This window comes from Bombina bombina, chromosome 2 (genome assembly GCF_027579735.1).
Source record: "Bombina bombina isolate aBomBom1 chromosome 2, aBomBom1.pri, whole genome shotgun sequence".
Lineage (NCBI taxonomy): Eukaryota > Metazoa > Chordata > Amphibia > Anura > Bombinatoridae > Bombina > Bombina bombina.
The window spans coordinates 369,394,384-369,466,472 of NC_069500.1; positions in this window are offsets into that span (position 1 = coordinate 369,394,384).

Here is a 72,089-nt window from a genome sequence, read left to right on the forward strand (position 1 = left end):
GGCTAAACAGGGGCTGGGCTTGTTGGGTAAAGTTACTAAAGCAGCTAGCAGCCAGGTCATAATAAAAAAATATTAAAGAAAACTATGTCCGTTTTTTTTAAAAATAAAATTACCGGGCAGTAGCCTGAAATACCGGACAGTCCGGTCTAATACCGGACACCTGGCAACCGTGTATATACAGTATATATATATATATATATATATATATATATATATATATATATATATATATATACAGTATATGTATATACACACACACAAACATTGCTTTGCAATCTGCACACACCACACAAACACACATCTCATGACCACTGCATAAACACACTACACAGACATTATATATGCATGCTGCTCAAACACACAACGCATATACTAAACACACTCAATAGTTTTTAAAGTTTAAAATAAAAGGGACAGTCTAGTCAAAATATAACTTTCATGATTCAGATAGGGCATGCAATTTTAAACAACTTTCCATTTTACTTTTATCATCAAATTGTTTTGTTCTCTTAGTATTTTTTGTTGAAAGCTTAGCCTATGTGGGGCTCTTATGCTAATTTCTAAGCCCTTGAAGGCTGCCTCTTATCTCAGTGTATTTTGACAGTTTTTTACAGCTAGACAGCTCTATTTCATGTGCGCCATATAGTTAACATTATGTTCACTCCCATGGCGTTACCTAGAATTCACCACTGAATAGTTAAAATGCAAGTCTTTCAAAAGAAATGAAATAAGGGGCAGTTTGCAGAAGCTTAGATACAATGGGGTAGATTTATCATACCCTTGGCAGACATGATTTGCTATAGCGAATCATGTCTGCCCTGCATCGCTAAATGCAGACAGCTTATGCTGTTGGCATTTATCATTGCAGAAGCATTTCTGGGGAAATGCTTGTGCAATGTCGCCTCCTGAACATTTGCGGCCAATCAGCTGCTAGCAGGGGGTGTCAATCATCCCGATCGTATCTGGTGGATAAGTTAGGGAGCAGCTGTTTTAAGACCGCTGCTTCTTAAATCCAGTTTCTGGAAGGCTCGCGCGGAATAAGCAGATCCGCTGGTTGATAAATGTACCCCTATGTAATCACAGAGGTAAAAAGTATATTACTTTAACCGTGTTAGTTATACAAAGCAGGGGAATGGGTAATAAAGGGATTATTTCTCTTTTTAAACAAAAAAAAAAATTCTGGAGTTGACTGCCCTTTTAAAGGGACACTAAAGTCAAAATGAAACTTTAATGATTCAGAAAGAGCATGTAGTTTTAAGGGATTTTCTAATTTACTTCCATTATCAAATTTTCTTTTTATCTTCAGATTTAGGCCCTGATATTCAAAGATTCTCCAGCTTGGAGAGAAATTTCAGTCCAGACTTCACAAAGGCTGAACTCACTGCATTTTCAACAGAAAAAGGGTGGAACTCTCCAGTACTGCAATCTCTCTCTTATTTATTTATGTGAAGCAGAGATGAGCCCAGAGAAATATAGAACTGCATGTTATGGGGCATTGTATTTTATATTACTATACATTTCAGATTGAGTCCTTTCAATATTATTGCATTTAAAGGGACATGAAACCCCCCAAAAATATTTCATGATTTAGGTAGAACTTTCCAGTTTACTTCTATTATCAAAATTGCTTCATTTTCTTGGTATAACTTGTTAAAGGAACAGAAATGCACTACTGCTTTCTATCTGAACACATGGGTGAGCCAATGACAATCTGTATATATATGCAGCGACCAATCAGCAGCTAGAACCTAAGTTCTTTGCTGCTCCTGAGCTTACCTAGATAAAGCTTTCAGCAAAGGATAACAAGAGAAGGAAGCAAATTAAATAATAGAAGTAAATTGGAAAGTTGTTTAAAATGGTATGCTCTGTCTAAATCACAAATGTCTAATTATGTATTTACTGTCCCTTTAACCCCTTCACCCATATGGACATATATATATATACATTGTGAGGCACTTTGGCTATTGTACCGCACACCGTATATATACGTCTGAACTTCAGGAAGCTCCAGCACTGTTTGGGAGGGATCAGGGTTTGGGAAGTGTAATCTCTACACTAAAGCTAAAATTAACCTTTTAAGCTACCTAATTAACCCCTTCACTGCCGGGAATAATAGAAGTATTGTGTGCAGCTGCAATTAGCGGCCTTCTAATTACCAAAAAGCAATGGCAAAGTCATACAGTATATGTCTGCTATTTCTGAACAAAGGGGATCCCAGAACTTTTATAACCATTTGTGCCATGATTGAACAAGCAGTATGTAAATATTTACAGTGAGAAACCCAAAGTTTGTGAAAAAAATAACATTTTTTTTTTTTATTTGATCGCATTTGATGGTGAAATGGTGGCATGAAATATACCAAAATGGGCCTAGATCAATACCGTGGGTTGTCTACTTAAAAATATATATATAGTTTAGACAGGTAAATAAAAAAACAAGGCTCTATTTAAATGGAGTGAGAGTAAACATGCTAAAAATTCTCCGGTATTTTGGGCAGGTTTTTCGCTGAAAGTCCAGACAGTGAAGGGGTTAAAAGGACAGTCTAGTCAAAATTAAACTTTCATGATTCAGATAGGACATGTCATTTTAAAAAACTTTCTAATCATCACATTTGCTTTGTACTCTTGGTATTCTTTGTTGAAAGCTAAACATTGGTAGGCTCATATGTTAATTTCTAAGCCCTTGAAGGTCATCTCTTATCTGAATGCATTTGACGTTTGTTCACAGCTAGAGGGTGTTAGTTCATGTGTGCCATATAAATAACATGCTCATGCATGTGGAGTTACCTAGGAATCAACACTGATTGGCTAAAAAGCAAGTATGTCAAAAGAACTGAAACAAGGGGGCAGTCTACAGAGGCTTAGATACAAGATAATCACAGAGGTCAAAAGTATACTAATATAACCATGTTGGTTATGCAAAACTGGAATGGGTAATAAAGGGATTATCTATCTTTTTAAACAATAAAAATTCTGGTGTAGACTGTCCCTTTAAGCTGTGCACTTTCTCATTTGTATTTTAATACATTTAAAATTTGATCTAGCAGTGATTTTAAACTATATATAGTCTGGATAAATTTCTGTATATAAACAAAATTCATGGATATGATTGCTAGTATTAAATGGGTCACATTTTAATGGGGTTATTTAAGCTTAACTGGAGCTTTTTGTAAGTATTTTAGATTTGTATAGGTTGAACTCGATGGACTTCAGTCTTTTTTCAACCTTATCTACTATGTTACTATGTTTGAAAGTTTCTGTGTTACTTTAATAACTTAGGATCATATATTGTATATTTCTGCGTATCTTTTACAAATTTGTTGCACTTTGTATTTTCTCCATTGTAAACTGACACTTTCAGAAAGTGGGAGGGACAGGGTGGTTCCCTGGACTGAACAGGGGAGTTTCCAGGGTATTATACACCAAAACAACAGCTAAGAAGCGCCAAGTACTGAATTGTACACATATACTTTCAATCTTACTCAAATAGACACTAAAGTCGATAAAATATATATAAAAAGAAAGCAATAATTCAAACATTCATTGTAAGATTCTACTTTGATGTAGACACTTGCACAGTTCTGTGTATGAAAGGTATATTACTGTAGCCGATTCAACAAGCCGCTCCTCCTTGGAATGCAGCTCCCTTGTTATTCACCGGTGTGATTTCTGTGAATGATGACAGATTTAAGCTAGGAACAAATGGACATGGAGCACAAAGAAAAAAGAGAAGTAATCATAGTGTAGTATATCCAATAAAATCATAATTTATTACATTAAAAATAGATAAACTCACAAACAAGACCTCAAACAGTGTGAGGTATGTAAAAAGCATTGGTACACATGACTTCCCACTGAATCCACTCTCCGTATCCCCGATCTCCTAAGTCCGTAAGTGCAACTACTAGCTGCCGAACTGGGGGATATCCGAGTGTAATCCAGTTCTCAAAAGTGGGTCCCCTCCTCTAGGTGACAAACCCGTATTGCTGGCAAAGGTTCCCCACCAAACAGGATAGGCAAGCGCCACTGTGCGTATATGTGGGCATGGCCATACAAGTTTTGCAGGGCTCCTCCCTGCTTCATCAGAGGCAGCGTATCTCTGAAACTCTCTCACCAGTCTTGTAAACTTTTCTAAGCATTTTAAACAAGCTGGTCCCACTGATTTGTCTCGCCAGCAGTATGCAGGTGAAGTTTGCTCAAAATTCATAATACATTTTAACTAACAGAAAAGTAATATACAGTATACTAAAATATAGACAAAAGCAAGTTACATTGTAGTGAAAAATTTTAGTTTAATTTGGAATTATATCAGTGCCAGGGGTTCTCCAGTTACTTTCTCTCTCCCATGTGAAATTTTGTATCCCAGATAGATTCATTATTTTATATGGAAGGCATCTCTCATCTCTATGGGTTACCCCCTTTTCTTAGAAAATTCAGTGAGTTCTGCACTTGTGAAGTCAGCACTATAATCTCTCTCCAAACTAGAGAATGTTTGATGATCTGGCTCATAGAAAGTAATGACGCTCTCTGGGAAACTGAAGCTGACAGTTTTTCAGTTTTAATTGAAATAAAAGACATGCAAAGTGCAATCTAAATTGTAAAAGATAAACATAAATATACACAGTATAAACCTAATTTGATACATTTACACAAAAACTGTGAAGGCATAATCAGAATTTGTAAAATCACAATTCTAAATACACTGCTAATACAAAATAAAATACAAAATATAAAGTGCAAAGTTGAAATGTAATAACATTTAGTCTGAAGTGTAAAGTGATATAAAATAGAAAGCACAAAGTGTAAATGCAGCAGAACTGTCATGTAATGCAGTACTATTGCACTGGGCTTGTCTCTTTACATACAGAAATGCAGGGAACACACCTCTTGGAGAAGTAAAGCAATATCTGCCTTTTGAAAATTTCACTAGGGATCACGCAGTGTTGGAGGATCATTTTATATCATCTAACCTGAGCAGAGAGGTTTTGAATATCAAGACCTAACTGAGGCACCAGCTTCAAATGTTCATAATATATAAGTATTCTAGTCTGTGATACAGTTATACAGTGTATTTACTGTAAATATTTCACATTGCAATGTTCTGCACATAGCAGAATATGTTATATGTATTTATAAATAGATATTCCTATATATATCTGCATATATCGATACCATTATATAATTATTTATATATATATATATATGTATTATATATATAAAGGTATATTTTACCAAAAAAACATCAGATAGATGTAGAAATATGTATTTATGAATAAACAGAAAATTTTCTTCTATGTGCAGAACATTGGAATGTGAAATATTCATATTTTCATGTTGGGTTAGCGCACTTAAGAATATGGGATCAAGTTTGCGCGTGAGTAGGTTCTTTTTTTGCTCCATTGACTTCTATGGTGGAATACGTATTAGAGAGAGCAATATTCTAAGTTTGGCTTTTTACGCACGCCTGGTTACTTTCAACTCATAATATAAGCGCAACCCGACACATGCAAAAATCTTACTTCTAGTGCAATTAACGCTTGAGCAGGAACGTTAAATAGCGCTCTACTTGTAATCTAACCCTTAATGGTCATTTAAGCTATGCCACTATATTCATTGTGTGCCATTAAATACTGAGTATAAACTACAGTCTATAGTTTTGGATTTATACTTTTATACAGGGAGTGCAGAATTATTAGGCAAATGAGTATTTTGACCACATCATCCTCTTTATGCATGTTGTCTTACTCCAAGCTGTATAGGCTCGAAAGCCTACTACCAATTAAGCATATTAGGTGATGTGCATCTCTGTAATGAGAAGGGGTGTGGTCTAATGACATCAACACCCTATATCAGGTGTGCATAATTATTAGGCAACTTCCTTTCCTTTGGCAAAATGGGTCAAAAGAAGGACTTGACAGGCTCAGAAAAGTAAAAAATAGTGAGATATCTTGCAGAGGGATGCAGCACTCTTAAAATTGCAAAGCTTCTGAAGCGTGATCATCGAACAATCAAGCGTTTCATTCAAAATAGTCAACAGGGTCGCAAGAAGCATGTGGAAAAACCAAGGCGCAAAATAACTGCCCATGAACTGAGAAAAGTCAAGCGTGCAGCTGCCAAGATGCCACTTGCCACCAGTTTGGCCATATTTCAGAGCTGCAACATCACTGGAGTGCCCAAAAGCACAAGGTGTGCAATACTCAGAGACATGGCCAAGGTAAGAAAGGCTGAAAGACGACCACCACTGAACAAGACACACAAGCTGAAACGTCAAGACTGGGCCAAGAAATATCTCAAGACTGATTTTTCTAAGGTTTTATGGACTGATGACATGAGAGTGAGTCTTGATGGGCCAGATGGATGGGCCCGTGGCTGGATTGGTAAAGGGCAGAGAGCTCAAGTCCGACTCAGACGCCAGCAAGGTGGAGGTGGAGTACTGGTTTGGGCTGGTATCATCAAAGATGAGCTTGTGGGGCCTTTTCGGGTTGAGGATGGAGTCAAGCTCAACTCCCAGTCCTACTGCCAGTTTCTGGAAGACACCTTCTTCAAGCAGTGGTACAGGAAGAAGTCTGCATCCTTCAAGAAAAACATGATTTTCATGCAGGACAATGCTACATCACATGCGTCCAAGTACTCCACAGCGTGGCTGGCAAGAAAGGGTATAAAAGAAGAAAATCTAATGACATGGCCTCCTTGTTCACTAGATCTGAACCCCATTGAGAACCTGTGGTCCATCATCAAATGTGAGATTTACAAGGAGGGAAAACAGTACACCTCTCCGAACAGTGTCTGGGAGCCTGTGGTTGCTGCTGCACGCAATGTTGATGGTGAACAGATCAAAACACTGACAGAATCCATGGATGGCAGGCTTTTGAGTGTCCTTGCAAAGAAAGGTGGCTATATTGGTCACTGATTTGTTTTTGTTTTGTTTTTGAATTTCAGAAATGTATATTTGTGAATGTTGAGATGTTATATTGGTTTCACTGGTAAAAATAAATAATTGAAATGGGTATATATTTGTTTTTTGTTAAGTTGCCTAATAATTATGCACAGTAATAGTCACCTGCACACACAGATATCCCCCTAAAATAGCTATAACTAAAAACTACTTCCAAAACTATTCAGCTTTGATATTAATGAGTTTTTTGGGTTCATTGAGAACATGGTTGTTGTTCAATAATAAAATTAATCCTCAAAAATACAACTTGCCTAATAATTCTGTACTCCCTGTAATGCAAAGGAGTATACAGTGGTACTAAAATACATATTAATAGGTTTAGAAATGTAGGAAATGTAAGTTTGAAGTTTGCTGCTTATAAATCATATACATTTCTATAAATATCTGACACAGTTGCTACATCTGTGCCAGACAATCTGTTACTTCTACTCTTGCTGCCTATTGGCAAAGAGGTTACCGTGGGTGTACTCCATGTGAAAAGTATCTTGCATAGCTTTTTGTTGTTTGTCTTAAAGTCTTATAAACCCGTTTGGTTTGTTTCCATTGTTATATTGTAGCTGTTCGTATGGATTTTTATTTCCAATGCTAAAAATGTTCTGCATGTTAGATAATTGTGTAAGCTAACCAGAAAAAAATAGAAAAGGTGCCTCCTTCTGTGTATTAATCTTATAAAAGGTATATAATCAAAGCCTCTCACAAGTATGTAGGTACTCACAAAAATGGCAGCACTCCCTTGTGCGGATAGGAGCTCAGCTCACTGACCCTGTGTTGTAGAAGACTCTCAACTCCATCCCCGACAATTAGTGCTTTATTCCAAAGGTCACAATCCAAACAAGTGGTCTTGGCAGAAAAACAGGAATTCAAAGTGATAGGTGATGCCAAGTTAAAAATATATTATAAACAAGCATAAAACCAAAATGAACAGGGACCTCACTCCTTTCAAGCAATTAGGCACTCAGTCCATACCACCTAGACACACCATTTTGCTAATCTATAAACTCTTACTACTCCCTGACAACTCAACCTCCCCCTCATATGCATGGACACGGAGCAAGGAGTTGAGAATGGAACTAGATCACAAACACTGACAACAGTCGTTTAAGATAGTTATGACCACCTCCTCGTCACCGCAGGAGGCAAACTTTAAATTCATAAGTAAATGGTATCTAATCCCAACTACACAAATTTAATACACTCCTGGGTAGCGTCTGTTGGAGAGGATGCTGCCAAGAAGGCACAATGCAGCACATTTGGTGGACATGCCCCCTTCTGTCCGCCTTTAGGAGTGCTTCCATTAAGACTATAGCAGAAGCCATCAGGATAGATATAACCCCAACTTCTCTTATTCCAAACACTACCTAAAATTAAGAACAAAGCTCAGCAAGCACTCCTCTTGATAATGATTAATAGTGCTAAAAATCTCATTCCAAAACTATGGAAATTGAATAGGGTCCCTTCACACAAAGACTGAACTTTTGCTATTAGAAATATAGCTCTCCATGAATACAGGTAAAATGGATATATACCATGAAATAATCGATACCTGGCCAAAAACACTTATGAGCCCCTACTTCCGTAAAGGCTCACGGCAACCACCCTGCCCCCCCCCAAGTTCAGCTGTATGGTCCATTGCTCAGAGTTCCAAAAATAGATAAAGTCTACCTGATAGTAGAGGAGATGTATTAAGATTTTTAGTCACTAAAGGCCCATCATACTCAGGAAGTTGCTGAAGAGAGACAAGGGACCTGTGTGATTCTGGATTTTGGTTAAAAATTAAATGTAATAAAAAAGTGAATAATCATATAAAACTGCTATATGTGAATGTTACATGTGTTACATATGCCTTACAAATCTGGGTTGTGCTACTTTACTGTAAAAAATACTTAATATGAGTTTATGGATCCATTAATGTGGTTTTCCATATGGGTGAAACCTTCTTGCAGTACACTGAGCCTTCTTTGTCAATCAAAAAAACTTTGCACAAAAAAGCTCAGGGGTGTTAGGTAAGGAAATGTTAACTAGGGAAATGCCTAGTACCTTATAGAAAGAAAAATAAACTGGTATTTTTACGAATTATGCTCTCTGATGAATGAAGGCCATCAGAAGCCAGTAACGTATAAACATTAGCATATTTACCAATCCCGGACTTGCAAGAGTATCAAGTGATATAAGCCCACAGTTTACACATCCCTCAATTCCTGAAGGAAAACATGCTGACAGAGTATTCTTGAGGCCATTAGCCTAAATATTAGCACAACATGTCTAGGTTCAGGAGCAAAACTGAGCTTATTGTTTCTCTTCTACTTTCTCAGTCTAATTAATCTAATATGCTCACCCCATCTATCTGACAGGTTTAACCTCTTTTAAAGGCTAAACTTCTGTCCATCCCCATTAGACATCTCCCACCATGAAATGATCCATCTTATTGGTGACTGTCAACTTATGTATGTTTGCTGGTTTATATAGGTCACTGAAACATAGAAACATAGATATTGACGGCAGATAAGAGCCATAGGCCCAGCAAGTCTTCCCGATATTACCTAAAAGTATAAACTTATCTAATTTGTAGGATAGCCTTATGCTTGTCCCAGGCATTTTTAAAGTCCCCCACAGTGTTTGTCATTATTACCTCTTGAGGAATTTTATTCCATAAATCAATCACTCTTTCTGTAAAGAAGTGCTTCCTCAAATTACTCCTGAATCTACTACCCTTCAGCTTGAGATCATGACCCCTTGTTCTTGAATTTTCCTTTTTATGTTAAATACCAACAGCCTTAGTTTTACTAAGCCCTTTATCATACTTGAAAGTTGCTATCATATCACCTCTTCCCTTCTCTCCTCTAAGCTATACATATTTAGGTCATTAAGCCTATCCTGGTAAGTTTTATTTTTTAGACCATGTACCATTTTTGTAGCCCTCCTTTGCACAGATTCAAGTTTTTTAATATCCTTCTGAAGATATGGCCTCCAGAACTTCACACAGGATAGGCTCAAAGAGGGGAATGAATCCAGCCAGTTACATATTGTTTATTAATTAATTAAAACACTTTTCAGGTACATTAAATTACATAAAATAAACATTAGAATAGTTTTAATTAGAATTCAGCATTCACAATTGTGTTTTTTTATATTTTCTTAAACATATGTATTCTTCATAGAAAGTGCTTTTAAATTTACAGGCATAATAACTGTATATGGTGCAGACCCATACACAAAATATTCCTTCTATACTATTAGAGAAAAGAGAGAATAGGACCTACAACTGTTAGACAGTCCTATGAAAAGACAGGGGATACAGCACTCCTTTTAAATGTCAGTAAACACTTTTTTTATTTTGTTAATACTGTTCTATACTCCTGAACTGAAACAAGATAAGCATGAGCAGGTGTAGTAAAAAGATACTTCATATTACATACAATACTCAAACACCCAAAGCAGTCATACTTAATGCAAGCACAAACCTCCTATAAGCGTTCTTACACTGGAAATCACTAATCTAAGTCTACAACTACTACTACTGTGCACACTAAATGGCCATTTTGCAGTTCATATTGGAGACTTATAGTGATCAGCGCTGATACTCAAAACAAAAAAAGCAAGCTGTTTTGAAAAAAAATGTCCAGTAACATTAAATAGGAGCCAGTTCAATTAGTATATGCAGCAGTCTGTCAAGTTATCCTCCAGATTATTACCAGATATAAATGCTTATATCCTACACACTGTGTCAGTTATTACCAGTTAGCAAGTAGGCAGACAAGTTAGATCACAAAAAGCCAGTCAATAGCCAGTCAGCTGTGTGAGTATCAGACTTCTCTTTGATATATGCAGTACATGCAGTACCGATATTTATTATAGGGAACGTTACCTTCTGCAACTCGGCTTCTTAGATCACACCACTTTAATCCAAACGGAGTAAGTACATCCTACCTGAAGCCTTTATTCCCTCCATTGGTAGTGCTTTAGCCAGACCTTAGTACTTTAGTTGTCATGTACACTTGTTCTGAAATTACTCACAAAATTATCTCAATGGGCTTAATATCGCTACTTGCTTTCTTTTGCCGTGACACTCAGCATTTCCCTTTCAATCTGGGACTCTTGTCTTTTTCGAAAGACCGCAACAAGGTGAATAGCTTTCAAACAAACCAGCCAAAGCATGTTTCACCCATAATCCTTTGCGACCAGGGCTTCATCAGGGCTGTCAATCATAGTGTGAGTCATTCTTTTAACAGGTAAACTCCACCTCATTTTGTTTCATTGTAGCTTCTTAAGGTGGATGAATACTGTCTCCAGTACTTGCTCACTAAATACTTAAATAGGTTACAAAAAGATACTATTTGGTCTAACATTTATTCATCAACAACCTTTCACACTAGAAATACGTTATCTGTTAATTTATTGGGATATATCGTTTTATATATATATATATGACCTCTTACCCTTCTAATTTCTACCCTTCGTTTTAAAGGGGAACAACCAACACCAAAAGATTATTTTTTTTTCACCAAAAAGAGTACTTATTCCCCACATTTAGATTTCTATACTTTATATATATATATATATATATATATATATATATATATATATATATATATATATATATATATAGAGAGAGAGAGAGAGAGAGAGAGATGAAAGGTTCAGTTTGACCCCTTCCTCAGAATAAACAATAGTGACAAAATACAGAATTATATACTGTGAACAATAATCAAATTACAATACTTACAAATCACACCTGTGTCTCATAATGTGCTGTGAAGTGTGTGTGTGTAATGCACGCTGTGCGAGTCAAAAAAACGGAAGTGAATACCATATCCGGTATTGTAAAACTGATAAATTATCCCTCTAGGAATATGTGTTATGCCAAACACCTTAAAAGCTTATAACATCAAAATGTGTGTATACTTATAATGCAATAGCTATACCATTTAGATAGTTTATTTCAAGTGCATCAGACTAATTTTTTCTCGATGCTAACATACCCCTGTTCGTCACTGGAACACATATGTGTTCCAAGTAGCTGGAAGTGTCATCACTTCCGGTTTGCCGATGTTACAGTATGGCGTGTTTGGGCTTTAAATATATAAAAGAGATCGATCCCTTATATAACTCACCTTGGCCTAGATTTAGAGTTTTGTCAGTAACGACCCGCGTAGCCAACGCTGGCTTTTTTCTGGCCGCACCTTTTAAATACCTCTGGTATTGAGAGTTCACAGAATGGCTGCGTTAGGCTCCAAAAAGGGAGCGTACAGGCATATTTACCGCCACTGAAACTCTCGATACCAGAGTTGCTTACGGACGCGGCCAGCTTCAAAAACGTGCTTGTGCACGATTCCCCCATAGAAAACAATGGGGCTGTTTGAGCTGAAAAAAACCTAACACCTGCATAAAAGCCGCGTTCAGCTCCTAACGTAGCCCCATTGTTTTCTATGGGGAAACACTTCCTACGTCTGCACCTAACACCCTAACATGTACCCCGAGTCTAAACACCCCTAGCATTACACTTATTAACCCCTAATCTGCCGCCCCCGCTATCGCTGACCCCCTGCATATTATTATTAACCCCTAATCTGCCGCTCCGTAAACCGCCGCTACTTACATTATCCCTATGTACCCCTAATCTGCTGCCCCTAACACCGCCGACCCCTATATTATATTAATTAACCCCTAATCTGCCCCCCACAACGTCACTTCCACCTGCCTACACTTATTAACCCCTAATCTGCCGAGCGGACCGCACCGCTATTATAATAAAGTTATTAACCCCTAATCTGCCTCACTAACCCTATAATAAATAGTATTAACCCCTAATCTGCCCTCCCTAACATCGCCGACACCTAACTTCAAGTATTAACCCCTAATCTGCCGACTGGAGCTCACCGCTATTCTAATAAATGTATTAACCCCTAAAGCTAAGTTTTATTTTTTGTACTTTAGTTAGTTTATTTCATTGTATTTATTTGTATATATTGTATTTAATTAATGTATTGATAGTGTAGTGTTAGGTTTAATTGTAGATAATTGTAGGTATTTTATTTAATTAATTTATTGATAGTGTAGTGTTAGGTTTAATTGTAACTTAGGTTAGGATTTATTTTACAGGTAATTTTGTAATTATTTTAACTATTTTAGCTATTAAATAGTTCTTAACTATTTAATAGCTATTGTACCTGGTTAAAATAAATACAAAGTTACCTGTAAAATAAATATAAATCCTAAAATAGCTATAATATAATTATAATTTATATTGTAGCTATATTAGGGTTTATTTTACAGGTAAGTATTTAGCTTTAAATAGGAATAATTTATTTAATAAGAGTTAATTTATTTCATTAGAATAAAATTATATTTAATTTAGGGGGGTGTTAGGGTTAGGGTTAAAATTAGCTTTAGGGGTTAAAAAATTTATTAGAGTAGCGGTGAGCTCCGATCGGCAGATTAGGGGTTAATACTTGAAGTTAGGTGTCGGCGATGTTAGGGAGGGCAGATTAGGGGTTAATACTATTTATTATAGGGTTATTGAGGCGAGAGTGAGGCGGATTAGGGGTTAATAACTTTATTATAGTAGCGGTGCGGTCCGCTCGGCAGATTAGGGGTTAATAAGTGTAGGCAGGTGGAGGCGACGTTGAGGGGGGCAGATTAGGGGTTAATAAATATAATATAGGGGTCGGCGGTGTTAGGGGCAGCAGATTAGGGGTACATAAGGATAACGTAGGTGGCGGTCGGCAGATTAGGGGTTAAAAAAAATTAATCGAGTGTCGGCGATGTGGGGGGACCTCGGTTTAGGGGTACATAGGTAGTTAATGGGTGTTAGTGTACTTTAGAGCACAGTAGTTAAGAGCTTTATAAACCGGCGTTAGCCCAGAAAGCTCTTAACTACTGACTTTTTTCTGCGGCTGGAGTCTTGTCGTTAGATTTCTAACGCTCACTTCAGACACGACTCTAAATACCGGAGTTAGAAAGATCCCATTGAAAAGATAGGATACGCAATTGACGTAAGGGGATCTGCGGTATGGAAAAGTCGCGGCTGAAAAGTGAGCGTTAGACCCTTTCCTGACTGACTCCAAATACCGGCGGTAGCCTAAAACCAGCGTTAGGAGCCTCTTACGCTGGTTTTCACGGCTACCGCCAAACTCTAAATCTAGGCCCTTGTGACTCCAAAAATCATGTCACATAGATGTAAGGGAGTACAGCCAAGTCACCTCTTGTATACACGCCAAACCGGAAGTGGCTATATCTGCGGTGATTGGCGCATCCGGCGACCTTCATTGCTGCCTAGCAACCGTTGCTACTAATGCTAAAGTCTACAAACCAGGCTGCAAAATGTAAATTCATGTAAGATGGAACTGAGATGTTAATTCTATGCAGATATTTGGTCATACTGCGTTATTGGTGACACAATGTAGGCAGAACAGGATATTGTGTTAGTAACAAATAAAATGAAAAATGAAATAAAGATAGATAATAACTGAGTATAATAAATATCTAATGTATAGCCCTTCTAATTTTGCTATATCTCTGAACACAATAGCTTAGACAGTAAAAAATGACATATAAGTCTGGCATCCCCACTGTGAGAATAATATCATAAGTTAATTAACCATATGAAAAATAGAAAAATGAGTTGTGCTCTAGAAATAAAATGTACATGTATAGTACCCAGTGATGTCAGCTCTAATCTCAAAGTCTGTAATAACCAATATACATGGTAAAACCCAAAAGTGAAAATAAATTGCACATCAATCGATGGTGTGTTCCACATCAAAACCATCCACATCTAACCAAACAAAAATAATTCTTTAGAAATACTGTCCAAAGCTCCTTGATATAGTAGCTTGCTTATACATACTCTCATCTCTATTCACTATGGAATCAGATGTCAGAGTGCCCAGGTACAAGGTATCTCTTTAAGATATGTGACTGGATAATCTGTACACAGTCCTAGGAGTCATCTTAGGAGAAATCCAGTGGATACAGGCTACTAAGGGGCACCGAACAGGAGAGGGACTTGCCTTAGAATGGGGGTGGTGAAAGCATGAGCCAGGCCCATTCTCATGACACCCTGCTCAATGCTCATAAAGCATGTGACCCAAGAACGATGTCTGCACCCAACGGTGTATGACCGCCCTCACTCCACATGAACACAACCCCATCCAGCTCCTGCACCCTAGTAGGTTTCGGGTGCCATCACTTAGATCATGGCCTTAAAATCTGGAACAGAGTTCAGTCCCCCTGGATAGATGGTTCCTAATAGATAGATCCATTCAGCTTCACGTTTGAGCAATAGTTTGTCTCTATCACCCCCTCTTTCCAATTTCGGAATGTGATCAATGAGAATGATCCTAATGGATGCGACAGAATGACCTGAGAGTGGTTTTATATATATATATATATATATATAATCTCCATATAAGCCTCTTACCCTTATATTTTCTACCCTTCATTTTAAAGGGGATCCACTAACACCAAAAGATTATTTTTTAATTATTATTTATTAGAAACAACCTTTTGCTAACCACTATATTCAAAAATACATTAGCATGGTATCATGCACAGAATCTAATCTAATACTGTACTATTTTAAAACTATATCTATACCAATATAGATTTTATTTATGGATGGCCTAATCTATCTTTAAGTATAAACATATTTATAGAGATACATCGATAAGATACAAAATATGATATACTGTTCACTTAGAGCAGTAAAGGGTGTAATTTGAGAACATCCAAATGGATGTTTATTAAAAGAAACTCGCAAATTCTAATTTTTCATTTAACCCCTTGGGGGAACAGTGTCTTTAAAACATACATCCATTTTGTCTCTTTTTGTAAAAGACACTTGTCATTGTCCCCCCTCTTCCTGATGTAATGCCTCTATCAATACCAACAAATCTCAGAGTTTTCTTGCCACACTTGTATCCTTCAGAGAGGTAATGTCATCTCTATGTTCTCTTATGCAATCTTTTATCTGTCTTTCCATTTTTCCAATGTAAAATTTTGGACAGGAACAATAGAGAAAATTGACCACTTCAAAGGATTCACAAATAGTGAAATGTTTGATCTGATACTGTTTCTCCCCTGTGCTAAAAGTTTTAGTCCTCACCATAAAAAGGCAATATACACATTTACCACATGGAGAGTTTCCTTTTACCTTATGGGAACTCAACCAATTACCCATATGGGGGGATCTCACATAGTTGCTTGTTACAAGTGCATCTTTCAAATGTTGTGCTCTTCTTGCTGTCATGAGAGAAACTGGACCCACTACTACTTTTACCCACTCATCCTGGAGTAAATAATGCCAGTTCTTTTTGAAAATTGATCTCATAGTCTCCCACTGACAGTTACATTTGCTGATATATCTGATTGTTTGACCTTCACTATCTGTGGCCCTATTTTCTTTATACAAGAGTTTGTCTCTTTGAGTATTTCTTGCTCTCTTTACAGATTATTTTGAGTAACCTCTTCTCAAGAACCTATTTTGCATCAGGTCAGCATGCTCTTCAAATTTCTTATCTACTGAACAGTTCCTTCTGAGCCTCAGGAACTGTTCAGCAGGTACCCTTTTCTTTACACTTGCTGGGTGTGCACTAGAGGCCTCCAAGATGCTATTTGTAGCTGTATCTATCCTAAAATTTTCCGTAGTGAGTACAGTGCCTTGCTTTTTGATCTTAATATCCAGAAAATTTAGTTAATTCTCATTTATTTCTGAAGTCAAGAAGATGTTCCTATTATTTTTGTTTAATTCCAAAATAAAATCCTTTAGTAGCTCCACCGGGCCGTCCCACAGCAGCAGGATATCATCCACATAACGGACCCAGAGCTGGAAGTATTTCTCCACAATGTCCCCATGCTTATCAAATACATCAGTCATCTCCCATGCACCTAAATGCAAGCATGCATAAGTGGGGATGCAAACCGCCCCCATTGCAGTGCCTTTTAATTGTTGATATATTTGATTGTCAAACATGAAGACATCGTGGGTTAAGACAAACCTCAGCAACTCAATGATAAAGTCTGTGTGTTTATCATATATCTCACCTCTTGTCTCTAGGAAATGTCTGGCCGCCTCAATCCCTATGTCATGAGGGATTGATGCGTACAAACTTTCTACATCAAGTGACACAAGGATTGTAGTGCTTGAAACTATCAAGCCATCCAATTTCCTCAAAAGGTCTAAATTGTCTTTTAGATATGATGGTAGAGTCACTAGAAATGGTCTCAGAAATGTATCAATATAATTTTCTACTTTTTCCGTAAGGCTGCCTATCCCTGAGACTATGGGACGACCCGGTGGATTCTTTCTATTCTTATGCAATTTTGGTATTGTATAGAATATTGGAGTAACAGGATGCTCAGGGTACATGAACTTAAATTCTTTCAAATTAATTAGTTTCTCTAATTTAGCATCATTCAAAATTTTAAAAAGTTCTAATTGTGATTTTTTTATTGGACTAAAGGGTAGTTTGGCATATTGATTTTTGTCATTCAGTTGGCGTTTTACTTCTTTTACATATTGTTTCTCATCCATAAGGACAAGATTTCCGCCTTTGTCAGCAGGCTTTATGATAATATTCTTGGCCATTATCAGCTCACTCAGGGCTGTCCTTTCTTTATGTGTTAAATTATCATTGATCATCATATTGTCATATATTGTTTTTAATATCTTTTTCTACTGCTCTTACAAAGTAATTAACAGCAGATACCAAAGATAGAGGGGGCATATACGTTAATTTGGGTTTTAAGCTTGAACTTGGGGAAGCTGTTATTGGGTCAACTGTTACATCTAGGTTTGTGTTTTGGCTTTGTCCATCATTTTCCCCTAAAAAGGAAATTAGGTTAGTCAAAGCTTCATTATGTGTTATACTGATAATTTATAATGTGGTTTTACTTTGAGCTATACTGCTAGTTACACTTTCAATGTCCACTTTTTAGGAAATTTGCTTTTTCACTTTTAATGTTTGCTTCACCTTTAGCTGCAGCGCTCCTGTTTTTGCTATTTTGTATTATTGTCTATGACCTATATTAGGGACTCTTAGGTTTTTTCAGGAGTTTGGTGATTTCACCCTGCGCTCATATCTGACCACATTTATTTGTAAAAGCTTCATTATAACTAATACCTAGATTCTTTTCACAGGTTTATAAATCCCCTTTATTTTTCATAATTTGTGACAGGACTACTTTTCTACCAAACAGATTCAGATCTTTTAGGACTTCAAATTTTTCCAGTTTAGCTCTGGGGCAAAAAGATAGACCTTTTTGAGGAGACTTATATGTGCAAGGTTAAGTTGTAAAGATGATTGATTGATTATTTGTAAATCATCTCGCTCTATTTTATGTTTTCCTAGAATTCCTTCCTCTGTCCTCTCCTCACCCTTCTCCTGCCTTGAAAATTGCCCTGATCTGGAAAATTCCTTCCAGCTCTGTATTGTCTGGTTTGGTATCTCCTGTTTAGAAATTCTGAATTGTGCCCCTCTATTTCTCTTTCTGCCCCTCGCCCCTTCTCTTGAGCCACCACCTCTGCCCCCCCCCCCCACAGTCGTTTTTTGACACACTAGAATCACTTTCAATATCTGATACGTCAGTTCCTGAGTCATACGTTCCCGTTTCAGATTTATAGGAATAGATTCTCCCTTTTTTATAATCGTCTTGGTCCCTACAGAGTTTTCTACACTTTCTAGATTTTATCTCTGCTTGTAATTTCGCAATATATGGGTTTATTTCTCCATTCAGTTTATCAAAATTTGGGTCCTTTTCAAATCCATTTACTGTTTTTAGAACATTTTCAAGTTCTAACTTTGTTTTCTCAAATCTTACATAATTTCTTTTTACTAGCATTTCCATTAGACCTATAGAGAAGGATTGTTTCTCATTCCATTCATTTATGAAATCCTCCCCTCCTTCCTTTTCCCTCTTATCGATGTATCTCTATAAATATGTTTATACTTTAAGAAAGATTAGGCCATCCCTAAATAAAATCTATATTGGTATAGATATAGTTTTAAAATAGTACAGTATTAGATTAGATTCTGTGCATGATACCATGCTAATGACTTTTTGAATATAGTGGTTAGCAAAAGGTTGTTTCTAATAAATAATAATTAAAAAATAATCTTTTGGTGTTAGTGGTTCCCCTTTAAAATGAAGGGTAGAAAATATAAGGGTAAGAGGCCTATATGGAGATTATATATATATAAAGTATACAAATCTAAATGTGGGGATTAAGTACTCTTTTTGGTGGAAAAAAAAAAGATATATCCCAATAAATTAACAGATAACGTATTTCTAGTGTGAAAGGTTGTTGATGAATAAATGTTAGACCAAATAGTATCTTTTTGTAACCTATTTAAGTATTTAGTGAGCAAGTACTGGAGACAGTATTCATCCACCTTAAGAAGCTACAATGAAACAAAATGAGGTGGAGTTTACCTGTTAAAAGAAAGACTCACACTATGATTGACAGCCCTGATGAAGCCCTGGTCGCAAAGGATTATGGGTGAAACGTGCTTTGGCTGTTTTGTTTAAAAGCTATTCACCTTGATGCGGTCTTTCGAAAGACAAGAGTCCCAGATTGAAAGGGAAACGCTGAGTGTCACGGCAAAAGAAAGCAAGTAGCGATATTAAGCCCATTGAGATAATTTTGTGAGTAACTTCAGAACAAGTGTACATGACAACTAAAGTACTAAGGTCTGGCTAAAGCACTACCAATGGAGGGAATAAAGGCTTCAGGTAGGATGTACTTACTCCGTTTGGATTAAAGCGGTGTGATCTAAGAAGCCGAGTTGCAGAAGGTAACGTTCCCTATAATAAATATCGGTACTGCATGTACTGCATATATCTAAGAGAAGTCTGATACTCACACAGCTGACTGGCTATTGACTGGCTTTTTGTGATCTAACTTGTCTGCCTACTTGCTAACTGGTAATAAATGACACAGTGTGTAGGATATAAGCATTTATATCTGGTAATAATCTGGAGGATAACTTGACAGACTGCTGCATATAGTAATTGAACTGGCTCCTATTTAATGTTACTGGACATTTTTTTCTCAAAACAGCTTGCTTTTTTTGTTTTGAGTATCAGCGCTGATCACTATAAGTCTCCAATATGAACTGCAAAATGGCCATTTAGTGTGCACAGTAGTAGTAGTTGTAGACTTAGATTAGTGATTTCCAGTGTAAGAACACTTATAGGAGGTTTGTGCTTGCATTAAGTATGACTGCTTTGGGTGTTTGAGTATTGTATGTAATATGAAGTATCTTTTTACTACACCTGCTCATGCTTATCTTGTTTCAGTTCAGGAGTATAGAACTGTATTAACAAAATAAAAAAAGTGTTTACTGACATTTAAAAGGAGTGCTGTATCCCCTGTCTTTTCATAGGACTGTCTAACAGTTGTAGGTCCTATTCTCTCTTTTCTCTAATAGTATAGAAGGGTGTTTTTTTATACCTGTTGTGTCAATCTAAACAAATCATAAAGTATATCTATTTGCAATAGATAAACTGGGTGTTTGGAGCAGTGAGGCTAATTTTTAAAAACAATAATTTCAGAAGAATTGTTACAAAAAAAATGTGGGTAAAAAATTAATTAGAATACATAGCAACACGTTAAACATCTGGCAGTTTCATGGTTAAAAAATGAATTAAAGTGCTAAAAAAGCCATTTAACGTACAGATTTTGATGGCTTGGAACACACCAACCTATTTAATGATGATAGAGAAAAAAAAGCAGATTTGAGTTTAAATCTTTTTACCAATTTTGTTGTCAATTTAAGTCTCCATAGCTGCCCTGGAATTCCCACTCAGCTCTATTTCACAGATTCAGCTTAAAGGGACAGTCAACTCAATTTTTTTTTATTGTTTAAAAAGATAGATAATTCCTTTATTACCCATTCCCCAGTTTTGCACAGAAAACATAGTTATATTAATACACTTTTTACCACTGTGATTACCTTATTTCTAAGCATCTTCTGACTGCCCCCTGATCACATGACTTTATTGACTTGCATTTAAGCCAATTAGTGCTGTGTTGTTAGAATCCACGGGCGTCAGCACAATGTTATCTATATTTATCCTTTATTACCCATTCCCCAGTTTTGCACAGAAAACATAGTTATATTAATACACTTTTTACCACTGTGATTACCTTATTTCTAAGCATCTTCTGACTGCCCCCTGATCACATGACTTTATTGACTTGCATTTAAGCCAATTAGTGCTGTGTTGTTAGAATCCACGGGCGTCAGCACAATGTTATCTATATCGGCTCACATGAACTAGCTTCCCCTGATGTGAAAAGCAAATAAAAAAGCATGTGATCATAGGGGTGTTTTTAGTGACTTCGAAACAGACTGAAATGTAGAGGTTTAAAGGTTATAAAGTATGTTAATATACCCCTGTTGGTTGTGCAAAGCTGGGGAATGGGTAGTAAAGGCTTTATCTATCTTTTTAAACAATAACAATCTTTGTGTTGACTGTCCCTTTAAGATCATACAGATATGCAATAAAAAACAACCCTGAGACTGTTCATGTAGGATTGAAGTCTAATGAATTTCTTATTCCCACCCAGTGCAGCAATTGTTTTAGAACAGGTCTTTACTTTAAGCTTCCATGAGTGGTTCTGTCATATTTTATTATGTTTTGTCTATAAATTTGTTTGTTTTGTTTTAAACAGACGCTGAATAAATGGATTTGGCAACAGATGCTTTGTTTTAGTGCAAACTGGTTCAGTGTAAGCTACAGAAGTGAAATGCTGCCATCTAGTGGATATCATACCGGAAAACATAACTATGAATGAGTTATAAAAATGTAACTTATTACCTTCTTGAAAAGAATGTTGAAGAAAAAAAAAGTGTTGTTTTTTTTGTTTTGTTTTTACATTAAATACGAGGAGGAAAGTTGTTTTAATTTAAAATTAAACTAGTAGGAAAACACACATCAACCAACTAGAATAAATGGGGCATAAACCCAAAATGTATCTTTTAAAGAGATAGTAAACAGTAACACCAAAAATGATAGATAATCCCTGTATTTACCATTCCCCAGTTTTGCATAACCAACACTGTTATAGAGATATACTTTTTACCTCTGTAATTACCTTGTATGTAAGCTTCTGCTGAATGCCTCCTTATCTCAGATCTTTTGACATTTCAGGCAATTAGTGCTGACTCTTAAATAACTTTGTGTGCGTGAGCACAATATGAAACACATGAAATAACACCCTCTAGCTGTGAAAAACTGTCAGAAATGTGAGGAGTGTACTCACTTTTGTGAGATACTGTATATAAAATTATATATAGGTATAGAGATAGAGGAAATACTTAGAACATATTCCCCCAATGTAAAGAACATTGGAATGTGAAATATTTACATTAAATATGAATATTACATAAATATGATTTTTAATGTTTTCAGCTACTTGACTGCAAAGGGCTCTAATGCATATATATATATATATATATATATATATATATATATATATATATATATATGTGTGTGTGTGGTGTGTGTGTGTGTTTATATGTGAATATATGTCTGTAAATACATATACACACACATATATATTACATATACACACATATAAACATATATTTATTCATTCATATACATATTTAGACATTTATATGTATGTATATTTATGTTAAAGCCCTTTTTTTCCTAACACCTGAGACCTCATATCTTCGAGTCCTTATAACTTTTTTATGCAGTTTTTATTAGACAGTGTTATGAGAGTAACTACTTTTAAATGTATTTTAGATGTTTTGTGCTACATTTTTGACTTGCGTTAACAGTTAACCAGCACTCTGAATTCGTGCTATCCTGATGCGCACTAAATTCAATAGCGCTCAAACATGTTTACTTTCAACTTCTAATATGTGCGCTACTTCTAAAGGGCGCAAAGATCCGCAACAGTAAGTGGGCCACTCATAATTGAACCCTTAGTTTCTTTGTTTTATAACTCCTACTGAAGGATCTGCTTAACAAACTAAGCACTTTATAATTTGCACAAAGTTAAAAGACCCCTCCAAGCCTCATAGCCTGGATAATTTCTCTTATATAGAGAAATCATCCAGCACTGGCTCTTCCTTGATCTGGGACATTGTATTGCACTGGGAACCTACCTAGAACCTGAAATTTTGTGCATTCTGCATATTCTTTTGGCCAAACTTGGTATAAGAGAGCCTGTGATAGACATAATGTCATGTTCCACTCGTCCAAGAACAGATAAAGTTTTCATCTACTGTGAAGCTCACGGTTGTGGATCAAACCTCCCCACTGTTAGATGCAGTGATGAAAACCTTTCCTCAGATTACAGACACTTTAACATTGAATAATTAAAAAGTGCAGATGGGGGTTCCCTGTCAAACTGATAATAAAAAAAGATAATCAGACATATCTGCCTCATAACTTGTACAGAATACAGAGCAAGAGCCTCAGAGTGGCATCTTTCTCCAGCTGTTTGCCCCTTCAACAGCTCAAGACTTGCCCAAACCTTGAATTAAGGTATCATGGGACAATGGAATGCAAACCATGTTTCTCAGAATGGCCATGTTAGTTATGTTCCGCTCCTAGAGTCGGACTACTGCAGGAATTATGTCACCTTAATTAAGAATTTTCCAACCACAGTTCTATTTTTAACTAGGTACTAGTGGCTTTATATGGTGGGTGTTACTGCTGCCTATCCTTGCATAGGGAATGTCTGACTGGAAATGGTTAAGCAATATTATTATTTAATGTTCCCTGCAGGGTATGGGGCATCTCTAAATTTGGTGGATTTACTTAAAGGTACATGAAACCCAATTTTGTTTCTTTCATGATTCAGATAGAGAATACAATTTTAAACAACTTTCTAGACATAATGTCATGTTCCACTCGTCCAAGAACAGATAAAGTTTTCATCTACTGTGAAGCTCACGGTTGTGGATCAAACCTCCCCACTGTTAGATGCAGTGATGAAAACCTTTCCTCAGATTACAGACACTTTAACATTGAATAATTAAAAAGTGCAGATGGGGGTTCCCTGTCAAACTGATAATAAAAAAAGATAATCAGACATATCTGCCTCATAACTTGTACAGAATACAGAGCAAGAGCCTCAGAGTGGCATCTTTCTCCAGCTGTTTGCCCCTTCAACAGCTCAAGACTTGCCCAAACCTTGAATTAAGGTATCATGGGACAATGGAATGCAAACCATGTTTCTCAGAATGGCCATGTTAGTTATGTTCCGCTCCTAGAGTCGGACTACTGCAGGAATTATGTCACCTTAATTAAGAATTTTCCAACCACAGTTCTATTTTTAACTAGGTACTAGTGGCTTTATATGGTGGGTGTTACTGCTGCCTATCCTTGCATAGGGAATGTCTGACTGGAAATGGTTAAGCAATATTATTATTTAATGTTCCCTGCAGGGTATGGGGCATCTCTAAATTTGGTGGATTTACTTAAAGGTACATGAAACCCAATTTTGTTTCTTTCATGATTCAGATAGAGAATACAATTTTAAACAACTTTCTATTTTACTTTTATTATCTAATCTGTTTCATTCTCTTGGTAACATTTGTTGAAGGAGCAGCAATGCACTACTAGTTTATAACTGAACACATGGGTGATCCAATCACATTCAATATATATATGCAGCCACCAATCAACAGCTAGAACCTAGTTTCTCTGCTGTTCATGAACTTGCCTAGATAAACCTTTCAGCAAATGATAACAAGAGAAGGAAGCAAATTAAATAATAGAAGTAAATTGGAAAGTTGTTTAAAACTGTATTCTCTGAGTCATGAAAGAGATGTTTTGGGTTTCATGTTCCTTTAACCTGCTATATGATTTATAGTCTCAGCAGTTGTACTAATGCCTCATTTTAAACACTCTCTTGTCCCTATACAGACGCCCAATTTACACCCATCCCCTACTGCCATGAGTCGGAATGGAGCTTGCTTTAAACCTACTTTTATTTAATCATGTACAATACATATTCAGACATTTTATTTGTAAGCCCTATTCTTTATAAAACAGAGCATTAATACAAACTAAACATATACTTTCTATGATAACAGCTTGCACACACCACTACCCAAATGTCATGCTATTTCATCTATAAGCTGCATATGAGTTAGTGAAGAATACATATTAGGCGAGAATCATGACTTTATGCGTTGGCCATTAGTCATTGTCATCTAATGACCCTGTCATACCTTGTATTAAAGGGACATTAACATTAAACTGCTGGGTACAACTCCCCATGCTATTATTTTCTTCCTGTGTCTTTCTTCAGAGCTGTTCTCTTATTTTAACCATTCAAAATGGCTGGTTAGTGAAGTTCTGCATCTACATACTGAGCGCTGCCATCTTTGGAATTTAAGTATTTTTGTGCCCTGTGGTAAAAGCGGTGCACATGCACAGATCGGTGACTGCTGTCTTCATGACAAGCTGTATCATGCACTTTAGTTTAATTTGTACTTTACAGAGGGAGCTGAACATTTTTGCAGTGGCTGAATTTCTCTATATTATTCTATTTTTATTTGTTATGTAACTTTTAAACAGTGTAAAAAAATGGAGAAAAAAAAAAATCTTCTTTCTTCGTTCTATTGTTTGAGCTAATCCAAAATGCAAAGTACAGCTGTAAAAAAGCTGATAACATCACAGATCTGTAAAAGTTCTCTGCTTCTGTCACAATATGCAACAATACGTGTGTTGCGGTGCAGAGCAAGATGCAAGATGGCGGTGCAGAGCGTTACCATCTAACTTCTGTAATGGGGTAAAATAAGTGACTGGTTTTAAAGAGAGGTACAGGAGGAAAAACAATATGGACTATGTGGATGGGCAGCTTTCGCCAAACACCTCACCTGTTGGAGGGACTGGGGTAATAAACCGAGCCTGGTCCTTACCTAATATTGATACTTTGGAGTGGTGCAAGGAGAAAATATATCTTCCTATCATTGGATGGACTTGTTCTTACCCCCTGGCAAACACCAAGGTTAAGAATTTAGGGACTGGGGAAATATCAACCTCTGGAGACGGGCCCCTTCTTTCCTGCTACTCTGGAGAGTGGGAGAAGGTTTGAGCTTGTGTGGACTTGACTTGTCTCTCTATACAGCCAGGTAAGAGGGATACGTGACAGTGGACAATTAACCTTCTTATAATTCTAGCCTTTCACACTTAGTCTCCTTTAAGTAATAAGTAAACTTAGATCTCCTCATATCATGACTCAACTCCTACCTTGTACTATTACTAGATAATCTACATAATTATCAGTACTGCCCTCTTTCATGTATACCCTAGGGGGCATATTTAAGAAGGTGTGCTCGGCATTTATCATTGCACCAGCAGTTCTTGTGAACTGCTGGTGCATTGCCGCCCCCTGCAGATTCACAGGCAATTGGCCGCTAGCAGGGGGTGTCAATCAACCCGATCGTATTTGATTGGGTTGATTTCCGGAGATGTCTGTCCGCCTCCTCAGAGCAGGTGCACAGGTTATGGAGCAGCGGTCTTTAGACCGCTGCTTCATAACTTGTGTTTCCGGCGAGCCTGAAGTCTGAAGGCCGTTCAGAGCTTGATAATTCAGCCCCTAGGTGTCCAGTGCTATAATTCCTGTACTTGTTAAATAAAGATCTACATTTTAGCCAAATGGTCATCACTTGGTCTATGTCAGCTTTCTTCTCCACATTCGAAAGTGTTTCTCAACTGTTCTCAAAAAAATCTTTATAATGTGTGAGTTAAATCCTTCTGTTAAAATATTTGTTATATCATGTGGGGAAATATAAGATATCAACAGGTAATTGGAGACCTCTAAATAATGAGGTAGGAGAAAGAAGAAAAAAAAACAATATTGCATTTTTGGCTTTTTCCCTTAGTGATCACAATTTTCTAGAGACATTTCAACACCTTTTCAAGACCAGTTTTGCATTTTCAAATTCAACACCTCAAGGCACTTGCTAAAGTCCCAAAATGTCTGTTTCCAAGTATTCTAAGACTATTTGGAATCATTCTATTGCGTTGCACATGTTCAAGACACTCTGAAATGGCCACAAGTAATATTTTAAGTTTAAATATTTTTTATACAAGTATCAGTTTCATATCATAAACATAGTACAACATTGTCTCAAGATTACAAACATCTATACATCTAAACAGAGACCATTTTGTGATCCTAAGATCAGTAACGTCCATGAGTCTTTGAATATGTTGAGAATTACAGTCCAGTTTAAAAAAAATCCTGTGATATTATAACCTCACAGTTTTTCTCCCCCTCCTTGGCAAGGAAGCCACGGATAGGGGAAATAGCGTATTAAAGCTTTGGAATAAAGTTTACTACGGTCTCAAAGAACAAATAGAAGACAATATTGCATAATATAAATACTTGAGACACCTGAGACAATTTCACAGTATTAACATAATAATTGTAGGTAGGTGGCAGCGATGTTAGGGAGGGCAAATTAGGGGTTAATTTATTATAGTGTTTGCGAGGCGGGAGTGCGGTGGTTTAGGGGTTAATACATTTATTATAGTGGCAGCGATGTCCGGTCGGCAGATTAGGGTTAATAAGTGTCGGTAGGTGGCGGCGACATGGGGGGGGGGGACAGATTAGGGGTTAATAAATATAATATAGGTGTCAGCGATGTTAGGGACAGCAGATTAGGGGTTCATAAGTATAATGTAGGTGGCTTTGCTATGCAAGTCCTAGTGACTGTGCAGAGAATTTTAATGAGCGTGTTAATAGGTCTACTGAACTGTTTCAAAGGTTTGTGTAAAAGGGCATGTTCTATTGTGAGATGTATCTCGTCTTCTAGTAAGTAACTGATTAGTGAGGACAAAGTCTTCCAAATATTTTGCACTTTATCGCAGTCCCACCACATGTGTCTAGGTCTTCGCACCCACTATAACAGCTTCTGATGTTGGGTTGGGACATGTGAGAAGTGCGCAGAGGGGTTAAGTACCACCTAAAAATTGTTTTTGCAGAGTTCTCCTTTAAATCTACACTTAACAAGCCCTTGTCTGCTGAGCTAAAAATCTTTTCCTAGGTTTCTCTGTCTAAAGTGACCCCTAAGTCTTTTTCCAAATTCAGCATTGTTGGGATTTTTACATTGTTTGTTGCGTTCTGTATATTGATATATAATCTTGAGATTTCTTGTTTTGGTCTTGAGGGGAAGGTGGTCACCAACATCTGTGAATGGAGGAAGTGAGTTGAAGGTACTGGTACCAATGACGTTCGATAGGGGTTAGTTTGGTCTGTAGATTTGAGAACGTAAGTATCTTGCCATTTTCCATCATATCCGCCACTCTGTAGAGACCCTTATTCTCCCATTTACTGATAGTGTGTCGATGGTCCCTATCTAGTAAGTATTTTTTTTTTTAAACTTTTATTTATAACCAATAAAGGGTGCAAAGTTACAAGGTGCATCATCAGCCCGCCTCGCAGGGTGAGCCAAAAAAGAAGCAGATATAACAAGACAAGCAGCTGCGACTTCATACAATAACATATCTGTAGCTTTGAAATTTGCCATAGGTCAACCATGTTGTGTCATACAATAACATACATGTAGCTTTGAAATTTACCCTAAATCAATCTAGTAGACATGGGTTTGCACCACAATATTGGGGGTTTGATGTTATTAACAAACAACCAAACAAACATAAAACAGGGGAGACAGAAGGGGGGGAGGGGGGGATGTCAGGGGAGAAGGAAGGGTAGAGTGATTAGGGATGGGGGGAACACAGCAAGTGCATACAGTCATATAGATAACATTCCTGCGTGCCTCGCATAGTAATCCATGGCACAACGTGTCAACATTAGTACAACATTAGATCAGTAATAGTGCTGGGCCATGTATATTGGTGAAGACTTTTAAAGTTTATGATATATCAACTTATTGCTCGTGAGAGACGTTAAAAGAGCAATATATGTTGTTCAGTGTTATAAGATAAACAAGCCTAAGCAATCAATTAAGCAACATATCTGCTGAGGTATAGCTAAGAGAGGTAGTGTTAAGGAGGCATATCTGACCTAACTGTTGTATGATATTGTATTGGAGTGCTATTAATTTATTAAATGAGGGGCACATCTCCTACCGCTTCATTTTATAGATACCAGCAGGAGTTATTAGAGTACCACTATATGTTATCAAGCGTAGACATGGTTGTGGGTATATAGTTTAAACTATAGCTGTCGAATTAGGTTTTTCAGATACTCCAGGAAAGATCTAGAAGTGGGTGGACATCAGGGCCATAGATGCACAAAAATGCTTACTCTTTTGACATGACAAACTGAGTATGAGGTGAAGTGTGTAGTTCATGCAATTCAACTCCCAGAATCTAGCTAGCTGCACTAACAAGTGTATGTTTTCATCTGTCATGGCCAAAGACAAATTAGTGAGGTTTAAGGGGTGAGAGGAGGTACACATACATTGTCATTTTCTACAGAAGGTGTTGTATACTGCCATGGGGGTGTTTAAAGATACCAGTGCCTGTTGATTTATACTATTTGTAGAGCATTATTTACGCTATGGTGGGGATAAAAAAAAACAACAAAAACTTTCCTGCTGTGTGAAGAGTATTATATCAAGAAGAAAACAAGCATAACACAAGGCATCAACAATTATATCAGATAGGCAATTCGGTTAAACTTGCAATGGAGATACCTAAAGGCTAATAATGTAAACCTAGGCGGATATTACAGTATAGGGAATAATAATGAAATGTAATGTGTTATGGGAGTTGTAATTTGCGGTTTACATCGTCAGCGTTAAAGTGGCTGCTGCATCTTGGATAGGTTTGCAAATGCGGTGAGCAGGAGGGCCCTTAACTGCAATAGGTGGTACTAAATCTAGCCTGTCAAAACACTCTTTGCACCAGCTATTTACAAATAACTACCATTGCTTCAGGCGGGCACTGAGTCTCCAAACCATGAACACTCAAAATACAAACAGTAAATAGTACAGACCGGATAAAACAGAACAAAGTGAAAACAAAATACAATTGATATGTCAAGACAGATACTTCAGCTTTTTTGGGTCAGAAACCTTTTGAGGCCATATGCGCTGGAGAAACTACCTTACGTGTGTAAGTAACTAAGAAAATGTTTAGTCAATTATGAGGCATAATGATGGAAAACAAACAGTCCCCCACAATGCTTTCCATGTAGACTTTCAGCCTATGCCTGTTGCTGGGTGATAGTTGTGCGGTTGCACAAACCTTGCAAAGTGTAGGGAAGTCCAGACTATAGGCGCTAACCCAGAGCAAAGCTGCAAAGAGACACCACGGAGTGAAGTCAGGGACGGCTGCACAAACAACTCCATTCCAAAAATATGCAGCAGACGGGGCGCCAGAAATCGCACTCCAAGTGACATGTTGCCACGCTGATGGTGTAGATCGCGAAAGACCATGCTACTCGGGGTCCGGTGGGAGCAACAACAAACCTCAGAAACCTGCTGCGACTTAGAGGTATCTTGGTTTATTGCGGTAGTATCATGTGTCTCTGTGTCCGAGTTTGTGAGCGTACATATAGGCAGACTCTGGATTTCATCACAGCTCAATACCTCTTTAGATGTAGTTGCCATTGCGGTGACAGCAAAGGCTCTTGTAGACACATGTCCCAGTGTTGAAGAGACCAATGGGCCTGTGACGGAGTATGTAGGAGAGGCTGTAGGCAAGTTTTGAATTTCAGCAGAATACAGACCTGCTTTAGCCATCACGGTGACTTCGGAGGTTACTGCTACCTCAGTCGCCCATACAATATGATGGTGAAGGAAATCCGGTGTAGAGGAATCCGCCATCTGATTAGTCAGACCTGTCTTAGATTTTTTATCTGCCTCTAAGCAAGGGTCCTTGTTCCTCTGCTTTTGCACTGCTACGCTGAAAGAAACTTTCCTGTGTAGTGTCCCAATTGTTGTCGGGTAAAACAGCTTCTAGTCGGCGCCATTTTGTCAGAGTATCTTCGGGTCCCAGTGCCCGGATCTCATCTATCAAATGCTGCGTGGCCTCACCCAGCTTAATAAATTTTGGCAGTAACAATTCTTTCAAGGAGAACATAATGTCTGTACATTGGTAATTCACTGCGGGTGAATAAGGTGTCTTGTGTTCCCGGGCTGTATCCGCACAAGACAGCATGTTGCACATAGCTCTGTTTCCCCACCTATTTCCTACTTTCTCTGACTTCTCGGGGGCCAGATGATAACAAATCTGATCCCATAAAGTTCCTGAACAACTAGACTGTTAAGGGAGATTAGGATGGCTTGAGAAATGGCCACTTTCAAGCAAAACGTTAAAGACAATATGCAGAGCTTCACAGTCTTGTGGCCATCTTGGGTCGCTGCCCACCCGGAAGTCCTGGACATTTTTTTTGGTGTGTTTATCTAGTAAGTATTTTAATGGCATTAGTGTTGAGTGAGCCGGGAGGAGTTTAAGACCACCGACCAGTTTATTCCATATATGCATAGTAGTATCGGACGCCGGGGATTTGTGTGTATTAGGTAGCTTGGGTAAGGCTTTTTTGGCCCACAACACTATCTCTGGGGCTTCCCACCTTCCCATCTCTGCCTCTAGAGTGATCCAAACCGCTTGCTTTTTTGTTCTGTTGATCAGGATGTCCTGGGCTAGTCTGGCTGCATGGTAATAGTCTATGAGATTAGGGGCCCCTAGACCACCCAGTTTCCTGTGTCTGGTGAGTATGTTGTTTGAAATGCTTGCTTGTTGTTTCCCCCTGATAAATGCGTCAATTTCAGCTTGCAGAGTTTTTAGTTCTGGTACAATAATTTTAATGGGAAGAGTTCTAAAGAGATATAGTAATCTGGGTAGAAGGGTCATCTTGACTGCAGCCAAGAGACCCAGCCATGAAAAAGTATATTTCTTCCACTTATTAAGGTCTTTTCTTATTTCTTTATAAAGTGCATGATAGTTGAATTTATAGAGTTGCTGGAATTGGGGGGTTAAGTGAATGCCTAAATATTTGATGGATTTTTTCACCCATCTCAAATTAAAGTTTATTTGCAACAATTTTTGAGTGTGAGGGGGAATTGCAATAGGCAGGGCTTCACATTTATCGGAGTTAATTTTGTAACCCGATATACTAAAAAAATTTGCTTAATAATTTATATAGGTTGGGCAAAGTAATGAGTGGTTTGGTGATAGTAAGTAAGATGTCATCCGCGAATAATGTTAATTTGTATTCTGATCTACCTATCGTGACCCCTGAAATATCAGGGTTGTTCCTAATGCTAGCTGCTAGGGGTTCTATACAGAGTGCAAAAAGTAGGGGAGACAGAGGACACCCCTGTCTCGTTCCATTGAGTATGGGGAAGGGCTTGGACTTATAACCCGCCGAAGAGACTTGTGCCAATGGAATGGAGTATATGGCCTTAAGGGCCTTAACAAAGGAGCCTTCAAATCCTAAGTGGTTCAAAGTAGCCAACATAAAGCGACAATCAAATTTGTCGAACGCCTTCTCCGCGTCCAATGAGAGGAGCAGAGAAGGCGTGCTTGAGTCTGATAAATAGTGAATAATGTCGACCATTCTACTAACAATATCTGAGGCTTCCCTATCTTTGATGAACCCCCCCTAGTCTTGATGGACCAGGGTAGGTAGAATATGTTTCAGACGGTTAGCCAATAATTTTGTAAGTATTTTTAAGTCTTGGTTAATGAGTGAGATTGGGCGATAGCGGGTATTTTATGATTTTTCCCAGGTTTTGGAATGACTACAATTTTAGCTAATAAGAGCTCCTGAGGGATGGAGTGCCCTCCCAAAACATAGTTGCAAAATTTTGTTATATGTGGGATTAGAGTGGATTTGAACATTCTGTAATATTCCCCAGGGAAACCGTCAGGGCCCGCCGCTTTTCCTGGTTTGAGTGACTTAATAACTGATTCAACCTCAGTCTGAGATATGGGAGAATTTAGTGTCTGCCTGTCTTCCGCCAAAATTTTTGGTTCCTTTTAAGAATTTCTGAGTGTGGCCTGCAACGTCTGATGAGTGAACCACTTTTTTCCCCATCGTACAGTGTCCCATAATAATCTGCAAATTCATCCACTATTTTCTATTGGTGTGAGGTAGTTTTACAATCCACTTTTTCTATAATGGGTAACGTGGAAGCTCTACATCTATCCCTTATTTTATGGGCCATAAATTTATCTGGTTTATTGGCGTAGATGTAATATTGTGTTTTGAGTCTAAGGATAGCCCTAGCAGCGTTTGTATTTAGTATTTTAGCCAGTGAGTGTTTTTTATCTTGGATTTTAAGTAAGGTCGCTTGCGATCTGTTAAGCTTATGTTGGCGTTCTAGCGATTCAATATATTAATACATTTGTGCTATAAGGGATTTCTGGTGTTTGATACGGATAGACTTATCTTGTATTAGTAGTCCTCTCATAACTGATTTGTGTGCTGCCCAGACCTGAATAGGGTTAGTCGTAGAGTCGGTGTTTATGTCCCAGTATTCCGTCAATTGTCGGAATGTTCTATTGTATGCGATTAGATCTTTTAAATAGGTCAGGTCAAATGTCTAGGTTCTAGATCTCTGGTAGTCCTGAACCCAATTCAGATTGAGAGTCACTATAGAGTGGTCTGACCACACACACGTGTGGATGGAGGATGATATCAGTAGGGGCTGTAGCACTTGACTCGTGTAGATATAGTCCAGTCTAACATATATGTTATGGGATGGCGAATAATATGTGGTGTCATTAGTTGCTCCATTTATTGTGTGCCATGTTTCTATCATAGAGTGGGTGCTAATGTCTCTTGTATGGACTTAACCATCTGATTGTGGGAGTGTTGTCGTTTGGTTAGGGGTGTGTTAGAGGGCGGTCTATGTGAATGCATAGTTAAGTTGAAATCTCCAGCTAGAATAATTTTATGTTGTGACCAATGTGTCAACAGATGCAAAATACTCTAAAAAAAATTATTTTGGTGTGTATTAGGTGCATAAATGTATACATGTACATGTACATAGTATTATGACTGAACCATCTATCTGACCTTTAATGATTAAATACCTCCCTTCCTTATCAGCTATTGTGCTTTCATGAACAAAATTCAAGGATGAGTGGATCAGGATAGACACTCCTCTTTTTTTTGTGTCAGCTGTTGCATGGTAATGTGATGTGAAATGTTTAGCCCAGTATTTGGGAATCTGGGCTTCGACAAATTGAGTTTCCTGAAGGAATATAAGGTTAGCCTGGAGTGAGTTGTACTGGTTCATAGCTATTCTACGCTTGATGTATGTATTTAATCCTCTCATATTATGAGAGAGTACACAGAGCCTAGGATTCATAAGTCCTCACGTTGGAGGGTGCTAATGCTAATGTTTGTCTAAGGAATCCTAATCTTGGCCGATAGATGTAAAAGAATCTTTCCTCATATATGTTTATGGTGTCTCTATAAGAGGTGATCAATTGACAATCAATCCTGGTGTTATTGAGTTGGGTGGGGTATAAACAATAAAATATAAATTATAAATGTAAAATGTTTTAGTAAATGAACCATCTTACCACTGGTAGGCGGCAAATGTGCCTGACTAGTGTCGGCACAACAACATTGTAAACCTTAAACAGAAAGTGTTGATTAGTACACAACATTAAGTATAGTTTAAACAAAACCATACTCTGAGAATGAGACTTGGCATTTTTGTAACATCAGTTAACATTAATTTACCCCAATGTACATTCCGTCATCTCTCAAAGTGAAAGATTTCACTAAATGTAAAGACCCATATGACCTGAGTATCAAGTCTTCTGTTTCTTCCTGCTAATCATTGTCCATTTGGTCGATAATATCGAGGATTGGGGCTTAAGATTGTCCCCCTGAGGGGGGTAGAAGGCAGACTTGGTAGAGTTGGTGTCTCCAGGTGTAGTATCTTGCAGACTTCTAGAATATCTTCCCTTTCCTTGACAGTGATAACTCTAGAGTTTTTTTTATCTGTAGGTCAAATGGGAAGCACCACTTGTATTGAATTTGGTTCTTGCGGAGCAGTGTTGTCAAAGGTTTCAGGGCATATAGTTTCTGAAGGGTTTTCATGCTCAGATCTTAAAAAAATGGTATGACGTTCCCTTTAAACTTAAAGGTAGGGTCGTTTCTTGCAGCCTGTAGGCTTTTTTCCCTATCTTGATATAGAGTCAATTTTATTATAACATCCCTTGGAGGGAGTCCTTCTTTGGGACTTGCTTTGAGTGCTCTATGGGCCCTTTCTATGTGAAAAGTATGATACTCTGGCATCTCTGTGATATAGGAAAAAAGTTGAGCTAAGTAGGCAGGTAGGTCTTTATGAGTTATGGATTCAGGGATGCCCTTTAATCTTATATTGTTTCTACAGCTCCTGTTTTCTAAGTCGTCCAGTTTTTCCTCCATCTCAGAGAGTTGTTGCTGCTGAGAGGTTACGGTATGTGAGACTGTGTTGACTTCATCCGTGAATGAATCATTCTGTTCCTCCAAAGTGTCAATCCTGCCCCCTAGATCTGCTATGTCTGCTTTTATTTCCCTGTCACTTTACTCCTCTGCTTCCATCATATTAGCGACTTTAGATAGTTGAGAGGATTTGAAGAAATTAGTCACCGGGTTTGATTTTGTAAGTCTGTCCCCTTTAGAGGATCTTCTAGCTGACATAATGTTATACTAATCCTCTTAGGTCGAATTAAAGTTGAAATAGTAAATGTTAAGTAGTGTCTAAATCTAATTAGCCCTGTTTCTAAGGTATAATTAACAGTATCTGCATGGTAGGAGGGATATTATGATCAGTATGGATGATTCAGCCAAGTCCCTTATTGACAGTCTCTGTCTAAAACAATATGGCCAATGATTGATATATCTGTATTTGAAAAAAACTTAGCAAAAACTGTGGAGACAAGCTCTGTAAAAATATTATTTAAGGTATTAGAGCTCCATATTACTTTGAGAACCCCAGGGTTATTGTTATTTCTTTATTCTGAAGTAAACATATTTAAGGGTTATATTTGTCCCTCAGGGAGATATCCTCATGAGTCACCTTATCTTTAGAAGTTCCTGGGCTTCTTGTTCTATGTGATCCATTTCTTGTGTGTGCTATGATCGGAGGGAAATGCTTCTTTAAGATAATAGGCCTGATCCATCCCTCCCCACTATCGTGTCTCCACTGGGGTATAAATACCTTTTCGTTCCCGAGAAGATTGCATCACCTCTGAGAGGGTGTCCGGGTTCCTCCTGATAAGTTCCTTATATTGCCAACCTTTGGTTTATCCTTGTGAATCGCTGGTATGCAAACGTGCAATATTTCTCTAAGGGGCCGTTTTTAGGCCTCAGGCCCCGGTCTCCTGGTTGTTCTGATGCATGTGATGGGGGTGTGAGCGCTACCTCTAGGGATAATATTATATGGTCTCTGGGAACAATATCTCTCCCTCTGCTCACAGATTGTCAGGGTGTCAGGAATCAGACTGAGACGAGAAGTGCAAAAATAATCACACCTTTATTCATAGCAAAAAATAATAAAAAGTCCACAAGTCAAATAACAAGCCAGGAGTCAAAACCAGAGCTGGTAGTCAGATGAGCTGAGTTAGGAGCCAAAGTGAATAGTCAGACGAGCCGGAATCAGAAACAAGGAAAACAGCAGAGTCAGTAACAAGCCAGGGATCAGGAACCAGGAAGGACGTCAGGCAGCCAGGTAATACTCAGGAACTCTCACAAACAGGTCTGAGACAAAGCAAAGGCAAAGCATACTGAACAGAGGCCCTTTAAATAATAAGATATGACATCACAATTCTGAGACTGCATCCTGTCTCACATGGATGATGCACACCAGTCTGGCCATAAAAGGAAGTGTAGGAAATGAGCAGCATCCCCCACAATGCACCATAGTCAGGAAAAGAGGTGAGTAAAATGGCTGCCAGCAGCACATGGCAAACAACAGGGAAAAAAACCCTGACAGTACCCTCCCCTCAATGACCCCTCCCCCGCGGGAGGACAAAAGGCTTATTGGGGAAATGGGCATGGAAGGCACGGAGGAGGGTGGAAGCATGAACATCAGAGGAGGGAACCCAAGAACGCTCCTCCGGACTGTAGCCCCTCCAGTGAACCAAATACTGTACACGGCCCCTGGACATACGAGTCAATAATGCTGCTGACCTCATACTCCTCATGGTTGTCAACAAAGATAGGACAGGGACAAGGCAACACAGTGGTAAACCGATTACAAACCAATGGTTTCAAGAGGGAGACATGAAAAACATTGGAGATGCGCATAGCAGGAGGAAGGTCAAGAGCGTAGGCCACAAGATTAACCCGTCGGAATATTCGAAAAGGACCAACATAACGGGGAGCCAATTTATTGGAAGGCACACGAAGGTTCAAGTTGCGGGAGTACAGCCAAACTCTCTCACCAACCTGGTAGGAAGGTGCGGGCAGACGCCTACGATTAGCCTGGAACTTTTGGCGCTGCATAGAACGATGAAGGCAATCCTGAATCTGCACCCACGTGGAACGGAGTTGCTGGAGATGCTCCTCCAAAGCCGGAATACCCTGAGACATGAATGAATCGGGCAACAAGGATGGTTGAAACCCATAATTTGCCATGAACGGGGATAACTTGGAGGAAGCATTAATAGCACTATTACGAGCAAACTCTGCCCAAGGTAACAGTTCAGACCAATTATTGTGGTGATCTGAGACATAGCAATGGAGGAACTGTTCCAGAGCTTGATTAGACCGTTCCGCAGCCCCATTGGATTGAGGGTGATATGCCGAGGAGAAGGAAAGCTGGATCCCCATTTGAGCACAAAAGGAACGCCAAAATCTGTAGACAAACTGGCTACCCCAGTCCAACACTATCTCCTTGGGTAACCCATGTAAACGGAAGACCTTCCAGGGAAAAATCGAAGCAAGCTCCTGAGTAGTAGGCAGCTTCATCAAGGGAATGCAATGTGACATTTTAGAAAAACGGTCAACCACCATAAGGATAACAGTATTGCCATTGGAAACAGGGAGCTCGACAATGAAGTCCATGGAAAGATGTGTCCAAGGACGCTCACCATTAGCAATAGGTTGAAGAAGACCCACAGGAAGACGTCGAGGAGTCTTATTCTGTGCACAAACTGAGCAGGAGGCAACATACGCAGCAATATCAGAACGAAGACCTGGCCACCAGAATTGTTGAATGACAGACCAAATAATTTGGTTATTGCCTGGGTGACCTGCGGCTTTAGGATAGGGCTAAGTGTGCAAAAGTTTAGTTCGAAGATTCTCAGGAACAAAACACTTACCACTAGGTTTCTCAAGAGGTGCATTGGTTTGTGCAGCCAGGATCTCCTCCCCCAAGGGAGAAGTCAAATTAGTACGTATGGTAGCAAAAAATAATAAAAGTCCACAAGTCAAATAACAAGCCAGGAGTCAAAACCAGAGCTTGTAGTCAGACGAGCCGAGTCAGGAGCCAAAGCGAATAGTCAGACGAGCCAGAATCAGAAACAAGGAAAACAGCAGAGTCAGTAACAAGCCAGGCATCAGGAACCAGGAAGGACATCAGGCAGCCAGGTAATACACAGGAACTCTCACAAACAGGTCTGAGACAACGCAAAGGCAAAGCATACTGAAGAGAGGCCCTTTAAATAATAACTGATGACATCACAATTCTGAGACTGCATCCTGTCTCATATGGATGATGCACACCAGTCTGGCCATACAAGGAAGTGTAGGAAATGAGCAGCATCCCCCACAATGCACCATAGTAAGGAAGAGAGGTGAGTAAAATGGCTGCCAGCAGCACATGGTAAACAACAGGGAAAAAACCCTGACACAGATGTCTCCAGAATAATAACTTTAGGACTCATAGTGGCATTAAAGCCGTGTATAGTGCAGTTGTGCTGAGCTCCTTCCTCAAGCTGAAATCTGCAAGTGCGGCCAAACTCTGCCCCCCACAAGTGATATTTTAAAGGTGTATTAACATATCTGCAAAGAAGATGATCAAATAAGATTAGACCAAATTGAACATGTTTTTAAAGGGAAATACTACTCAGTGAAGGGGCTTTCAAACGAAATTGCGCCTTCATAAACGCAAAGTGCAAACATGTTTGGACCTTGGGTTCATGAAGGCACAATCCTGCTTTGAAAGACCTTTCACCAAGGTACTTTTCCTTTTAAAAGCAAGTCCACAGAAGTGTGAACATTTGAACATGGTCTTTGCAGATATAATATTGCAATGGAACAGTTTCCAGTATAAGAATGTCATAAGTCCTTGTAACAGAAACCTGTAGTCTTCTTGTTTTGAAGTGTGGATCATGTCAAACTGAAAAACAGTGCTTTTAATTCATTAATGTAAACATTGTAAAAAAACAATACTGATAAAATATTAAAAGTGATAATAGTCATTAAAGGGATATGAAATCCAATTTTTTCTTCTTTCATGATTCAGATAGAACATTCATTTTAAGCAACTTTCTAATTAACTCTTATAATAAAATTTTCTTTGTTCTCTTGTTATCTTTATTTGAAAAGCATTAATATAAGCTTAGGAGCCAGCCCGTTTTTGGTTTGGCACCTGGGTAGCGCTTGCTGATTGATGGGTCTCTTTAGAGGTACAGGATGACTACTTGTAGCCTCTAAAATGCTATTAGTAGCAGTGCTTTTTGTGAAGTTTTAAGTGGTGATATTCCCTTCTATCTTAATTAAGATATCTAAGAATGGCAGGCTGTACAAACTAGTCTCTAAGGTTAGGAAAACGTTGCTATTATTTTTGTTCAGTTCTCTTACGAAGTGATGTGATTCTTCCAGGTACACAAGAACATTATGACTTTTATGTTCTATACAGCATGTAATCTTCCAGCCTTGGGATAGAGTTGTATTGTGGCATAACTTTGTGTGGTTTCAATGTGTTGTAACTATTGTTATTATGCAATGGTACACCTGGTGCTTTAATTAGATTGATAATTTTACTTGCTCCTTTACCGTTTATGACTGTGTCTAAGCACTTATGCTTTTTATTGTAAATACTTGCACACATTTGCTGTGGCTATAAAATGATGATATATTTATGATATGTTAATACATTTTTATATATTTAAAAAAAAGTGCTGAAATAATTTTCTTTAAACCTGAATATTCTTTCTACATTTACTATTTTATTATTAAGTTTAAGGTTCTGCAGTAATTGATACTATAATATATTGAATATATATAAGTCTTTAAAATAAAAGTTCTATCTACAATTTTTGAATACATCAGGAGATTTGAGACCTGTATGGAAAAACCAGACCTTGAGATCAAAAATCTGAAATGCATAGAAAGAGACCCAAATGGACAACTGAACATCTGAACTAAATGGATAGAAGAAAAACCAGAGGTGGAGAAAAACATAAATTAGTCAAAATAACCAAGGAACTACCTAAGCTTCCACAAAAAAATCACACAAGATGAATCCTTGAAATAGCAGAGTAAGACCCCTGGATCACTAGCAAAGCATACGAAGCTGAAGAGGCTTCATGAAAAAAGCGAGAAAACAGAATAGCATCCAAAGCCGCCAACATACAACTTAACACCTCCATGCAAAAAGCAACTGAGGAAAAAGATAGAAAGAGAAGGTTTAGACAAGCAGACATTGGCCTCATACTCCTTAAAAATGTCAAGGAATGAATAATGGAAACTAAATTTGAGAAACAACAATCTTAGTCTGAAAAACCAGCAAACTCTTTGTTCATGATGCTGTAGAAACAACAGTTTGAACTAAAAAATCACCCAGAAATTGAAACACTGCAATACCTTAAGTTCTGATTGCAGAGAAATGGGTACCCAAGACTTAGAAAAATATTCTGGGAGCTGAACCCAGACTAAACACTAGAGCAACAAACTAAAAATACTAGACCAGAAAGCCAAACATAAGGAACGTATGATGTTCCTAGAGAAAAGGAACTGGAAGATAAACATCCTATAAAACTATTATGGACATAAACTGACCTTGCAAAATAAAGGCAGAAAAAATCCAAATAGTCACTATTTAGAAAACAAAAATTCTTAAAGATTAGTTCAGAGCCTTTAGATCCAGAACTAGTCTGCAAGTTCCACCCTATACAGGAATAAAGAAGAGGTTAGAATAAAACCCCATTCCCTGTACCAGCAATGGAACAATCACTCGCATAAATTCTAGATCCAAAATTGACTAGAAAAGGCCTGAGCCTTCACAGGAATTCACAAAACATAGGACAGAAAAAACTTCCCAGGAAGCCTCATTCTGAAATCTATTCATTGATGGGTATATATTATATATATTATGTTTTATGGGTAATTTGAAACTCACATATTAAGCATATTGAGGGTACCCTTAAAACTTGTATGAAATACAGAATGAAAGATTCCATGATGTCTTTCACATATATTTTTCCTTTGTATAAGTTGTAACATATGGTTCTAATATAAGATTCTCTCAACATATGCTTATATGGGCATATGCTGTTCCTATACCTTATTTCCTGTGGGCCCCATCCAGATGTGAAGCTAACTACGTTTTTTATATATTTCCTGTAGGGCCTCTTGCATGACATATAATTCACTATATAACCATTGTACTTACTGTGAATAAACGGAATCTTGTGAGACACTCTCAGTTGCATGTGTGTGTGTGATTTCTCATTTGGTCCAATTAATTGCTCTTAAAGGTAAAAAAGGTATTGCATTTTTAAAAAAAAAAATTTGTATTGTATTATATTTTGTTGCAAATTTTTAAAGGATAAGTTAGGAGTTAAGAATGGGCAATCCCAGTCTAAACAATTTCCATCACCTAGACCTGGAGAAACATGTAAAGATTATGTGGGAAGGGTGTCGCCCAAGGAATACATGTATGTTGTTTCTTAGGTTGAAAAAATAGCAGGATGAACGGAAGCTATGAGAAGCTCTGATCCATTCCCCAGAGAAGGGGATAATGATACATTTCATATGAATATTGTAAAAGGGTTGTGCCTAGGTGATGAAGAAGCATTTCCATGGTATAAGGGTGACCCAGGGTGGGATATGAATTATATGAAAAAGGGTGGGGAAAATTGGCTGATAGTTGCTCCACACTGGCAATATATTGATATGGATGGGAATAAAAAGAAGTGTAAAAGTGGGAAGCAAAGACAGACAGCATATTCAACCCTCCCTGCCCCACATAATGCCCCTCACCTACCTTTGCCATCATATAACAAACTATATCCTAGCCTTCCATCCCCTAGTGACATAGATTTAGAGAGTATTGCTATTGCCTCTGCTCAGGTACCCCAGGAATAGACCATGCCAGGACCTTCTGTAACTCCCCGATACCAGGTCACTAAACCCCCAATTATGCCCAAACCCCCGATTAAGGTTGAACCAGTAACACCTTCCTACATTAACCCCACAATATAGAAGAGGGAATGAAAAAGTAGAAGGGGAGGAGGCAGCTGAACCAGAAGCTAGTATGCCATTTCTTACTGTGGGAGACCAATTAATTATTAAACCTTTGTACCCTGGTGAATTAAGGGAAATTACCAAGGGAGCTCTAAACCCCCGTCAACATCCATCAGCTTGTATTATGTATTTAAAAAGAATGTTACAAGGACAAAACATGACACAGACAGACATAAGAATTATCATTGATGCACTTCTAGATTATGACCCTGAATCAGGTTGGGAGTAGGGTAATGTAAAGACTATTAGTAAATTGAGTCGTGATCCAACAATTAACTATGCCCTAAACACACGTGAGGGACTTGACGAAATGTGGACAGAATTAAGTATAGAAGTGCATAGAATATGGAAAGATAAACAAAGTATGTCAATTGCACTAGCGTGCAAACAGAATATAAAGGAAACAGTAGTAGAATTTGTTAAGCGTTTTTATAAATGCTGGAAGGAAAAGGCTGGAATGGAATCAGGAGATGCAATGGGCTCTCTGAAGGTCCAGACTTGCATTAGTGTAATGCAACCTCAGCTTTCTTTGTTGTTGAAACAACTTGTCTCTGATTGGCCGTAGTTGACTCCAGCAGAATTCTTGAAAAGAATTCATGAAAAAGAAGGGGCAGGTTGTTTTGACATCAAGAAATTAGAGGGAAAAGACGCTGCTTTTTATAAAAAGCAGAGTTTACAACATTGTGATCCATTCTAGGCCAGGGAAAGGGATAATACAGGGAGTAATAGAATGCATGTGAGAGGTAGAGGGAGAGCTAGAGGAAGAGCTAGGTGAAATTATATTTCAAACAGAACACATTGTTTTAACTGCGGGGAACAGGGACATTGGAAAAATTAATGCCCAAAACCCCCTAATAATTCTGGTCCACCTTACAATCCAAGGCAGTATAACAAACAGCCTTACATAGCCCCTGCACCCATGGAGGCACCCAAACACAACATACAATGGCCATAGGGGTGCCCAGAAGGTAGCACTCCAATTTTTCCAGTGGTGTCAACAAGTTATCATGAACAACCATACTTAGTCCTAGAAGTGGAGGGAGAACCCCTACCATTTCTAGTAGACACAGGAGCTACATGCTCTGCCTTATGCTCAGATATGTATGATGGCACTACTGGAAAATCTGAACCTTCTCTAGGGATTAATGGAGTGCTGACTAAGACTCGCATCACACTGCCACTTGAAGTTATGGTACCCTGTACTGGCCAACACCTTTTGCACCCATTTCGTATTATAACTGGGTGTCCCCTTAAACTTTTGGGTCGTGATCTTATGGGTCCCCTTGGAGTGAAAGTAGCTGTCACTAGACGGGGTGGGTTAGACATGAGTCTAGGGTATACTAACCTGTGTTTTTATAATGACATATTGACAGATGTCCCATCCTCTGTATGGGCATCTTCAAAACTTGATGTTGGTTTAGTTCAGTGTACCCTATATAAAGCCAGATTAAAACCTAATACCACTCCAGTGTTTACTAAACAATATCCATTGTCTAGAGAAAAGAAAGAAGGGATAAGACCCATGATAGAGAAATTCCTTAAACAAGGAATCCTCCTTCCAGTAGTTTCCCCCTATAATACCCCCATAAATCCGATCCCAAAGAAAGATAATGAATATAGGCTAGTATAAGACCTAAGGGCAATTAATGAAATAGTAATCCCAATTGCCTCAATAGTCCCAAATGTTACAACCTTACTTACAGCCATTCCACATGACGCCTGTATATTTACAGTCATTGATTTAGCCAACGCTTTCTTTTCAGTCCAATTGGACCCTGAGACATAGCTACTTATGGCTTTTTATTATGATGGGCGTCAGCTTACCTGAACATGCCTCCCTCAAGGCTATGTGGCCTCACCTGCGGTCTACTCACTGGTGCTCCAACGTACCTTGCAGTCATGGACACCCAGCCAAGGTTCCATCCTCCTTCAGTACGTCGATGACCTACTGTTGTGTAGTCCTAACCAGGAGGCAAATACAGTAGATACAATAAGTCTGTTAAAACACCTTGCTGCTGAAGGTCACAAAATAGCAAAACATAAGCTACAAGTAGGAGTGACAAAAGTGGATTACCTTGGTTTTGTGCTTTCCCAAGGCCACCGGTCCATTAGTCCCAAACGAATCCAAGCGATTCAACAGATCCCAAAGCCAATTACTAGAAAGGACATGCTTACCTTTCTAGGTATGATTAATTATTGCAGACAATGGATTCCTGAGTGCTCCCATCATGATTCCATTCTAAGGCAAGCCACAAAAGGGGATAACCCTGAACGTATACAATGGACCACAGACATGACTAAATCCTACATAGCTCTAAAGACTAGCATTATTAGTGACCCTGTTTTAGGACTACCTGATTATTGTAATCCATTTCACTTGTATGCGAGGGACAATTGTAAAACCATGGCTGCTGTTTGTGCCCAAGAGCATGGTGGAGGCAATATGCGTCCCGTAGATTTCTTTTCCAAAGTAGTTCCAATACCGGTACAAGGGATGCTGGCATGTCTCCATGCACTGGCAGCTTGTGCCATGGCTGTAGAAATGGTTGAAACAATAATATTAGGCCATCCAATAGTACTATACACTAGTCACCAAGTTTTACATCTACCCAGCACATGACTTCTCAAAGACTTTCTGGTTATGAATGTATATTACTGAATAATACAAATCTGACTATTAAATATAGTTGTGTATCCTCAGAGCCAGCTCAAATACTTAGTGCCTTACTTACAGGCTCACCAGACTTTCCAACAGACCATAACTGTATAGAGGTAATACACCACATTACCACACCAAGACCTGATTTGATGGATACCATGCTGATAATGTGTTTGTTGATGGTTCTTGTTCCCGACCTAGTGACAGTATTTATAAGACAGGCTATGCCGTTGTGCAACTACCAGACATTGTGCTAGATGCAGGCCCCATTCCTTATCTTTCTGCACAAGCTGCAGGATTAATAGCACTCACAAAAGCATGTAAATTGTTTGAAAATAAATCTGTTAACATTCACACTGACTCTCGCTATGCTTTTGGGGTTGTGCATGATTTTGGTATGATATGGAAACAACGTGGTTTTGTTTCAGCAGATGGCAAGACCATCTCTCATACAGACCTGATTAATGACCTTTTATAATAATAATAATAATTTGCGATTTATATAGCGCTTTTCTCCCTGTGAGACTCAAAGCACTTTACAAATATACAAACATAAGACATAAAAGTTTGGAGTTTCTGAAGGTCAGATAAGCGGACTGAATGCCTGATGGAATAGGTGGGTCTTTAGCTTTTTTTAAAAAAGTCTGTAAGGACGGTGCCTCTCTGATTGCACACGGTAAAGAGTTCCCGAAAGTAGGGGCAGCGTGGCAGAATGCTCTGGATTCTGAGTTTGTCGTTATTCTTGGCACTGAGAGGAGGGATGTGTTGGCTGACCTAAGTGAACGGGATGGGATGTAGAGTGTCAGGAGCTCTTTCAGGTACTGTGTGCCTTGGTTGTTTAAGGCTTTGAAAGTCAGCAGGCCAATTTTAAAATAAGTTTGCCATTTAATTGGAAGCCAATGCAGGGAGTGGAGAACAGGTGTTATGTGGCAGGAGCGAGTTTGATTGGTCAATAGTCTGGCTGCTGAGTTTTGTACTGTCTGAAGGCGATGGAGTTCTTTTTTTGGGAGGCCCAAGTAAAGTGCATTGCAGTAATCTAGCCTAGAGGATACAAATGCATGGATTAATGTTGGCATATCATCCGGTGGAATTAAGTGTTGTATCCTGGCTATGTTTTTCAGATGAAAGTAGGCAGATTTTATTACGGAGGAAATCTGCTGTTTAAAAGATAGTCCAGTGTCAATCAGCAGTCCGAGGTTTCGTACCTTTGCTGAACTAACGAGTTTAGAGCCTCCAAGCTCCAGGCCAGTTGGGTGATCGTGGGATATTTTTGATGCCCGGCCATACAACTCCCAAGGACATAGCGATCATACATTGCCATGCACATACACACAAGTCTGACCCCATTTCCTTGGGTAATGCGCTTGCAGATAAAATTGCTAAAGAAGCTGCTTATGCTTCTCATACACCCGGACCCACCATCTGTATGTATGCTGTTTTAGCCCCACATTCATGTCCTACAGACCATATGCTTCTTGAACTCCAGGGACATGCCACTCCTAGTGACATATCTTTCTGGACTACTAATGGGTTAACTTTAGATGAGAATAGTTTGTTTTCTAAAGAGGGGATGGTGGGCATACCTGAAAGCAGTGCACCACTTTTTATAGCACAAGCCCATGGTGTTGGACACCTAGGTATAAAACCAACAACTAACTTGCTGAAGCAATCTTTCTACATTAGAGGTATAGGTGATCATTGCAAGGCATATATTAATAGATGCTGAAATAACATAAATCACCATTTGGTGAATTATGTCAAAAAGGGGTATGCTTTTATACACTGTAATGAAGTATCTTCAAGTATCAAGGGAATCACTTTTATTCTAAAATATAACTTTTATTTTGAATAATAAGTACAAGCATAATACCACAAGTTACTACAATATCAGTAACCAAGTGTGCACAAACATCTAACTATAAGAAAAATTCAAGAAAAGTTCTACTCAATTCACTACACATATATAGCCACATTTCCATATTATTACTTGTTCATCACGTTTAATTCCAAATATATAAGTGATAAAAACATAATTTAGGAACACTATAGTTCCTTATAATAGCCAAGAATCAATACATCATAATTTCCAAAACAAGCCAGATACAAGGGTAATAATTTGGGAAATTGGAGAAAGGGATTATTAGGCTACTGATATCTGACTCTATCATTTTTGTCACTTTAACCAACTCTAAGCAATGAAATAAATAATTCATGTTAACTTAAAGGAGAAGTGTTTTTAATTCTAATGCGAGGACAGCAACACAAATAATATTTAAGCTGTCTCTTTTTATTATTCAAAATAAAAGTTATATTTTAGAATAAAAGTGATTCACTTGATACTTGAAGATACTTCATTACAGTGTATAAAAGCATACCCCTTTTTGACATAATTCACCAAATGGTGATTTATGTTATTTCAGCATAAATTTGTATATTATGCTTAAGCACTGCTCCTCAAGGTTACCCATTTACCACTATAATAAAGTATGACAAGGTACCTCAGGAGAATATAAGTTCCCAAATACAGATATATAAATCACTGATTTTTGGTTTGCTCCTAATCCTTTGATTGCATATATTAATAGATGTGTATATTGTTTACAGACCAATGCAACCATCCCCAATAAAACCCAACATGACCACTTACCCCCACCTACAGCCCCATTCACACATCTACAAATTGATTTTACACATATTCCAAAAACTGGCACTAAACAATTATATCTGCTTGTAATAGTTGACCAATTTTCTAAGTGGCCAGAAGCCTTTGTTAAACCGAGGGAAGATGCAAAAACAGTCGCTAAAATTTAAATCACTGAAATAATTCCCAGATTTGGTTGTCCACTTCAGATTAATTCTGATAACGGTCCAGCATTCATTAGTAAAATCACACGAGTTAGTACAATGGTTACAGATTAATTGGAACTTTCACATTCCCTACCATCCTCAAAGTTCAGGGATTGTAGAAAGAATGAATCGCAATATCAAGGAAAAACTTTTAAAGGCAACAGCAGGTACATGGGTTAAATGGCAAAACTATTTACCTGCGATTTTAGCAGAAATCAGAATGACCCCAAATCGGACAACCAGTTTATCTCCATTTGAGGTCCTAATGGGTAGACCATTCCCGACTCCATGGGTAAAAGGCCCACTTATTAAAAATGGTGATTTAGATTGCATTAAGGAACAATATGTAAAACAATTGACTGATAAGTTGAATGGCATCTATGGTGATGTGTCTTCCCGTTTACCTCTTCCCTCACAGGAACCAACCCATCCTTTCAAGCCTGGAGATCTTGTCTGCATCCACCAGCTGAATAAAGCAAAGAAAGGAGGTTTCCCATTCAGCAAGCCAGTCACTGTGATCGCTGTAACCAGGACTGCTGTACTGACTGACGACAAGGACATCTGGATACATGCTTCACGAGTGAAACTCTGTCCAAAGAGGGGAGAAGCGGGTGACAAGGTATCGGTCACCCCTTACAAAGTTGAAGCGGGTGATAAGGTATCGATCACTCCTCACAAAGACCAGGATGACGATCTCAATCATGGATCCAAGACATTCCTGCAAGATCTTCTTTTTTCTGATGGGGATATTGATCTTTGTGTATATCCCAATAGCATGTTATTACTCGCCTGAAGATGCTGGACATTTTACACCTATTTGTGAACTATTTAAAACAAATAATAACTCTATTCTTTTAGAGAGACCAAAAAGGTTTGCACCATTACATAGGACACCCCGTGTATCTGTAAAATTTTATAATTTGTTTGCTTGGTATGGTGATGCTACACATAAATATGGCATAAACCTAGAGGGTAAGGATCCAAAATGGTGCAATAGCGGAAAAAGATATGAGATATTTATTTTGGAATCTACATCTAAAAATCTATGTTACAATAACATTTCAAATATATTAACATTAACCCCACACAATGATACACAACAATGTAGCATGCAAGTTACTTCTTATATTAACTATACAAGCCACTTCTTGTTGGATCTTCCCCCCCATTTTATGGGAATGCCGAATAATTATAGATTCAAAATGAATTCACATTCAAGTTCACATGAACAAGATACAAAATTATTCAATAACATACAATATTTTCTAACTTTTCTTAGACGTAACAATCTAATAAAGCCTAACATAACAACCATACAAAATGGTGGAAATCAAACTACAGTGATTACATGGCCTCAGAATACATACCTTGTATTTTAGAGTACAGAGTATATAAGTGAGCATACGATAGTTCATGGTGATTCTATACATTTCTGTAATCCACACACAACACCCAGTATTACACAGTTACATACAATATCCCTTCCCAATACTTGTGTAAATACTACAACATTTTCCCATATGGTACACATTTCCCTGAATATTTCTACCCCAGATGTCTCCTTATGTCGCCATTCACGCAGATGACGTGAGTGGTATGATACTTTGTTAGGGGGAACTGGTGTAACTTTAGGTGTTCTTAATGGTATTGATAGTGAAATTATACGTAAAAAAATATCAACTGCTGGTGCAGATATTGGATCAGCATTACATTTGACAGGTCAATGGGCCCCTACTATATATGAACCTCAAAGAAAGGGTTTACAACTTGAATCTAGTATGTATAAATATTTGAATAACATCACAATGGCCATAGAGAATTTAATCTCTGATAGTAGTAGTTGGAATCTTTGTGGTTTGCGTTATGTATATATGAGTCAACAACGTTTAGATTTAGAAAACATTCTTATGTTCCCTAAGAGTAATACACTACACACTTTGTTAAAATTTGATAACCCCAAGGATAATGTATGGTTGAATATTGACACTTCTAGTGTAAAGTGCGTTGAATGGGAACATAATGGTGATGTTTCAAAACACTATTGTCTAGTATCAAATACTGCCTACACACCTGATGTTGTTAAATTAGCTTGTAAATTTTGTGCTTTACCTCATCCGGTTTTTAATCTCTTGCATTCTAATAGGACGTGGTGGAAACCTTCATTTATTGGTACATATATAATCCCTACTGAAAACACCACCACATCCCTTGAGCATTGTGATAGAACTGATCATGGTTTAGCTTGTAGACATGCCTCCCCAATCTTTGAACCCTGTTTATTAGCATCTGAGATTAATTCTTGTACGTGGCAGATATATCCTGAGAATTTTTCTGTCATGCTAGAGACAGCCCCTCAAACTGTGTGTATGTCTACGAGTGTGCCAGTTGACATTTATATTGTTGACAGTCAGCTACCATTCTCTGGCTGTGTGTTTAATGTTAGCTTTTTGACTTGGGATGATAATAGTTACTTTCTGCACCCTGTACTTACTGTTCACGAACACACTTTCTTTGCACCCCATGCCCTACCTATTTCTTCTTATCAGTTACCTGTTTCTACCATCCTTCAATTAATGGAAGGTCAAAAAGAAATGTTCACTCACTTACAAGGACATGCTAAAGCTATCTCTCATGGGGAAATACAAACCCATTTTGTTAAAAACAAATTATTAACTGTTTCATCAAAAATACAACAAGATTTAAGCCATCACTGGTATGACTTTTTGACAGGATGGTCCCCCACTGGGACAAAAATGGTTAAATTTGCTTTTTATCCTCTGCTCATTATAGTATTTTGCTTACTTTTATTAACATTGTTTAACTGTTACATGTCCTGTACTTTACGTAAGAAAATATCAGGCATGATACAAGATGCAGAAAAAATTCAACTGTAAAATTTAATTAGAGGTAGACCCAGATAATTTATATTGTAGGAACTTTATAATGTTATTTATAATACCCTTGTTATTTGTATTAAGGACTCCACGTGATGTCCCAGTCTCCGTGTTGTAGGAACATTACAGGTTATGTGGTCACGATGTGATCAAAGAGGGGAATGATGGGTTTATATTATATATATTATGTTATATGGGGGTGGCTGGTGCAATGCTGAATACGGAGAGCGTATTGTGTGAAATTTATGTAATTTGCTTCATTCTATTGATGTCCTTAGTTGAAAAGCATATCTAAAGAGGCTCAGTATCTGCTGATTAGTGGCTATAGATACCTTGTGTGATTAGCTCATCCATTGCTATTTATTCAACAAAGGATATCTAAAGAATGAAGCAAATTAGATAATAGAAGTAAACTGGAATGGTGTTTAAAATTGTCTTATGTATATCAATCAGAACATATGAACATTTTTGGATTTAATGTCCCTTTAAAGAGACAGTCGACACCAGGTTTTTTGTTGTTTAAAAAGATAGATAATCTCTTTATTACCTATTCCCCAGTTTTGCAGAACCAACACCGTTATATTAAAGGGATAGTCAACACGAGAATGTTTGTTGTTTAAAAAGGTAGATAATACCTTTACTATTCATTCCCCAGTTTTGCATAACCAACAGTTATAATAATACATGTTTTACCTCTGTAATTACCTTGTAGCTATGTCTCTGCAAACTGCCCCCTTATTTCAGTTCTTTTGACAGACTTGCATTTTAACCAATCAGTGCTAACTCCTAGGAGCTTCATGTGCGTGAGCTCAATGTTATCTATATGAAACACATGAACTAACACCCTCTAGTGGTGAAAAACTGTCAAAAATGCTTTCAGATTAGAGGCGGCCTTCAAGATTCAAGAAATTAGCATATGAACCTCCTAGGAATACCAAGAGAACAAAGTAAAACTGGTGATTAAAGTAAATTGGAAAGTTGTTTAAAATTACATGCCCTATTAAAATCTCTTTAATATACTTTTTACCTCTGTGATTACCTTGTAACTAAGCCTCTGCAAACTGCCCCCTTATTTCAGTTCTTTTGACAGACTTGCATTTTAGCTAATCAATTCTTACCCCTAGGTAACTTCACGTGCGTGAGCTTAATGTTATCTATATGACACACATGAACTAATGCCCTCTAGTGGTAAAAAAAACTGTCAAAATACATTTACATAAGAGGCAGTCTTAGCTTTCAACTAAGAATACCAAGAGAACAAAGCAAAATTGGTGATAAAAGTAAATTTGAAATAACATGCCCTATTTGAATAATCAAAGTTTATTTTAGACTTGACTGTCCCTTTAAGTAATGTGAGACATTCTTTGCTTACAATTCAGAGAAGGATTTACATGTAAATACAGGTACAAACCCCCAAATCCAGACTTCCAAAATCCAAACTTATACTAAACATCTTTCTAATATTTGTAAAAAATAAAAATTATATATATATATATATATATATATATATATATATATATATATATAGTAGAGAAAAAGATAGGCACTCTCTGGACTTATATAAAATATAACCTTTATTGCATCAACTTAAAAATGTATATATATATATATATATATATATATATATATATATAAAACACGCAGTTAGTTCTGGGTACTAAGGAGGACCTATTAAAGCAGCCTAAGAGACAACCACGGGAAAGGAGAATAGACCCACAAGCATCAGTTAAAGGGACACTGAACCCAATTTTTTTCTTTCGTGATTCAGATAGAGCATGCAATTTTAAGCAACTTTCTAGTTTACTCCTACAGGCCCATTTATCAAGCTCCGTACGGAGCTTGAAGGGCCGTGTTTCTGGCGAGTCTTCAGACTCGCCAGAAACACAACTTATGAAGCAGCGGTCTAAAGACCGCTGCTCCATAACCCTGTCCGCCTGCTCTGAACAGGCGGACAGGAATCGCCGGACATCAACCCGATCAAATACGATCGGGTTGATTGACAGCTCCCTGCTGGCGGCCGATTGGCCGCGAGTCAGCAGGGGGCGGCGTTGCACCAGCAGCTCTTGTGAGCTGCTGGTGCAATGTTAAATGCGGAGAGCGTATTGCTCTCCGCATTTAGCGAGGTCTTGCGGACCTGATCCGCAGTGTCGGATCAGGTCCGCAAGCCCTTTGATAAATGGGCCTGCTATTATCAAATTTTCTTTATTCTCTTGGAATCTTTATTTGAAATGCAAGAATGTAAGTTTAGATGCTGTCCCATTTTTGGTGACCAACCTAGGTTGTCCTTGCTGATTGGTGGATAAATTCATCCACCAATCAAAAACTGCTGTCCAGAGTACTGAACAAAGAAAAAAGCTTAGATGCCTTCTTTTTCAAATAAAGATAGCAAGAGAACGAAGACAAATTGATAATAGGAGTAAATTAGAAAGTTGCTTAAAATTGCAAGCTCTATCTGAATCACAAAAGAAAAAATGTGGGTTCAGTGTCCCTTTAACTTTGTAACTACTTATGGAGTATCACATCAAAGATTATCCAACTCAATACGTGGAAATTGGAGACTGGTTGAATTGGATTCATCCCTACTGTTTAACAACGTGAGGGCACCTAGGATGGTCTATTGTAAAGCACAGAATTTGAGGGACGTGCTGGTGAAAAAAGACCCAAGGGCTTGTTACCAGAAAGACACGTGGCTACAATCAACGAAGAAGGGATGTTTCCCCTGTGGAAGCTGCATTGCATGCAATAGAATGCTGAAAGGTGCGACTTTCCAGCATCCTCATACCAACAAGAGGTATGTTATTCGCCACAGACTCACCTGCACCAGCGACCACGTGATATATATTCTAATGTGTCCCTGTACCCTGGTATATGTTAGCAAGACGGTGACTTCATTTAAGGAACGCATGGCGAATCATTGTTCAACTATCCATAAGGCATTGAAAGAGGGTGAATCTGACCAACCAGTCACGAGACACTGCTTACAAATGAAACATAGCGTATCCAGTATATGTACTATGATCATAGATTATGTTCCACCTCTGGTACGGGGGGGGTAATAGGAGCAATTTGTTGCTACGTCGAGAGTCAAGATGGATCTATGACCTGGATACAGAAATACCCAGAGGTCTGAACACATATATGTAAAAAATAAAAAGTTTTTAAGGTGTGCAAATCTCTCCCCTGCACATACACTAATCTGCTCCCATAAGGCAGAAAATATAGGAAAATGTACTGTGAATAGAATGGTGTGTATGTGCACTTACAGCTAAGGGGTTAAAAATATAAAAATGCCTCATATATATAGGTATGTGTATGGATATATATAAAGCCTCTAAATAGTATATGATAAATGTGGTATCACAAATATGATAAAAATGTAGAAAAATGTAGAAAAACAGGGGTATAGTACAACTTATTCAATATTTAATAACTTACGCCTAGATTTAGAGTTCTGCGGCCAAAGGGGTGCGTTAGCTACGCATGCTTTTTTCCCCCTGCACCTTTTAAATACCGCTGGTATTTAGAGTTCACAGAATGGCTGGGTTTTCAGTGCGTTAGGCTCCAAAAAGGGAGCGTAGAGCATAATTTAGCGCCACTGCAACTCTCTATACCAGCGGTGCTTACGGACGCGGCCACCTTTAAAAACGTGCTCGTGCACGATTCCCCCATAGAAAACAATGGGGCTGTTTGAGCTGAAAAAAAACGCCTGCAAAAAAGCCGCGTTCAGCTCCTAACGCAGCCCCATTGTTTTCTATGGGGAAACACTTCCTACGTCTGCACCTAACACCCTAACATGAACCCCGAGTCCCCTAACCTTACACTTATTAACCCCTAATCTGCCGCCCCCGCTATCGCTGACCCCTGCATATTTTTTTAACCCCTAATCTGCCGCTCCGTAAACCGCCGCTACTTACATTATCCCTATGTACCCCTAATCTGCTGCCCCTAACACTGCCGACCCCTATATTATATTTATTAACCCCTAATCTGCCGCCCTCAACGTCGCCTCCACCTGCCTACACTTATTAACCCCTAATCTGTCGAGCGGACCACACCGCTACTATAATAAAGTTATTAACCCCTAATCCGCCTCACTCCCGCCTCAATAACCCTATAATAAATAGTATTAACCACTAATCTGCCCTCCCTAACATCGCCGACACCTAACTTCAATTATTAACCCCTAATCTGCCGACCGAATCTCGCCGGAACAGCCAATAGAATGCGAGCTCAATCTGATTGGCTGATTGGATCAGCCAATCGGATTGAACTTGATTCTGATTGGCTGATTCCATCAGTCAATCAGAATATTCCTACCTTAATTCCGATTGGCTGATAGAATCCTATCAGCCAATCGGAATTCGAGGGACGCCATCTTGGATGACGTCATTTAAAGGAACCGTCATTTGGCGAGTAGGCGTCGGTTGAAGAGGTTGGATCCGCGTCGGTTGGAAAGAAGATGGCTCCGCTCTGCTCCAGAAGAAAGAAGATTGAAGATGCGGCTTGATAGAAGACTTCATCCCGATGATGGACTTCCGACTTCAGCCCGATGATGGAGTTCTTCAGCCGCCGCTTGGATACAGACTTCAGCCCGAGGATGGACGTCACTCTTCAGCCCCCCGCTTGGGCTTGGATCAACACTTCCGAGGCTTGGATCAAGACTTTCGAGGATGGATCGGTGAACCTGGTATGGTGAAGATAAGGTAGGAAGATCTTCAGGGGCTTAGTGTTAGGTTTATTTAAGGGGGGTTTGGGTTAGATTAGGGGTATGTGGGTGGAGGCGGAGCCGGCAGCTGCAGAGATGGCAGCATAACTCCGGAGCTCCGCTGTAAAGGCCCTTAAATCATTAGGAATCCTCATCATCCTTGCTCCTAAACTCTCCTACAACATTCCCCAGCACCTTTAGAACCTGTGGCAACAACTTAGGGGGATAATCCTTTCATCTCCCCCTGTACCAGAGATAACCAGCACTCCGGACCGAATTCAGGCCGCATCTACCATCAAGCCACAACTATTTCCCCTTGCTGGTCATCAGGGGCCACAACTAAGCTCCCAGGAAGGCCCACAATCTAAAAAAAGAAGGGCCCCAGGACTGAAAAATAACACCCGATTTTCAAGTCGGACCGTAAAATAAATTTAGCCCGGGGATTGGGCCTACACCGGAACTCCACTTTCTTCAGGGTAAGAACTTTTCATATACCCTACTATATTAGCACATCCACACAGAGACAGGTACATTCCCTAACTGTAACCTGGCCACAACAAATAATCAGCAACTGCATGGCCTGTGCAAGCTTCTGCCACACTTGATCCTAGGGATTAGGCCTACTACAGGAACAGCTTCCATCAGAGGAAATAAATAACAGTTTTGCTGCCTTTAACTACTGACACTACAGCTCTTTTGAAACATAAATCCTCAGTAACATTCACTGCTGGGCTTTTAAACCCAGCCTGGAGATACAACCATTCTTTCCATAACTTGTTGCTGTGATTCAAGTGCAGACCTTAACCCCTCCATCTGTAAAATACCACCGCTGTGCATCTTTTATTTACTGCCAGTGATTATAAGATTCTTTCGCCTGTTTTGGGGGCTAGATCTTACACCTCCATATACCTCATAAGTATTACTCGACATAAGACAATTTTGTCACAAGAAACCCAAGAGTCACGCCACGTGTATCCCTGGCCCAACATGACGACTAAACGCAATGTCAAACACGACAAAATGTCAAAGTCTATCACAGGGAAATCAAGCCTTATGTCCTCTTTTTTACATAGCTCAGACACAACGAATACCTCTCCTGCCTCCCTTAAAACTGGTGACAAAACTCCTCAAACCCTGTCACAGGAATCTCAACCAAACAGAACTTTACCGGCTGAAAGCCAGCTCTCTCCTTCATTTTTACAAAATTTACCATCGAAAAAGGACATTGCGGACATTGTCCGTTCCTGTATTAGAGAGGAACTGGCTGAATTAAAACAGGACATCCACACCTTAGGTTTTCAAGTTGAATCTCTTGAAAGTAACCAAGAAACCATTAAAGAAGATGTACAGCAACTAACTGACCAAGTAACCTCTCAACAGGAGACCATACTTTCTCTCCAAGATAAACTTGACGACCTCGAGAATCGAAGCAGGCGCAAAAACATGCGTATCAGAGGAGTACCAGATTAGGGGTATGTGGGTGGTGGGTTGTAATGTTGGGGGGGTATTGTATGTGTTTTTTTTACAGGCAAAAGAGCTGAATTCTTTGGGGCATGCCCCGCAAAGGGCCCTGTTCAGGGCTGGTAAGGTAAAAGAGCTTTGAACTTTTTTAATTCAGAATAGGGTAGGGCATTATTTTGGGGGGCTTTGTTATTTTATTAGGGGGCTTAGAGTAGGTGTAATTAGTTTAAAATTGTTGTAATATTTTTCTAATGTTTGTAAATATTTTTTTATTTTTTGTAACAAGTTAGTTTATTTCATTGTATTTATTTGTAGATATTGTATTTAATTAATTTATTGATAGTGTAGTGTTAGGTTTAATTGTAGATAATTGTAGGTATTTTATTTAATTAATTTATTGATCGTGTAGTGTTAGGTTTAATTGTAACTTAGGTTAGGATTTATTTTACTTGTAATTTTGTAATTTATTAATAGCTATTGTACCTTGCTAAAATAAATACAAAGTTACCTGTAAAATAAATATAAATCCTAAAATAGCTATAATATAATTATAATTTATATTGTAGCTATATTAGGGTTTATTTTACAGGTAAGTATTTAGCTTTAAATAGGAATAATTTATTTAATGAGTTAATTTATTTTGTTAGATTTAAATTATATTTAACTTAGGGGGGTGTTAGTGTTGGGGTTAGACTTAGCTTTAGGGGTTAATACATTTTTTATAGTAGCGGCGAGATTCGGTCGGCAGATTAGGGGTTAATAATTGAAGTTAGGTGTCGGTGATGTTAGGTAGGGCAGATTAGGGGTTAATACTATTTATTATAGGGTTATTGAGGCGGGAGTGAGGCGGATTAGGGGTTAATAACTTTATTATAGTAGCGGTGCGGTCCGCTCGGCAGATTAGGGGTTAATAAGTGTAGGCAGGTGGAGGCGACGTTGAGGGGGGCAGATTAGGGGTTAATAAATATAATATAGGGGTCGGCGGTGTTAGGGGCAGCAGATTAGGGGTACATAAGGATAATGTAGGTGGCGTGCTTTGCGGTCGGCAGATTAGGGGTTAATTATTGTAGGTAGCTGGCGGCGACGTTGTGGGGGGCAGGTTAGGGGTTAATAAATATAATATAGGGGTCGGCGGTGTTAGGGGCAGCAGATTAGGGGTACATAAGTATAACGTAGGTGGCGGTCGGCAGATTAGGGGTTAAAAATTTTTAATCGAGTGGCGGCGATGTGGGGGGGCCTCGGTTTAGGGGTACATAGGTAGTTTATGGGTGTTAGTGTACTTTAGAGCACAGTAGTTAAGAGCTTTATAAACCGGCGTTAGCCCAGAAAGCTCTTAACTACTGACTTTTTTCTGCGGCTGGAGTTTTGTCGTTAGATTTCTAACGCTCACTTCAGACACGACTCTAAATACCGGCGTTAGAAAGATCCCATTGAAAAGATAGGATACGCAAATGACGTAAGGGGATCTGCGTTATGGAAAAGTTGCGGCTGGAAAGTGAGCGTTAGACCCTTTAATGACTGACTCTAAATACCGGCGGTAGCCCAAAACCAGCGTTAGGAGCCTCTAACGCTGGTTTTGATGGCTACTGCCCAACTCTAAATCTAGGCCAATGTAAATAAAAACAGCATAAACATATATATGACCGGTCATAAAAAACATAAATTCTTAAAATAGGTAAATCCTAATGCATGCGTAAAAGTTATATATCTAACACAGATAGCCTAAAATGATAGTTCAGCTCTGCCGTGCAGTCACAAACTATCTGCTCTATGTGCACATAAAACCACTGTAAAAGTTCAGTGAATACAGTTTAGCTTTTTAGTATATAAAGCTTGAGTCCCAATTCCTTAATGGCAAAACACTTAGTAGCAATCAGGGTCCACTCTTATATCAATTATCCGTATCGGTGTGGTACTGTCGCAAGTTCCAAAGTTTGTCTTGAGTATAATACAATTCCGTTTTTTATGTTAATGTTTTGTACAAACACACATTAGCAACAGGGGTGTGAAACAATCATCCACGCTGCAGTGCTGCAACACCTCTGCTGTGCCTACCTGCTCTTTTCCTGAGCTCGATCCTCCTTCGTGGTAAGACACAGGTGTCTGGAGCAGCTCCTTACAGCTGGTGACATCACAAGTGCGTGGTTCGTATCCAAAAGTAGATCTGTGATGTGTCCAAAGACTGTAACTCTGCGCAGAGTGTTTAAAGAAGAGAAAGTAATTCCTTAGCGAATCTCTCGCAATCCTTGGAAGTAATAAAGTGAAATTACTCTTAAAACATCAATCTGTATCCATCAACGCGTTTCACCATATGCAATGGCTTTATCAAGATGGTTCAGATAGATATTTGGCTCCTTTATAAATGCTCAAGCTTTCAGTGATTGGTCTAAGTAAATTGCTGCTTTACGGACATCCCTTTTCTAAAGGTTGATTAGATATAATGTGGACTGTCGATATTGCCAATGTAGAAACATAATAGTAAGCTGTATAGCAGTCTATGCAGAGCTATTATTCCGGTCTCTTATCATCTTCTCTTAGATTTTTAATTTTAGACAATATAAAACTTTGTGAAACTGTACTAATAGTAAAAATAAAAAAATATTTTATAAATGAAGAATGCTTATATAAACACATCGTGGCTATTGCAAAACAAAGGTCTATATTTTATACTTTGTTATTATACATAAAAAACATGAAAGGGATAAAAATTAGACAACATGTTTTGTTGTTAAATCGATATTAACCCTATATGTTAATAATATACAAATTGACCTATGTTTCATGAAATAAAATAGGTAGCCGAGAAACTAAAAATTAGACAACTAAAACTATAACTCAATAGTAACCCTAAATATTCCATCTATATAACCTGCTATTGTATCTATCCTGAAATATCTAAATACCCTCGAACTCACTGTAATATTTAATAAATAATCTCTAAAACAATTCAAGTGATTAATATAAAATATATTAGAAAACTAAAAGCTTATATATGACACAGGTAATATCCTCTATTAGAATAGGCATGAATGATAGCAAATATAAAAAAATAAGAATAGGCATGAATGATAGCAAATGTTAATAATAGCAAAAGTTAAAAAATAAGAATGTTAAAAATGTTTAAAATAATATCCATTAACAAAATTGTATTACTAAAAAACTTTTCAATATACCATTTTTTTAGTAATACAATTTTAAACATTTTTAACATTCTTATTTTTTAACATTTGCTATTATTTTTTATATTTGCTATCATTCATGCCTATTCTAATAGAGGATATTATATATTATATAATAGAGGATAAGGGGCTCTTAAGCTGAAAAGGCGGTTCAGGTAAACACGTTTTTAGATTCACTGTGGTGGATCGTATGGGCATTTGACAAAGGGATTGTAATAATCCCGAAACGTTATGCCATTTTTAAGTTGATGCAAGGTCCAGAGAGTGCCTATCTTTTTCTCTACTATTATTCTGTTTGTTTGATGAGCACCCTGGCAATTATCTATAAGAAGGACTGTGCCTATCTCATTGGGACATTGATATATATATATATATAAAAAAGGGCTGCACGATTAATCGCGGATGCGATTTTAAACGGAGATTAATCGCCGTGGTTTTAAAACCGTGAGAGTATGTGATTTTTAGTCCTGCCCCATTTGACGTCACCTATGATGTACAGGAGGGCCGATGACTTGCCGTGCCCGCCTTGCGACATTGAGCCGATTTACCAGCGAGCGCTGTGGCTGATGCGGGTTATATGGAGGGGGGCTGACTTACTGCGGTGCGCTGTGGCTGATGAAGGTTACAGGGAAGGGGGCCGACTTACAGGGGAGCGCTGTGGCTGATGCGGGTTACAGGGAGTGGGGCCGGCTTACCAGGGAGTGCTGTGTGCTGGGACTTATGTGGGTTGGGGGCTGATGGTGGTTACAGGCGGTGCTTATGATGTTAAAGGGAGTGCTTATTGGGGTGTTACAGTGGGAGCTGATGGGACTTATGTAGGTTACAGAGGGGAGCTTATGGGGGTTACAGTGGGAGCTGATGGGGCTTATGTAGGTTACAGAGGGGGCAGGGTTACAGTGGGAGCTGATGGGACTTATGTAGGTTACAGAGGGGGGCTTATGGGGGTTACAGGGGGTGCTGACGTGAAAATCGTGATTAATTCCCCCCCCTTTTCGCCTAGCCCTAATATATATATATATATATATATATATATATATAAAATTTACTTTTTTCCCCACCTGTAAGTCACAGTCTTCTCTGCCTATCTTTTTTGTTTTATTTAAATGCAAAAAATAGTCTGTATTCATTTAAAACAACAAATGTTACTTTACTGATTACAGTAGTCTTTCTGATGGTGCTATGTATGCAAAAGTATTAAAAATGAAATAGAGCTATAAGCTGTTTTATGACATGTAAATATTTCTTAAATGACACAAGATGTTGTTTACATTTGGTTCCATCTACTCTCCACAGATGAAAATATTCCAAATTCCAAACCTTTTCTGGTGCCAAGCAGTTTGGATAAAGGATTTTCTACCTGTATTAATGAGTCATGTGTATGTTATAATTTGTATCCGTTTGCATTCAGCTCACTAAGTTGCAGAAGACTAACATTACATAATATACAGTTATATATAATGTGCCCAGGAGTATTATTAAAATACTGTAGTCCCATCTATTATTGTTGTAGATGTACTAGTTTGTCAGGTACCATTTTGTTAGCCTGTTCCATGAAGCAATTACAATTACTTTAATATAGATAAATGTAGACAGGGGTGGAACTACCATTGGTGCAGCAGGTGCGGTGGCACCAGGGGCTAAGTGCTGGAGGGGGCCCATAGCAAACATAGGTTTTTGCAGAATACATACAATCCTAATGCAGGGGAGCCTTTTATTTGTGCATATCTATCCTCAAAATTATTATATAGAGCAGCATGTATATTATTGCTATTGCTTACTTCTAAAATACCTTGGTGGGAGGGGCCCAAAAATATTTTTTGCACCAGGGCCCTCTGTTGTATAGTCCGCTACTGAATACAGAAAGCTGCTTATCTTTAGGTGGGCCCACTACATATGTGAGCTGAATGCAACTATATAAACTTGTTACCCGTCTTCATCAGGCCAGGTCCTCCCTCATATTATAAGCTCTGTGTGGGTTGGTCCATGAGTGGCCATTCTAATCAATTGGGGGAAAATAAATATTAGAAAAACTAAATTTATGCTTACCTGATAAATTTATTTATTTCTTGACATGATGAGTCCACGGATCATCTAATTACTAATGGGAATATCACTCCTGCCCAGCAAGAGGCGGCAACGAGCACCACAGCAAAGCTGTTAAATATCACCTCCCTTCTATCCAACCCCCAGTCTTTCAACCAAAGCAAAGGAGAGAAAGGAAGCAACAAGGTGCAGAGGTGCCTGAGGTTTATAACATAACAAAAAATATCCTGTCATCAAAAACAGGGCGAGCCATGAACTCATCGTGTCAAGAAAGAAATACATTTATCAGATAAGCATAAATTTCGTTTTCTTTCTAATGACACAATGAGTCCACGGATCATCTAATTACTATTGGGAATCAATACCCAAGCTAGAGGACACAAATGATAAGGGAGGGACAAGACAGGGAACCTAAACAGAAGGCACCACTGCTTGAAGAACCTTTCTCCCAAAGGAAGCCTCAGCTCAGAGCACGGACCACATCCAAATTGTGCAAAAGACGTTCCTTTTGAGAAGGAGGATTAGGACACAAGGAGGGAACAACAATCTCCTGATTAATGTTCCTGTCTGAAACAACCTTAGGAAGAAATCCTAATTTAGAACGTAAAACTACATTATCTGAATGTAAAAAAAGATAAGGAGACTTATACTGTAATGCCGAGAGCTCTGACACGCTCCGAGCAGAAGAAATAACAACAAGAAACAAAACCTTCCAAGATAACAACTTAATATCTAAGGAACGCATAGGCTCAAACGGAGCCCCTTGAAGAACTCTGAGAACTAAATTCAAACTCCATGGAGGAGCAACTGCTTTGAACACAGGCCTGATCCTGACCAAGGCCTGACAAAATGATTATACATCTGGGACATCTTTCAGACATTTGTGAAACAAAATAGATAAAGATAGAGATTTGATTCTATAAGGAACTCGACGATAAACCCTTCATCAAACCCTCTTGGAGAAAAGACAAAATTCTAGAAATCCTAACTCTACTCCATGAGTAGCTCATGGATTCACACCAATAGATATATTTACGCCATATCTTATGATAATTTTTTCTATTGACAGGTCTGAATCATGGTCTCAATGACCGAGTCAGAAAAACCCTGCTTAAATAATATTAAGCGTTCCAAGCAGTCAGTTTCAGAAAAAAACAGATTTGGGTGAAGGAGGGGCCCTTGACTTAAAAGGTCCTTTCTCAACAGAAGTCTCCAAGCTGACAGAGATGACATGTCCACCAGATCTGCATACCAAATCCTTTGAGGTGAAGCCGGTGCTATGAGGATCACTGATGCCCTCTCCTGCTCCATTCAAGCAATGATCCAAGGAAGAAACCCCCGCCTCCCAGTTGTCCACCCCTGGGATGTGGATCGCCGACCGGCAGCAAGAATGGGTCTCCGCCCACTGAATCATTTTGGATACCTCCATCATCACTAAGGAACTCCTCGTTCCTCCCTGATGAATGATGCAAGTCCCTGACAATATTTTGTTCGACTGGAAGCTGATAAACTGGACCAAGGCTAACTGAAGCCAGGCAAGAAGAACATTGTAGATCGCTTGCAGCTCCAGAATGTTTATAGGAAGTACAGACTCTGGCTAAGTCCAAACCACTTGAGCCCTTAGGGAGCCCCAGACTGCTCCCCACCCTAGAAGGCTGGCGTCTTATCATAATCACCCAAGATGGTCTGCGAAAGCAGGTTCCCTGGGAGAGATGATCCAGATACAACAATTATTGAAAAGAATTCCTTGTCTCCTGCTCCAAAAATATACGAGTAGACAAATCTGTATAATCTCTGATCCATCGCCTGAACATGCTTAACTGCAGAGGTCTGAGATGGAACTGAGCAAACGGGATGATGTCCATTACTGTCACCATTAGCCCGATTACCTCCATGCACTGAACCACTGAAGGCCGAGGAGTGGACTGAATGACTAGACGAGAATCGATAATCTCTGATTTCCTGACATTTTGTCAGAAAAATCTTCATTGATATGGAATCTAATATGGTTCCTAAGAAAGTTACCCTTGTGTTTCGGACAAAGGAACTCTTCTCCAAAGTTACCTTCCACCCGAGAGATCGCGGGAAGCATATGAAAACTCTGAGAGTTGTGGCAAAACCGAACGGAAGAGCCACGAACTGGAAGCATTTGTCCAGAAATGCAAACCTTAGAGCTTGTCTTGCGAATGGTACGTGAAGGTATGCGTCCTGTAATACACTGTTGTCATAAATGGACACTCTTGGATCAAGGGAAGAAAGGAACAAATAGTTTCCATCTTGAAAACAAAACGGTACACTAAGAAATTAGTTTAGACTGTTGAGATCCAAAATTGGTCTGAAGGTTCCCTCCTTTTAGAGAACCTCAAACAGATTGGGATAAAAAACCCCGACCCTGTAACCGTATTGGAACTGGAACAATCACTCCCAGGTCTGAGAGATCTCCTACGCAGTGTAACAACGCCTTTCCTCATGTCAGATCTGCAGATAATCTTGAAAGCAGAAACTTGCCTCTGGGAGGAAAATCCCAAACTTAAGCCTGAGTGAAGATGGAAAGTTTGCCCCCTACAAGATCCGATACCGGATTGGGGGAATGTCCTTTATGCTGTCCTTGATTCAACAGCAGACTACTTGGATCCTGTTTTTTATTGAAATTCTTTAAATTTCAAAAATTATTTTTTCCGTCAAGCAGGTCCCAACAAGGTCTGTCCCTTGTAAGGAAACACTAAAAGCATACATCCGTAGAACAAGGCTCTAACCATAAGGTTCTGTGAGCTGGAACAGAGAAACCTGAAACTAACGCTCCCAGTTTGATAACTTGAAGGGAAAAATTTGAAATAAAGTTATTAGCCAATCTGAAAGCCTTTATCCTATCCTGGATTTTATCCAGGGGAGTTTCTGACTTAGTAGCATCAGACAACGCATCAAACCGTCGCACTAGTGACGGTAGCAAAGTACACAGCTGGTTGCCATTGCAAGCCCTGGTGTACATCCCTTTAATTTTTGTCCATAGGATCCTTGAAAAATCCAACTATCCTTTAAAGGTATAATAGTTCTCTTAGATAGGCTGGGAGCTACTCCTTTCACTTTAGAAATTGAATGTTTGCCCAGCCTCCTTTATTATGGTTCCCAGGTCTCTTTAAATATAGGGGGTGCATCCATTCCTTATAACTTACTGGACACACTACGATAGATCACACATTTTTAAGTAAAAATTGACACATAAAAAATGTTACTGTCTCTTTAAATTCTAAAAGAGAACTTTTTTTGTGTGCTTTTGTTGTATCCTAAGGCACAAAGGGTGAATTAACAAATAAACAGCTGAAATTAAAAGTAATGTCTTATTTCTGTGTGCAGAAACAAGCAAATTAGCATGTCAACATTGCTGACCATAAACATCGCCATACCATTAAGAAAACAATGTCTGGTGCCGCAATTCCAGATGGAAATAGCAAGGAACCGCAGCGCACTGCATGTGAGATAGAAAAATGAATGTGCACTCCTTTAATCAACCTGCCTCACATATAGCAGAATAATGAAATAAAAACTTGACCAATTGCTAAGAAAACCAATATATAGCAAGTGATACTGTCACTTTAAATGTTAAAAGTAAAACTTTTATTTTTTACTAAATCATGAAGATGTATGAGGGATTTGTCAGCACACTATTTATACCTCAGCTTGACCCAGCTGAGGCGACAGAAGGCTTGTCTACAACAAACTGAACTTATTACAGCGCTGGCTGAAGTGCAAGCAATTATGCAAAAAGTCCTTCGTATCTTCCGATAACCGGAAGTGACAGGAAGGAAGAGTTATCTATACAGCGCCATCCTCCCCTCCTAACGCTATTATACTGTCAGGAGGGAGGAGAGAAAACATTGGCGCCAAATTAGCAGCTCCGCCCCTCGTGGGCGTTACCCAAATTAGCTCCCGGTCCCCATAGTCTGAATAAAAACACCGGGAGCAAAAGGTTAGACCTCGATGTAAATGATGCTACACCGCTGATATCGGGGAAACACTGCTCGCACTGACATTCTTTCCCCCAAATCTTCCATATACATAAACATTTAACATGTAATATCCCGGACACCATTGACTAACTATAGTGACCGGGATCAAGCAGACAGACTGAAAATGCATCTAATATCTAAACAACTGCTCAGTCCGATTCCACTGTAGCAGAGTCTCCACTGTGCATCTGAAGTTACAGAAGACTAAGTCATCAGCCCCTTAGGCTTGGAGACAACTCCACATGGCTAAGCGCATAAAAAAACGTTACCGACTCTTTCACCCAGGCAGCCTTATTAATAGACCTGGAAATGAAAGAAATGCCAGTCTTGACTGCCTTAATGTCCCCTTCAAAAACTAGGAGATTCTGACCCGATTATAATGAGGCTAGATGGAAATTTGATAAAGTGCCCAAACTCTATCTGAGATCCTTACTCCTAGAAGAAAAGTTAGCACTTACCTCATTTTCTGCCTGGCAGTAAGGCAGTACCCAGGTTTAAGAGGTCCTCTCCCTCCCATGGACCTGGAAAGAAACGAAAGTCCTGAGTAAAATTCCTTCAGGTTTTCTTAGTCAAGGCAGCATCAGTATGGGAGGCGCAGTGAGAATTATGTCCCACCAGTTCCCATTGCTTTAAAGCCACCAAAGCTCTCCTGTAGAGACTGATATGGACTACTGCTACACCCTAGAACAAAGCAGCACACTCTCTGGCACTACTTTAAAAATAATAAACTCTTGATTGAAGAATCTTTTCTAACACCTCACTTTACCTCTTCCTATCACTAACGTAGGCAAAGAGAATGACTGAAGTGGGAGGGAAGGGAGTAGCTATTTATAGCAGCTCTGCTGTGGTGCTCTTTGCCTCCTCCTGCTGACCAGGAGGTGAATATCCCACAAGGATAAAATCCGTGGACTCATTGTGTCTTTAAAAAGAAACTAGAAATCTTTGCTCCCAACTTGATAACTTGAAGGGAAGCATCAGAAATGAAAGAATTGACCAATTTAAGAGCCCTGATCCTGTCCTGGATCTCTTCAAGGGGAATGTATGTTTGAAAGCAATCAGACAACGCATCAAACCAGTATGCAGCCACGCTAGAAACGGTAGCAATACACACCGAAGGTTGCCATTGTAAACCCTGGTGAACATACATTATCTTAAGAAAACCCTCAAGTTTCTTATCCATAGGGTCCTTAAAAGAACAGCAATCCTCTATGGGAATAGTAGTTCTCTTAGCTAAAGTGGAAATTGCCCCTTCAACCTTGGTGACTGTTTGCCAAGACTCCATGATAGAGTCATCAATGGGAAACATCTTCTTAAAAATATGAGGAGAGAAAGGAATACCCGGCTTCTCCCATTCCTTAACAATAATTTCTGAAGCCCGATCTGGTACGGGAAAACATTCCAGCATGGAAGGTACATCATAATACTTGTTAAGTTTACTAGACTTTTTAGGGTTGACAATGACAGTAGAGTCAGAGTCATCCAGAGTAGCCAAAACCTCCTTGAGTAGTAAACTGAGGTGTTCCAGCTTAAACCTGAACGATACAACTTCAGCATCAGAGGAAGGAATTACACTGTCAGAATCTGAGATTTCACCCTCAGATGCTACCGAAAAATCCTTCTCATCAGATTTATGAGAGGAAACAATCAGAATAGCCACGACCAAGTCAGATACCTTACGCACTGATTCTTTAAACTTCCTCTTGCGCTTTCCCTGTAGCATGGGAAAAGCAGACAAATCATCAGAAACTGCAGAAGACATGAGGGAAGCAATATCTTGCAAGGAGACCCCAGCCGGAGCTTGAGAGGAAGCGCAGGGCACTGGAATTAATGGGTACTAAAATTTGGGACACTTGAGGAGAAAAATGTGGCATATCTTGCACATTGTCAGAAGACTTCTGGACATCATCCGTTTTAGACAATATAGGCTCAAAAAAATCTATCCTTAAGATTTAATGTTCTCTCAACACATGAAGAACAAAAAAATTGGTGGTTCAATATTAGCATTCAAACATAAAGGAAATCTGTAATCTGTAACAGAGTCTTGGTCCATCTTAACAGAATATAAATAATTAAATTATGAACAATTTAAAGGGACAGTCTACACCAAATAATTTCTTATTTAAAAAACATAATTTATGTAAGAACTTACCTGATTAATTAATTTCTTTCATATTGGCAAGAGTCCATGAGCTAGTGACGTATGGGATATACAATCCTACCAGGAGGGGCAAAGTTTCCCAAACCTCAAAATGCCTATAAATACACCCCTCACCACACCCACAATTCAGTTTAAAGAATAGCCAAGTAGTGGGGTGATAAAGAAAGGAGTAAAAAGCATCAACAAAAGAATTCGGAAATAATTGTGTTTTATACAAAAAATCATAACCACCATAAAAAGGGTGGGCCTCATGGACTCTTACCTGATAAATTCATTTCTTTCATATAGGCAAGTTCTTACATAAATTATATGTTTTGTTGATGTAATTGGCAAGAGTCCATGAGCTAGTGACGTATTGGATATCAATACCCAAGATGTGGAACTCCACGCAAGAGTCACTAGAGAGGGAGGGATACAATAAAAAACAGCCATTTTCCGCTGAAAAAATAATCCACAACCCAAATTATAAGTTTATTCTATAATGACAAGAAAAACTTAAAACATCAGCAGAAGAATCAAACTGAAACAGCTGCCTGAAGAACTTTTCTACCAAAAACTGCTTCTGAAGAAGCAAATACATCAAAACGGTAGAATTTAGTAAATGTATGCAAAGAAGACCAAGTTGCTGCTTTGCAAATCTGATCAACTGAAGCTTCATTCTTAAAAGCCCACAAAGTGGAGACTGATCTAGTAGAATGAGCCGTAATTCTCTGAGGTGGGGTTTTACCCGACTCCAAATACGCTGAATGAATCAAACGCTTTAACCATGAAGCCAAAAAAATAGCAGAAGCCTTCTGACCTTTCCTAGGACCCAAAAATATAACAAATAGACTAGAAGTCTTCCAGAAATCTTTAGTAGCTTCAACATAATATTTCAAAGCTCTTACCACATCCAAAGAATGTAAGGATCTTTCCAAAGAATTCTTAGGATTAGGACACAAGGAAGGGACAACAATTTCTCTACTAATGTTGTTAGAATTCACAATCTTAGGTAAAAATTGAAATGAAGTCTGCAAAACCGCCTTATCCTGATAAAAAATCAGAAAAGGGCATTCACAAGAAAGAGCAGAAAGCTCAGAAACTCTTCTAGCAGAAGAGATAGCCAAAAGAACAACACTTTCAAGAAAGTAGTTTAATGTCCAAAGAATGCATAGGCTCAAAAGGAGCCTGTAACACCTTCAAAACCAAATTGAGACTCCAAGGAGGAGAAATTGATTTAATGACAGGCTTAATACAAACTAAAGCCTGTACAAAACAGTGAATATCAGGAAGTTTAGCAATCTTTCTGTGAAATAAAACAGAAAGAGCAGAGATTTGTCCCCTCAAAGAACTTGCTGACAAACCTTTATCCAAACCATCCTGAAGAAACTGTAAAATTCTAGGAATTCTAAAAGAATGCCAAGAATATTTATGAGAACACCACCATGAAATGTAAGTCTTCCAAACTCGATAATAAATCTTTCTAGAAACAGATTTACGAGCTTGTAACATAGTATTAATCACTGAGTCAGAGAAACCTCTATGACTTAGCACTAAGCGTTCAATTTCCATACCTTCAAATTTAATGATTTGGGATCCTGATGGAAAAATGGACCTTGAGACAGTAGGGCCGGCCTTAACGGAAGTGGCCAAGGTTGGCAACTGGACATTCGAACAAGATCCGCATACCAAAACCTGTGTGGCCATGCTGGAGCCACCAGCAACACAAACAATTGTTCCATGATGATTTTGGAGATCACTCTTGGAAGAAGAACTAGAGGCGGGAAAATGTAAACAGGGTAACACCAAGGAAGTGTCAGCGCATCCACTGCTTCCGCCTGAACATCCCTGGACCTTGACAGGTATCTGGGAAGTTTCTTGTTTAGATGAGAGGCTATGAGATCTATCTCCGGAAGACCCCACATCTGAAAAATCTGAGAAAACACATCTGGATGGAGAGACCACTCCCCTGAATGTAAAGTCTGACGGCTGAGATAATCCACCTCCCAATTGTCTACACCTGGGATATGCACCGCAGAGATTAGACAGGAGCTGGATTCCGCCCAAGCAAGTATCTGAGATACTTCTTTCATAGTTTGAGGACTGTGAGTCCCACCCTGATGATTGACATATGCCACAGTTGTGATATTGTCTGTCTGAAAGCAAATGAACGGTTCTCTCTTCAACAGAGGCCAAAACTGAAGAGCTCTGAGAATTGCACAGAGTTCTAAAATATGGATTGGTAATGTCGCCTCTTGAGATTTCCAAACCCCTTGTGCTGTCAGAGATCCCCAAACAGCTCCCCAACCTGAAAGACTTGCGTCTGTAGTGATCACAGTCCAGGTTGGCCAAACAAAGGAAGCCTAAACGCTGGTGTTTTAACCACCACATCAGAGAGTGTCGAACATTGGGATTTCAGGATATTAACTGTGATATCTTTGTATAATCCCGGCACCATTGATTCAGCATACAAAGCTGGAGAGGTCTCATGTGAAAACGAGCAAAAGGAATCGCATCCGATGCTGCAGTCATGAGGCCTAAAACTTCCATGTACATAGCCACAGAAAGGAATGACTGAGACTGAAGGTGCTGACAGGCTGCAACCAATTTCAAACGTCTCTTGTCTGTTAGAAACAGAGTCATGGACACTAAATCTATCTGGAAGCCTAAAAAGGTGACCCTTGTCTGAGGAATCAAGAAACTCTTTGGTAAATTGATCCTCCAACCATGTTTTTGAAGAAACAACACTAGTTGATTCATGAGAGGTTCTGCAGAACGTAAAGACTGAGCTAGTACCAAGATATCATCCAAATAAGGAAACACCGCAATACCCTGCTCTCTGATTACAGAGAGTAGGGCACCTAGAACTTTTGAAAAGATTCTTGGATCTGTTGCAAGGCCAAATGGATGAGTAACAAATTGGTAATGCTTGTCTAGAAAAGAGAATCTCAGGAACTGATAATGTTCTGGATGAATCGGAATATGAAGGTATGCATCCTGCATGTCTATTGTAGACATATAATGTCCTTGCTGAACAAAAGGCAGAATGGTCCTTATAGTCACCATCTTGAAAGTTGGTACTCTTACATAACGATTCAAAATTTTCAGATCCAGAACTGGTCTGAATGAATTATCCTTCTTTGGGACAATGAATAGATTTGAATAAAACCCCAGACCTTGTTCCTGAAAAGACTCCAGGTCTGAAACACACTTCAGGAAAGCCTAAGCTTTTACTGGATTTGCTGGGATACGTGAGAGAAAAAATATTCTCACAGGAGGTCTTACTCTGAATCCTATTCGATACCCTTGACAGACAATGCTCTGAATCCATTGATTTTGGACAGAATTTATCCAAATATCCTTGAAAAACCTTAATCTGCCCCCTACCAGCTGAGCTGGAATGAGGGCCGCACCTTCATGCAGACTTAGGGACTGACTTTGGTTTCTTAAAATGCTTGGATTTATTCCAATTTGAGGAAGGCTTCCAATTGGAAGCAGATTCCTTGGGGGAAGGATTAGATTTTTGTTCCTTATTTTGACGAAAGGAACGAAAACGGTTAGAAGCCTTAGATTTACCCTTAGGTTTTTTATCCTGAGGCAGAAAAACCCCCTTTCCTCCCAGTAACAGTTGAAATAAAAGAATCCAACTGAGAGCCAAATAAATTATTACCTTGGAAAGAAAGAGATAATAATCTAGACTTAGATGTCATATCAGCATTCCAAGATTTAAGCCATAAAGCTCTTCTAGCTAAAATAGCTAAAGACATGGATCTAACATCAATTTAGATAATATAAAAAATGGCATCACAAATAAAATGATTAGCATGTTGCA